Source organism: Ambystoma mexicanum, chromosome 4q (assembly GCF_040938575.1).
Source record: "Ambystoma mexicanum isolate Mex_15411 chromosome 4q, UKY_AmexF1_1, whole genome shotgun sequence".
Taxonomy (NCBI): domain Eukaryota; kingdom Metazoa; phylum Chordata; class Amphibia; order Caudata; family Ambystomatidae; genus Ambystoma; species Ambystoma mexicanum.
In genome coordinates this window covers 423,621,027-423,693,115 of record NC_090928.1, presented here as the reverse complement: position 1 = coordinate 423,693,115, position 72,089 = coordinate 423,621,027, and positions in this window count along the sequence as shown.

Sequence of the window (72,089 nt, the reverse complement as noted above, 5' to 3'; positions counted from 1 at the left end):
CTCTTCACGGAATGACTCTTCCTTACCACCTAGTTCCACACAGCCTGAACTCTCCACCCTACCTGAGACTTGGTGATCTGCTTCCCACTGTGTCCCCCCTGGTTGCTTACATATCTCTTGCTTCCAATTGATCACCCTCACCCTCCCCGTTAGCTCCCTGTTCCTTTTTTTTCCGCTTCCCTCACTGTGTTCTCCCCATATGATTGTAAAATGCTCTGTTGCTTCCAGAAGCTAGGCCTGCGCTAAATACCCTAACAATAAAGTGCTAGGGGAGGAGTAGACGAGATGTAGTAGTGAGTGTAGGTGGTAGTGGTAACAGTGGAGTGGCAGTGGGAGTGACAAGTGGTGGTAAGAAGTGGTAGTTGTAACATAAGGCAATGTGGAATAGTACAGCAAGAGGAGAGTACTCGTAATAGAAGTGGTAGTGGTATAAGAGTAGATATTGGAAGTGGAGGTGGGATTAATATCAGTAACAGTGGAGGAGTGGTAGTAGAGGGAGTAGGGGTAACAGTAATAAGATAAGTAAGTTGGAGGAGGAGAGAAAAAGGAATGTGCGAAGAAGAAATAAGTTAACATCAAAGGGTAGAGATAGTAAGGTGGAGAAAACATCGAAGGAACAGTAGTGTGGTGGAGAGGAGAACATTGTGGGACACCAGTGTAGATGAGGGCAAGGTGAGACTGGGCATGTGTGCTGAGTGATTTGAACTGGGAAAATGGTAGCATCGTCCATACAATCCCTAGAACACTGCCTCATCAGGAGTCTGGTGGTATCCCGGCAGTTACACTGCCGGGATACCGCCAGTGCAAACAGCATTGCCACTACTCCGTCCAGCGCTATTAGTGCCGGATCACAAGTAGCGGTACAGTGGTAATTTCCCATTCCCTATTGGGTACGTTGGACCCAATAGGGTTGGGGGGCTATTGCTGACAGCAGTAATTTCCAGTGGCAGCATCAGAGAAACTACACAATTCTCCACCTAGGGCAGCTGGCTGAAGTATAACACGTTCTCCAGCACCACTGAATAAATTAATGGTTGCCTATTGATATCCTTGAAGCACCCTCCGCTGGGGGACAACTGCATTTTCGCTTTCTAAACAGAATACAGCGTCTCGGTCTCCAACCACCCGCTTAGGTCTGCAGCATCATATTGAAGTGCAGCGTCCAGTACAGATACACAATTTTGTGGTCCTGATTTCTGTTGAGTGCAGCAGAGTACATCGCACTATTCCTCATTCTTCCCAGCGTGCATGGACTATTCCTAGCCAAGTGTTACCACATTCCAGATGCGGAAGTAGGCAGACCATTTTACTTTGCCAAAACGTCCAGGGGAGACAGGACAACAACCATTGAGCACCTGTCCTTGTTACCAGCTAGCACATAGCAACGTCGACCAAGAATGAGTCCCACGACCGTTCATGAATAAATTCTCATGGATGGGTCACTTGACATTTGAAAAATGAATAAGCTCCATTGTCTATTAACCTCCAGGACGCGGGCCCACAGGGCCACACAATAAAAATGTACACCCAGAACTTATAGCCAGTATTTTACATTAAGAGTTCATTGCACACGACAGTTTGTAATTTGTTTTTGTCGTTCACAGGATTTTGTAGTATACTTATTAAGCACCTTTTCTATTATAACTGTTGACATTTTTTGTGTTCCTTCACGTGGTTTAACTGTGTAACTATTGAGTATGTTATTCAAACACTAGTAACCAAGTTTAGCACTGTACTTGGTTGAGTTTTACGTTTCGACACTGCATGTCTATATATGTATCTGATATAATATGTTAGCCCAGAATGGAATAGGCGTAAAAGCAAAATTTGTCCAAAAATTCACCATTGTCACCCCAAATAAAATAGGATATGGCCAATACAAAATTAATATATGAGAAAAATAATAGAACATGAAATGTGGTTGAGGTATATGCCCACTCTCTTGAGTGTCATGTATGGTCATAAAAGTATGCTCACAGAAGTGCATACTATGAGAAACCTGAAGGCGTCTCCCTAGCTAGTCCCCAGGGATCTGTCATCCAGCTGACACGGACACAGCCACCGCTATTGGATCCAGTTCCTGGGGGTGGACCAGTGAGGGAGGATGACCTGGATGTGGGGGTCCTCGGGGAGTGGGATTGGGACAAGGACGGGTGAGATGCAGTATTCCCCTTCCTTTGACACCTTTTCCCCATCCTCTTACATTGGGCATTCCAAACCACTACCCCCCCTTCTTTTCCAACACAAACACTTTCACACAACACAAAAGAGAACAGACTAACACTAGGGGCATTTATCTGACATGTTCCAAAACAAGGGTCAGGCAAAGTCTGGCAATTGATCAGAATCACACACACCTGACGGCCCTTTCCCTTCCCCACAGGGATAAAAGGTGGAGTACAGAGCACAATACGAGAAAGGCGAGCACGGCAGACAGCACAGCAGCACAGTTAAGCAGGCGCAGCAGTTCAAGGGAAGGAGAAAGGCGGCAGGAATCGAGAGGGTGGCGAGGAGAGAAGTGACCTTGCCCTTTTCACCCCAGGCCCGCAGAACCTGCATGGAAAAGAGCCTAACACCACAAATGATAGCACAAGTGTCTTGCAGGAGATGTCAATGGTAGACGGTACAAGCCTACAATTATAAGCAGGAGCGAGGGAAGCTCCCACTGCTGTCGTATTGGCCATAACTCCAGTAAAGCTGAAAGCCAAGCAGTTCAGCACAGCCGGTGAGTCGAGTGGAGAACCGATAAGAACCGGGCAGTGTTGGGAGAGAATCGCAAAGTGTCAAGTTTGAAGGAAGTTTTATGAACTGTAAATGAACTATAAAAGGTGGAAAGGGGAGACCAGCTGCAAAGGGAAATCAGCACCATGTGGGTGCTAAATCAAGAGACTCTGGTCGATCCCCATCAGAGCGAAGCTACGGGTACCAGAAGGCCGTAGGAGAGTCACTGAAAGAGGCCAAAGTGGTCATACAGGAGGTCTAGGAAAATCCACGTACAATCGAAAGACTTTGATCCACAAATGGTGTGAAAGCAAGTGAATGTGAAGTTGGCAGGAGTGAGCCCAAACGAGGGATGCTGACAAGAATGGCAAAGTCTAAAGTCCTGAGAAACAGTGTGTTGACAGAGGTGAACCCGGCCGAGGGATGTTCACTATGAACTGTTTGAAAAGACATTGCGAAACCAAGGGAAGTGAAACCTGCTAAAGAGAAGGGTCAGTGCCCAGAAGAGGGAGACCCAGGGGTGAAGCCATCACCCTACGTGAAACTGTGATAAACAATTGAGAAGGGTCAGTGTCCAGAAGAGGGGGACCCACGGAGAACCCATCACCCAGCGAACATTGGAAACAAACTTTCATTTGTTAAAGGAACTTTAGTTTTTGTTAGTTGAAGACCTCTGGTCCTCGAAGGCAAGAAACTTCCAATGAAAAAAGACTTGGCCATTGACGGTCCTGAGAGCTGCCATTAGAACTGTTGTCTCGTGCTGGAGAAGCCCGAGACTGTACTGTGCGCCAATATCCCACCTTACCTTGTGCTCAAACAGTGGGAAAGGGAGACCCAGGCTACTGCACCCTGACATATTATTTGAGAACACTTCTTTCTTTTCTTGAGAACTATCCCACACCCGTTTTTGTATTAGTTGTAAGGTTTGGCAATAGGTTTCTTAGTATAGGCCCTTTTATTTGACACAACGACACTAGGGCCCTCATTACACGGTAGGCGGAGAACCATGGCACTATTAGCGCCATGGTTCATGCCGGTAAAATACTGGTACCGCCTTGGCGGAAAGGGGAATTACTGCCCCATTCCAAGGTTGGCAGGGCGGTAATTCCCCCTTCCACCATTGCCCTTCCCCATTCCCATTTTTGCCCCATAGGGCATAATGGGAATGGGGAAGGCGCTAATTTCGGTAACGCAAATTGCGGTACCGTAATTAGCTCCCTGGGTCCCTTTGCGGGTTGGTTTTTAACGCCTGCAAAAAGCAGGCGTTAAATTCCCCAACCCGCGAAGGGACCTCGTAGTAAGGCGGTAAGGATTTACCGGTACCGGTAAACCCTTACTGCCTACCGTGTAATGAGGCCCTAGGACTGCCTTATTTTTCATTTGATGGTCAATGCTTACTCCCATCTTAGATTTAGGTTTAGAATAGGCAAGTTCATTGTTCAATGAACATCCTTGAACTGTGATCACATGTGTCTGCCTTACCTGTTGCCCCATGAGTATCTCACCATACCCATTAGTCTGTTAGGATATTCTTTGCTATATTAGGATATTTACAATAGGTCCAAACATGCAAGGTTGTACCCTCCCATTAAACACACTAAGCAGTGCTAGACAAGGCCAGCAAGAAGGCACCTAAGGAGACAGACAGCTAGCATGTTAGGGAAACCATTGCTAGCTGAAGACAGAAACAAGCAGTATGTGTCACCTGCCCATAGCACTAATATCCATTATGGATGCCTGGTCTAGGCAGGGGGAAAACTAGGGATGTAGAAAGAGAGTGATAGCCCTGGAGTCAATAATCCCCAAACACCCCAGCGGGCTGGAACTGACTAGAAAATGCAGCAGTCTAGCTTCCTGTATTGATTTATTCGTATTTATTAATTTTTTACATTTGTTAAGCACACTAAACACGGAGGCATCAAGGCACTGATTACAACAGAATCAAACATAGACAGGTTTCAATCAATCATGAAATAAAACAATTACAGATTCAGTACATTGCCGCCTGGAAGTGTATTTAGATTAGTCCACACTCTGTGAGACCAGAAGAGTCATGATTTGTTTCCTGAAAGCCCTGCAGGAAGGTTCTGATCTTAGTGCAGGTGGCAGAACATTCCAATTTTGGAGGCGATAACCGGGAAGCTCAGACCATCAGATCTCTTCCTCCTAAAGCTTGGGATCATGAGTTGGTGGAAGTAGTAGGATTGGGTAGGTCTAGCTGATTGTGCCTTTTGATAGCTTTTGGGAGAGGTACCCAGGGGCAATGTCCAACAGACATTTGTGTGTAATGGCCAAGGTTTTCAAGATAATTATCTGTCAAATTGGTATCTAATGCGTACTCTTTCTGTTGTCGGCGATGTGGTCCCACTTGGGGATGTTCAATGCAGCTCTTAAGGCATTGTTTTGTATGACCTGTAATTCCTTGATGCTCTGTGAAGGGAAAACTGTGAATAACGCGTTACAATAGTATAGCCTGGAGCCTATAAGCGCATGGGCTAGGGTCATGCAACTGTCAGTGGAAATAAATGGTTTACAGGCATTAATCAGTTTGGAGGTGTGTGCTGCTGACAAAGCTATGGCATTGACCTGTCTAATTAGTTAAAGGGAGGCCTCTCGGGTCTTTACAGTTTTGGAGACCGGGATAGTATTGCCCTCGATGTAAAATGATTTGTAAGCTGGGTCTATTTTACTCAGTGAGATGTGTGTGCCGACAAGAAGGATCTCTGTCTTGTCATTGCTTAGGCAGAGTAGGTGGGAAGCCATCTAGGCTTGGATATTTTGGAAGACTCTTCGTAGGGGGATTAGGTCAGAGGAGTAGGTTCCAGTAAGGCATAGGAGGACCTGTGTGTCATTGGCATAATTTGTGTAGGATATGCCTGAAGTGTCTACTATGTCAAATAGGGGCTTGGTGAAGATATTGAAGAGCGTAGGGGAGAGACATGAGCCTCTGGGACACCACAGGAGACAGGGGCAGAGTGGGATGATGCTGTGGCTGTGAAGATCCCCATAGATCTGTCCGACTGGAAAGAGGAACTCCAGGAGATGGCTTCAGGAGACTAATGGGCTGCTGAGGCAAGGTGTTGGCAGCGGATTTGGTGATCCACCAGATCAAAGGCGGCCAACAGGTCAAGCAAGAGGAGGAGGGAAATGTTACCAGCATCTTTGATTTCATCCATTTGGTTTTTTAAATCTAGTAGGGCAGTTTCCGTACCGTGGCCTGGTCGGAAGCCACATTGATGCAGCCCTAACAGGTTGTTGGATTCCAAGGATAACCAATAAACACCACTGGACTGTCAGATTATTGTCAGAATGGTTCATTAAAGTGATGGCCCATCACACCATCAAAAATTAATATCTTGCCTTGAAGGAATTCTTATATTCCCACATTGTGTGTTATTTGAGACTGCAATGTTATTTTTCAATTTTAACTTCATAGCAATCAATTCCATCAGACTGTCGATTTCTTGTTCTGTTTGTCACACAGTTTCTCAATGACACTGATGTTTTGAAGCTAAGAGAGAAGATATGTGAAGATTAGCAAACTCAGGGCGACAATGCCACCATCATGATGAATCTGTCTTCAGTGTTATTTCTTGTATGATGAGGTCCATGGTGTTGCAGGCCGCTGACAAGCTTACATGTCAGAGGAAAGAGTCAGATGATGAATTCTGAGGTATGCTGGCAAGTGCTCTGTATGCAATGTAGCCAACACATTCACAGAGAACTGCAGCAGGGTCTGAGTAACCAGACTAAGAGTGGGAACACTGATGTAAAGTAATTGCCGGAGGAAATAACTACACATGAATCAAAATACTCTAAGGGACGACAACAACAGTGCAGCTTGTGAAACCCTATCCTGTAAATTTAATTCGTGTGATGGCAAGAGGAGTTATCTAACCTGTAACGACCATGTGAAATGGAATAGTCTCGGATACAGAGTTTAACAGAGGTTGACGTGAGGAACAAAACACCTATCGCTTGAGAAAGGCACAGCCATCACCAAAACAATAATGATGAATGAGCCATTAAAAGCAGAGGTGAAACACAGAGAAATAAAAAGTGTGATTGAGCCAGGCAGTGTGGAATAACAGTTTAATTAAACCAAATTCCAGAAGGAGACTGCACAAATCCATGAAGTACCAAACATATTTCTCCCAGTCTCAGGCCGAAAAGGATTGTGAGTAACAAAAACACTAACTGCAAGGGAATTCATGCCTGTTCATACCAACTGTCCAAATGTCTAGGGACAAGACACCTGCCCACTTTTAATGGTGGGAACTCAATGGAGGACAAGTCTAATAAAAGCTAAAAGTGGTCCATTGGCTGTAGGGTATCTCTTTGTTAGATTCAGGTAAGTTTGAGGGTTTCAGTTGATTCTTCTGCTATGCTGAAACTGGCTGAATCTCTTTTAAGAGCCATACCTTTTCAGGGAAGTTTAGGAGAAGTTCTAGCAGGTGTGGATTGATTATCTTGATGAAAGTCATACACAAAATAACTTTAAAAACATTTGGAAGGGAGTTAAAGATTTTGGGAAAACAGCAGAGTTGGGTGAAGCTGGGTGGGTTGTTAGCAAGAGGAAATTGAGTCATGTGCATCTGTGGATGTTATCCAATTACCAGAGCACATTATACTCTGTAGTAAGATATCTCGCACTTACTGCAGAGAGCTATGTGTAGCATGCACTTCCCAAGTTTGAACCTGGGTAAGAAGAACCTAGTCTTTCATCCTTTTGATGTTGATACAATTAGCTAAACTGAAGCAGGGAATTGTCAGATTGCATTTCAGAACAGGAGAGACCGTAATATTTTGAGCATATCTGGGTCTGCTTTAAATTAATTATTCAGGGGTCATCACGTTCAGCAATATTGTGGTTTATAGTGTTACAAAATAGGGAATTCCTAACAAGACCTCTGAAAAGCCTGTAGGGCAGGGGGAGAGTCAGTCATGCATTTCCGGAGGGTAGGGGAAGTGTCATGCTGCTGGGTTTGCTTCAAAGAAAACTGTAGAGGTTATTTATTTAATAGTCAGGAGTGTAAGGGAGGCATAGTATCACAAGTATGACACTGACACAAAAGGTACAAATTGAAAAACCTTTATTAAAGTTTCACTCCTACTTTGCCCTTCAGCTAGGATGGGAGTAGTCCCAACCATCATATCATAAATAAAACAGTCCTAGTTGTGTCTATCAAATCATAATGGCCAATACTAGCAAACAGCTAATGCCTGCCCTATATCTAGTACAAAAAGTGTGAAAAGTAATATATGTATGTAAAGGAAAGTCAGCGTTCAAAAGAATGAATGTGGCTCAGTCAGATCTCCTCCCCACTTTGGACAGCACGGAGTAAGGAGGTCCTTGCAGACAAGATGATGCACTCTTGCCCGGGCTCTTAACACAAAGGCAGTTCAAAACGTGGATCGAGGCCCACCTGGCCTTCGACGTTAAAGTCTTTCTTTCCAATTTCCAAAAAAACACTTTTTTTAACAAAAAGTTCACAGTGGTCTCCCTCTGTCGGGCTCAGACCTCTTAAAGCAAAAGTTCACATAACTCCCCCTCTGTTGGGGGCAGACCTTTCACAGCAAAATGTTCACAACACTTGCAGGGGTTCCCTTCCCAAAGTTTAACTCATATCCTTGAGGGGTTCCCTTCCCCTAACTTATTATACTTCCGGTCTACCTCAATTCGGCTCGAACCATTTCCTGATGTCAAAGACTTTCAAATGTGCGTGGCCTTTGCAACAGACCTCTGCAGGACCACTTCGTCTTTCCAGCTTTCAACTCACACTCCAAAATTATTTTCCCCAGTGCTTTCTGGTCTGGGTAGTTCAGTGTATGATGTAGCAAAGTTCAACGTTCAGTTTTTCACGTTCCCCTTCTCTCTGTGTTAACTTCAATCAACTTGCTTTGAATGTTCATGCACTTTATCGATACAACCCTTTTAGCTTTCACAGAGACTTTCAAGTGGGCTACTTCCTTTTGCCGGACCACTCTGTTACTCAGTACTGCTGACTTTACAGCTATTGTTACTTCAAAGTTCATTCAAAAAAGTGCTTGTCTGCTACTCAGACAAGCTGAACGGAAATGGCGGATTAGCAACGATCCGTCACTTAGAGACTCATACAAGCTTAGTCTCTCTACCTACTTGGCCAGTATTAAACTAGCCAAAGCTGCGTTCTTTGCTCAAAAAATTGAGAATCCTCTATGTAAGCCAAAAACTCTGTTTTCGATCGTTCAGTCACTTGCCTCCTCTGAACCTCTTACCTCTACGGTTAAGCCATCACACAAGCTATGTCATGATCTTGCATCTTTTTTCATCACTAAAATCGATGTGATTCGATCGAACATCGCTAAATCTTCTGCCATACTATCCCCATGCACCACTAGCTTTTGTGCCACCCCTACCCACTGATCCTTCTGCTAGTTGGTCCATCTTCCCTCTGTTCACTGAGGTAGAAGTCCTAGCGGCCATTCTAAAGATTAAATCCTCCTCCCCTGAGGACGCCATCCCTGCAACTATCATGAAGACTATTGCCCCGGATATTCTTGCTGACATCACGATGGCTATAAATAATTCCTGCCAGTCTGGACTGGTACCCTCGGAGCTTAAATCCGCAAGGGTTATTCCTCTCCTTAAGAAGCCCTCAGGCAGTCGGTGCCTGGATGGACCAAAACTTGCTGAAGCTTAGTGGTGACAAAACGGAGGTGTTGCTGGTGGGTCCCCCCCCCCCAACCCCTCATTATGGACTCCCGCTTTCTAGCCTACGTCATTGGGTCCTCTGCCTTGCCCAGTCAACAAAGTGAAGAATCTGGGGTTTTTTCTCTCTGTTTCCCTATCCATGTCAAATCAGGTGACAGCCGTTTGCCAGTCCGCCCACCACCAGATTAGGGTACTAAAGAGGGTCTTCCCTATGATCCCGGTAGCTATGCGTCCTCCCGTGGTGACTGCGCTAGTCCTCTCACGGTTGGACTATTGTAATTCTCTGTACCTTTCTCAACGGGTGGGCCTTCTCCAACGACTCCAACGTATGCAGAACCTGGCAGCCAGACTACCCACTGGCTCTCCTTATGGTGCGCATATCTCGCCAGTGCTTCGCCGACTTCACTGGCTTCCAGTGGCCCAGCGAGTTAAGGTCAAGTCACTATGTAATGTCCACTGGGCCATTCATGGCTTAGGAGCTGAGTTCCTTCAATCCAAATTCTCCCGTTATATCCCGGAACGCAATCTCCGCTCCTCGGCCACCAACTTACTTGCTGTTACCAGGTATAACTGGGAAAGACTTGGCGGCAGAGCCTTCTACATTGCTGCGGCCAAGCTTTGGGACACCCTCCCACTGCCACTCAAATCTACATCTAACCATCTGGCCTTCAGGACATTTCTGAAAACCACTCTATTCTAGTTCTCCGTCTTTTCACTGTTCTTCCTGGTCAGTAGCTCCCTCACTAGTGCCATGATGCCTCTGGGCGACTGTGCGCTCTATAAGTTCAGGTAACATAACATAACATTCACAGGTGTGCCTTTCTTCGCATCCCATCCACACGCGTGCAGCCTTCAATTTTGAGATATAATGTTGCCACTTCAATCTTTCTTTAGCACACAGCGGTCTCTCACGTCGCTTGGCAACTCACCTGCTGTGTGCTTTTCTTTCTTGTCTTTTACTTTCTTCCAATTTGCGCACCAAGATTAGCACCATAGGCTCGGCCTCCCCTCTCCAATTCTGCCATCACCCGAGAGGTTCGCTGGCGTCCTTGGAACACAATGCAGCCATCTTGTTTGGGATTTGGCCTTCTCTGCGTAACTTTCATAGCCTTTTGTAGGCAATTACCTCCTGCAGGGAACTCCTGGGGTTCTCTACCCGTGGCTCTCGTCCCTCGGTCCAATGCTCTGCTCCAGTAGGTTCACCTTCTTCCCAGAAGACCTGCTCTTACTCGTGTTCCATCTTGCTCAGAGGTTGTGTCTATGTTCCACCTTTTATCCATGTGAGGAGAGCTAATTGGTATCAGATTTAACCACTTAGAGTCAAGTGTATGGCCTTCTCTGACCAATCAGTACGATAGGTCCAATGTGATGTATAAGAGGTAGCATGGTTACTCTCAGTTGCCCTCTTCCTCTGCCCATTGTTTGTGTGGAAAGTGGGTGGGATTTGGGACATCAGGATGGGTTAGGTATACAGGAAAGGGGAATATACCGTGTCTCACCATAGACTATCTCACCCCCACTCCCCGAGGTGATCCTCCTGCACTTGTCCATCCCCAGGAACTGGATCCAAAAGCGATGGCTGTGTCCTGGCCACCTGGATGATAAATCCCTGAAGACACACCCCCTGGTTCCGCACAGGAGAGTCCATGGCCACAGGCCAATGTCTTAAGAAAGGCCAGTAGGACTGAAGCAGTCACTTGTCAAGCATGTATGATGTAGACTCTGACGTTCCTTAAAGGAATACCATTTAGTCAGCTAGGATTATAACGTTATGAGCTCTATACCTAGAAAAATGCACATAACGTATGTCTCCAGTAAGATGCCTATTCTCACAAATGTTGTTGGTGGATGTTATGCACCTGTGTATCTTATCACTTGCACGTAGAAAAGGTGTGTCCTATTCAAAATATTCCTTTGAAGGAGTGCATCATAAATGCACGCATTTGAATTCCCTTTTTCACCCCCTTTGCACATTTGCACAAATAAGGGGTATGAAGGCATCATGAAGCAAGACACCGACAACAGATTCAAAGCTGAAACGGAAATAATTTATTAACTCAAATGTGAGGATGGTTGAAGGCCTACCTTGCCCTAAACTTAAGTGGGATTTCCCTACTTTAAGAAACTTAGGAAAGTCTAAGTCAGAAAGGTCAACTTAAAAGTCTAGTCTGTCTGTGTCCAAAACCTATACTTTACCTCACAACTAAAGCTAAACAATGTGTAGGGATGTCAGCAAGAAAATAAATAGTGTTCCAAATAAAGTTCTAAGACTCTTCCAGCTCCTGGTTTACTTGTCAGCTACCCTTCCCCAAATTCAAGACAATTCCACAAAGTCTTGGGTTTCCCTTCCCCAAATTCAAGACAATTCCACAAAGTCTCGGGATTCCCTTTCCCAAGTTCAAGACAGTCAACTTGTACTTATTCTCAATCTTTCAATGTTCAACAAATACAGCTCCAGATCAACTTTCTACTCCTTCTGGTTTCTTAACTGTTCAAACAAATTGCTTTCTCCTATTTCACTTCAGCAACCTCTTTGGCTTTTAAAGATAGGGTTTCTTGGTGCAGTTGTCAGACCAACACGATCCACCCATTAGAGGTTACGCAACCAGGAATCCAAGGGTCTTTAGCCCACACAGGTTCTTTATATCTGTACCTGTGTTATGGTTCAGAGTTACTCTGCTTTTCCTTGCCAGCCTCTTGGCTTTATCACACTGTATTCTTTCCTTTGCCAGTCTCTTGACTTTGCCACAATGTGTTTTCGCATGCAGTTCACTTTGTGGTGTTCTTGTTCCTTCACCACCTTGCTTTCATACATTCATACAATGTTTCATACTTGCTTTTCGCTGTATTTCATATGTTTTGTGGCAAAGCCATGATAAGTACAGAAAAGACAACAAACTCATGGAGCGTCAACCTTGGAGAGTAGCGACGCATAGTATACTGCTTTAGATATTCACAGTCAAGGACTGCTGGGGTTGGAGACCAGAAGCGAGCATGTGAATGTCTGGCAACTGAATTGTTACATGGCACATGAGGCGCCATCTTGGAGGAACCTCACAGAATTGTCCTGACTCCTCGCCATCGGCTCCGAACAGACCACCACTGTATGCGGGATGTGACAACATTCATTAGTGGATTTACTCAACGTAACACTAGTACTCCCATAATTGTCCCTTGTATTTGGTGAGGGCCAGAAGAAGATAATATATGTTATTGATGATGTAAGATTCCATTCTATAATCCTCCTTTGTACATTTTACTATTTACATCGTTCTCCACATTCACACGCGTAGAGTGGAGGCTAGGGCAGTGCAAAGGCAGCATTCCAAACCTCCTTCTCAGATGTGAACACAATATGCAAAGAGGCATGCACACAATATGCAAAGAGGCATGCACAGACGCATAAAGACAAAGCCTCAGCTGAGACTTCTATTTTCCCCCATGCACAAGATCTTTCAGTTGACATAGATCTCCTGAGATGTTCAACCCAAAGGGCTTGCATCCAGCGGTTCTGATATGCCACCTACTCTACTGAAACATGGTAATGCATTCTCAGTCTTTACACACAATTTCACACAGCAAGTAAATATTCCAGTGATCAGATAAGAGACTGAGGGCCACAGTTTGGCAGTATTTTGACAGAAAATCCACAGAAATACTGCCAAAATTGGTTACTGTTACCATCACTTATTAGTCGCATGGATTTACTGCAGGATTAAAAATGGTGGTAAGGCGATGAAAATCCCCATTTTGGGAGTCCCTAGGAAGGTAATTTGGAGGAATTACCACGAGCTGTTATTCTGTCATGGTAATTCCACCAAATGTTTGTGTTGAAGTGTAAATTTACCTCCAGCATTGTGCTGGAGGTAAATACTCCACTTCAATGCAAAACGCAGGATTTGGTGAAGTGGTAAAAAAGGTCTTAATGCCATTGCTGCCAAAAAGTGGCATTTATGTAATTACCACCACTTTTCTACCTTCCCATCAACCTCGGAATGTGGCCTGGAGTGCCACATTTAGCTAGTTCACCTGCCTAAATCAGAACAGTGTTGAGAGGGCTCTGAAGATGCAACTTCTTGTTGACTGTATACTATTTATCAAGGCACCAATACGTTGTCATAATCTTAACATATCTTGCCTCATTTATGGTACCCACACCATCTGTACCCAGAAGTTATGATAAATTATGAGAGGAAGACTAGTTAAATGAAGGACCACACTGACTTCTAAGTCTTTACATACCATCTGAACTTTCACTAGGTAAGAGATGAGTTTGCTATGTTCATCTCATACACACAGTGCCACTATATATATAAAGAGAATCACCAAATTTACCATAGTCCAGTTGCAATCCCTCAATGGCCCTAGGTAGTGTACTTAAGTGTGATTTCTCTAAATTGATTTGATTTGGCAAACTAATCTATTGTACTAGCTGGTATTATTCACGGCATTAACTTGTTTTGTTAGTACATTTTCACAATTTGGAAAACCTAAAAATTAACGCTACACTTACATTTAATAAATAATCAAAAACATGCATTGTATAGTACTGCAAAGCATGACTGAGCTATTTTTGATTTTTTGTGGGTTGTCCTGAAAAGGACCGTTTTTAGGTTTTGGCTATTAGGTGGAAACAAGTCATGTATGAAGTTAAACCATTGCTGCGGGGAAACAAGCTATACGGGAAAGGACATGTAAGGAGGGATACACAACCAGCAGATGTTGTTTGGTTATTTATCTTCTGCGTCAGTGTTTTTGCCGTGCTAAGGCTTGTGACTTCCCCCCTCATCTCTGCTCCTCTTGGACCAAACCACACCCATTGCAGAGTCTTTTAGCATGTTGTCAATCAGCTGCGTGCCTCACGGGCTAATCAGAAAGCCTACGATGTGAGGTTGATTGACATTATGGGAAGCAGGAAACTGAGGCATGGCCTCACAATCGTTGATCGCCCTCTGTGAAGACCCTGATTATCACCACCCATCCCTGGAAGGCTGCACTGGCAGGCAAACACCCATTTGTCATTATTTTTTTTTTATTTTTTTATTCCCGCATTAACACAGCTTTCTCTGATTACCACAGCAATGTGCAAAGGCTCAAACATTAAAAAGTCTTCCCTATCCCCACTGCACCTCTCCATGTGTACACCTATTCCTATTTAGCTCTGCTAACCTCACCGCCCCCCCCCCCGAACCCCCACTGTGTCTATCTATCCTGACCCTCTGCCATTATCCAAGTGACTCTGCTGATTATGTTAGACTTAGCATAGGCTTTTGATACTGTAGATGCAGATACTATGCTTGGTAAATTGTCAGTGGTTGATGGTGTTTCCTGGATGAATGTTTCCAATGTGTTAAAATGTGGAGCTATATCTCTAATTCTATTCCAGTATCCTGTGAAGTTCCTCAAGGTTCTTCCCTATCCTCATTGTTATTTAATATCTATATACAACCGCTTATGTCAATTCTGACAAAATGCAATCTCTGCTACCATTCATATACAGATGACATGCAAAAATATAAGAAGTTCAGCAAGTCGGTAGAGTCACTTTATAATATAAAACAATAAACTGCTGAAGTTGGTCAGTGGATGACTAACCATAAGCTCCAACTAAACCCAAACAGGAAAGAGCTTATCTAGTTTGGACCTAAACACCTTATTGGGGAGTCTACATTGCTTACTCCCCCATGTCTGGTCTCCCTATTACTTTTGCAGCTAAGATAAAGAGTTTAGGATGCATTTGGCAGTCGAATTTGGGTTGCGAACATCAGGTCAGAGAAATTGTACAATCTGTCTACTATTATCTTCATCTGCTACAGCAGGCCCTTGGATATATTCAATCATCAGATCATGCTGTTTTAGGGGGCTACCTGTTTAATTCCAGACTGGACTACGCAAATGGCTTGCTAGCAGGTATTCCTGCAAAGCAACTTAATATATTACAAAATGCAGCCATTAGACTGTTCATGAGCTTCCTAAAATGGCCACATCAAAGCAGACCAAATAGCTCTTCACTGGCTACCTGTCAGGCAGAGAATAGATTTTAAAAATCCTGTGTTTGGTGTTCAAGTACATTAATGTTTCTGTGCCTCCTTATTTGGTAAATACCATTATTCATTATAATCCGACGACTCATATTCTCGGGTAGGCCGATAAGTACCTCTTGACTATTCCTTCCACCAATGTGTGTCCAGAGGGGGCGTGGGGGGTATGTTTTTCTGTCTATGGGCCGCAGCTGTGGAACTCCTTCCCATTATCACTGCTCAAGTTTACATTTCTTCTGGCCTTTGGGAAAGCCCTGAAAACCTTCCTTTTCCAGTATCAGGGGATGTTTGTTCTTGTCATGTATCAATTTTATCGGAAGATTGTACAACCTGCGTCTAGATGCACTTTAGTCTGTTAAGGGCACAATATAACAATTTCAAAGCAAATCAAAATGTTACCCACTATTCCCATAACGCCCTTTTGTTCACATAGTGTCTTTCAATGATCCCACTGGGATCCCGCACAAATCCTGCAGTATTCATGATGTAAGACAAACATGATCTCTCTTATATTGGGCTATCCAGCACACCCAAAAGTGGCCACATATGAAACCATCCTCTTCCCTCCTCCAAATATCATTTTAAAGCCCTTTGTTTCCACTTCCTGTAGGGTTATTGTTGGAATAGCTTGCATCAAACACACAAGAAATCACAGGTTTAATTTCTGAAAAGTCTCTCTCCTACACTGGACCATGGGAGATAAAAATAAAGATTTTTGGAGCAGGCTCTCCCCTTCTCAATCATATATTTTTTAAACTAATGGACGTATTTACACCTAAAAAAAAAAGTAATATCGGTGATGCTTGTTAGGCGGAAACCTGTGCAGTTCCCTCTGGGACCACTCCAAAAGATTTAGGACTACAGGTGTTTGGCAGTAAACCCACTTGGTAGCAGTCTGTACCACACAGATTCAATTGGTAGCTGTGGCTGAGCAGTCAGACTTCCCTCAAGAAGAGTTAGGCAGTATGTGGAGTATACAAAATAGGGCAATTTACACAGTAGAACAAGCAAACACGGAACAAGGCTTCGGTGTAAAGATATATAGTTATTTATTTATAAAAACACATCTATGAAAAATGCTTGGGCACTAATACGGCAAACAACTTCAATTACAATTACTATAAGAAAAAGATCAATCCCCCTAACAAAAGTTCGACAAGTCTAGGTTCAACGGCATCACTTATTTGCAGACAGAGGTGTATGCTTTAACCTAGATGGCACTCTAGTATTCGTTAGGACGGGAGAGAAAAAGGCAGGTTATGAAATCACTTGGCACCAACACTTTTACGAACAAATGCAAGGCAAGTAAGGCAGGGTCTACTGCAGAACACAAAGTTCAGCGGCCAGGCCCACTCGGAGAGAGGCAAGGCGATATGTCCCAAAAAAAAAGTGTCTCAGTGGAAATGTGCTTCAAGTCTTTATCGCAAATTGTTATGGAAAGATTGGACCAGTTCAGAACAGAAAGTTAAGAAAGCTTGGAGGCGACCCAATGGAGAGGCGAGGATTAAGACACCTCACTCTATCCGGCAGAAAGGGCAGCCAGGCGGACACAGTACCATGTTTGTGGAGAGACAGCTCCGGCGGGGGCAGTTGTTCCTGGTGGTGGATGTACGTCGGGTCTTTGCCAAGAGAAGAGATGATCTCGTCGTCGAAGGAAAGTTTGAAGATCGTTGCACCACCAGGGAAGAGACCAGCCGCGGAGTGCTCCGTCACAAGGCACCACCTTTTGGTCACGGTACAGGGGTAGTGGCTATCCGGTTGCCGAGGTGCTCTGCACGGGCAATTCGACCACTGCGTCCTGGAGCGAAGAAAAAGCAAAGGGGGACTGGTTGTTCCCACCAGTCAGGGGAAGAGACTCTCCGGCAGGGAGATCTCCTCTGTCGTCGGGAAGTGGTGAGTCGGTTCAGCAGGGCTCCACCGGAGGTGTCGTCGTTGCAGGTCGGCTCAGCTTTACCCTCGTCGGATTCTTAGGTCCTGTGGCGACTTCTGAAGATCCAATCCCAAAAGCCCTGCTTTTATGCAGAAAACCCCCATTCATTCAGCCTAGCTGTCAATCAAAACACGCTAAGTGGTGAGCGGGGTGGCTCACCACTTGGGCCAATCACACCAGAGTGCGACTCGAGTTGGCAAGGCAACTCAGTCCAAGGTGCCTAAACCCCCTCCCACACCCCCTGTGGTACCCAGACAGAATGGCACCACTTTGGAGGGCCTCTGTGTAGAGGCCTGCCAAAAGTGGAACAAAGGGCTCAACCTTTGGTTTAGGAGTCACAGAGACGAACACAGATGCCATTTTAAAAACCGAGTTCTGGCAGAAAATACCATCCGATAGACTTATTTAAGATAAGTAAACCGGTGGTATGTTAGAGATTAACGAGAAAAAGTATTAATCTCCAACAATGGGAAGAATCCCATAGGGTTATATTCGGGGTCGAATATAACAAGTAGTTTCCACTGCCACCAGCCAAAACTCGACGAGGGGGGACGGGACAGTGCCCCCTCGAATAACAGACCCAGGAGTAATCGAATTACCCCTACTAGTATGTCCACAATAGGATGGTTTGTACTAGTTCTGTTAGAAAATTTAGGTCTAGTAAAGCCAATGGTGACTTTACATGCCCGGGGAGACAGTAGTCAGTCCCCGGGTATGGAGTCTATGGTGGAGGTCCGCTAGGACGCCCCAGTGTTACGGCACAGAGGGTGCGTTGTAACACACATAGCAAAACATATGAGACCCTATGTAGTAAAAGACCCCATAGCCCATAGAACCCTTAGAACACATTAACATTACAAACTCCAGAAATCCAGCAAAGCTGCTGGGGGACTCACTAGGTTAGGAAATTCAGCCTAAACAGAGAATTCTCCCTAACACTCGCCCCCCCCCAGACTAAGGGACAAGAGGATTTAATCCACTCCGGGATGAATCTCATACCTCTAGTCGATGACATACATCCTAGAGAGACCATCAGCATTTTGGTGGTGCACCCTGACCTGTGTTCAATGGTGAAATCAAACCCTTGCAGGCAGATCGACCATCTCAATAGTTTCGGGTTTTCCCCTTTCATTTGCATTAACCATCTCAAGGGTTGGTAGTCAGTCTGAATGACAAAAATTGAACCATACAAGTATGGCCTAAACTTCTTCAGAGCCCACACGATAGCAAAGCACTCTCTTTCGATTGTTGCCCACCTTGTTTCAGGATCCTTCAGCTTGCGGCTGATGAAGCAAACGGGGTGCTCCCTACCTTTCCCATCCAGTTGACTGAGTATGGCACCTATTCCTACATTTGAAGCATCTGTCTGCACAATGAAGTGTTGGCGGTAATCAGGAGCTCCGAGTACTGGGGCTTGGCAAAGAGCCTTTTTCAGGTTTTCAAAAGCCTGTTTGCACTCCTCGTTCCATCTAAACTTTTTAGGAAATTTGGGCAAGGAGATGACATTCAGTGGAGAAGCTATGGTCCCATAGTTCTCGATGAAATTCCTGTAATAGCCAGTGAGGCCTAGGAAGGCTCTCACTTGGGTCTGAGTAGTAGGTGTTGTCCAATTTTGCACAGCTTCAATCTTACTGAGCAAAGGCCTTATTTCTCCACCTCCTACCTCATGTCCAAGATAGACTACCTTACTCTGTCCAATTTGGCATTTGCTCGCCTTTATGGTCAGGTTGGCTCGTCCAAGAGCCTGCAAAACATCTCTCAGGTGGGTTACATGCTCTTCCCAGGATTTGCTGAACACTGCTATGTCATCCAAGTATGCCATGCAGAAGTCCTCCATCCCATTCAGAACCTGGTTTACCATCCGTTGAAATGTATCGGGTGCATTCTTCAATCAGAAAGGCATTACCTTAAACTGGTATAAGCCATCGGGGGTAGAAAATGTAGTTTTCTCCTTGGCATGGTCTGTCAGGGCTATTTGCCAATAGCCTGACGTCAAGCCAAATGTGCTGAGGAACTTAGCTGCGCCAAGTTTGTCCACCAACTCATCTGTTCTTGGCAAAGGGTGGGCATCAGTCTAGGTGACTGCATTAAGAGCTCTATAATCCACGCAGAATCTAAGTTCTTTAGATCCGGCCTTTGGTACTAACACAACTGGGCTAGACCATGGACTAGTAGAGGGCTCTATTACCCCGAGATCAAGCATCTTGCTGACCTCACCTTTGATGTGGGTTTGTACGTTTTCTGACATTCGGTATCCTCTGCTTTTGACTGGCAGACAGTCACCAGTGAGTATGTCATGCTGGCCCCAAGGGGTCAAGCCTGGTGAAAGCGAGAACAGAGAGGCAAACTGATTCAACATAGATTTGCACTCTTCTTGTTGCTCGGGTGTCAGATTTGAAGAGAGATTTACTCCTTCAATTTTTTTGTCTAAAGGTAAGCCTCTGAGGAGATCCGGAAGAGCTTCACTCTCTTCTTCTTCCTCGGATGATGTTAGAAGCAACGCTCCTACATCAGGTCTTGAGACATACGCTTTGAGTCGGTTGGTGTGGAAGACTGTCGGAGCCTCCTTGGGATTGCCCAAGTCCACCAGATACTTGACCTCTCCGAGTTTACCCACAACTCTGAAGGGTCCCATCCATTTGTCTTGCAAGGCCCTCTGCCTTGTCGGGATCATAACGAGAACGAGCTGGTCTTGAGCAAACTCAACCATATTAGCCTTTTGATCATGCCAGTGCTTGACCAATGCTTGTCCAGCTTTCAAGTTATCGCTTGCTTCTGTCATCATGTGCGACATTCTCCTCCGGAGACCTATCACGTAGTCAGTCACTCTGACTGGCTTGGGGGAAGGAGCACTCTCCAACCCCTCCTTAATCAGGGCCAATGGACCTCTGACGGGATGACCATAGAGAAGTTCGGAGGGAGAATAACCTACTCCCTCCTGAGGGACTTCTCTATAAGCAAATAGAAGGCATGGCAGTAGAAGGTCCCACTTACGCTTAAGGGGTTGTTCTAAAGCACCTATCATGCTCTTCATTGTTCGGTTGAACCGTTCTACCAACCCATTGGTTTGGGGGTGGCAGGCTGTTGAGAACTTGTAAGTAACTCCACAGGTTTTCCACATGGCTTTCATGTAGTGGGACATAACGTTTGACCCCTGGTCGGAGATTACTTCCTTAGGAAACCCAACCCTGGTAAAAATACCAAGGTGGGCCTTAGCCACAGCCGGAGCTGTAACAGTCCTCATAGGAATTGCCTCAGGATACCTAGTAGTATGGTCTACTACAACAAGTATAAACCTGTTGCCTGAGGAGGTTGGAGGATCAAGGGGACCAACAATGTCAATCCCTACTCTCTCAAATGGGATTGCCACAACTGGGAGAGGCACTAAAGGTGCCACATTCTTGGAGCCAACCTTACCAGAGGTCTGGCAGGTGTGGCAGCTCCTGCAGTGTTTTTCTACTTTGGCCCCCATCTTTGGCCAATAAAAGTAGAGAGAGAGCCTTTCCTTAGTCTTCTTGAAACTCAAGTGACCAGCCAAAGGAATCAAATGGGCTAACTGCAAGAACTGTGGTCTGTTCTCTTGGGGTACTACAAGTCGTTTGTAGTCTCCAGGTGCAGACTCGGTCGGTTCACTGTAGAAGAGGCCATCTTCCCAGTGCAACCTGTATTTCTCAGGCTCTTGCCCTTCAGCCTGAGCTTCTGCCTGGTGGCGAAGACCTTCCAGAGTTGGACATTCTCTCTGTCCCTTACTGAAGTCTGCCCTGCTGGGTCCACCTTCTGCCAGTAAAGACTGCAGCTCAGGAGGGTCAACAGGATCCAGATCTCCAATGATTTCCTGGCCTTCCATTAGCTCCTCTTCAGAGTCTAATTCTACCACACAGGGTTGTACCTCCCTCTCAGCCTCAGCTGGAGGTGGAGTTACGGGTGTAACTTTGGACAACCGCGGGGAAGTCCTTGTTGGCTGCACTGAAATGCTGGCGGCTGGTTTCGGGGTAGAAGTCTTAGGTTTCCCTTTTGCTTCTGATTTCTTCGAGACAGCGGCCGACAATTCCAGTGGAGCAGGAGTGATTTCTTTCTTCATCATCTCCTGGAGAGTACCGCGCATGGTCCTCTCTCTTGCAGGTCTGGTTAGCTCCTGTAACCATTTACTAGGAGGTCTGGGGGTGTGTGATACAACTCTGAGAGTTTTCAAATCGTTGCCCAACAGAACGCGTCCTGGTACCTCACTCTGTATGCTGACAGGGATCTTCACAGTCATGTCGTTACACTGGATGAGAACTGGTAATTGGGGAAGCATCTGCACAGGCCCTCCAGCTAACTTGGTGAGGCGTTTGGGTGCCTTAGCAACATCCTCAGCCTGAAAAAATGATTTATCCACCACAGTTATGCTGGCCCCAGTGTCCCTAATGGCAGGAGTCTCCTGACCATTCACCTGGACACTGTCCTTATAATACTCTTTAGTATTATCGGGGATAGAATTATAGACGTCTAAATTCTGTTGTTCCCACAACCCCAGAGATACTAAAGAAATGCTGGCTGAGACTCCAATGGGTTCATCAGCCAGCAGTAGAAAGTTTCCACTTGCCATTTGGACTTCCTCCTCTGGAGCGAAGGCTAAGGAGACAAGCTGGACCCCTGAAGGTTTACCCTTACACCTGGGATCTCCTTTCACGTGGTCAGTTGAGCCACAAACAAAGCATTTACCGAATGCTTTCTGGAATGGTGGCTTGTTCTGGCATCCTTAACGTTTGGCACCAGAAGACATACTATTCTGCTGCGGTTTTCCTTGTGGCTTACCCTTCTGGTTTTGTTTGGGGCCCTCTTTGGAATCTGAGTTATTTGAATTCTCTTTTGAGTCTTTCTTAGGCTGTTTTCCCTCATCCTTTTTCTGAGTTGCCCCAGAATCCTTATGAGTAGCCCTGTTGGTAACCCACAAGTCAGCAGCCTTAGCTAGCTCCCTGGAATCCAAATCCTTTGAATCAGCCAAGTGCTGTCTGAGCTCAGGAGAACAGGCATCATAAATAGAATCCAACATAAAAGGATTCTTCATACCCTCATAAGTGTTCACTTTGTAACCCTTAATCCATCCCTCTCAGTTTGTCAACCCTTCCCTCACCCAGGTAGCCCAAGGGGTACCATCATGCTTTTTGAGGGTTCTAAACCTCTTAAGATACTGGGAAGGGGTCTTCCCTAACCTAGCTATTAAAGCTAGTTTCAAACTTTTGTAATCCTTCTTATCCGCCTCCCCCAACTCCATTACCACATCAGTCGCAACAGGGGGGGGCCTAGAGAACAACCAGGGAAGTAAATCATTCCCGGTGATGTCCTGGAGCCCATGATTGTACTCAAACAGTTTTAACCAATCCAGAACATCCAATCTCGGTTCATACATACCCACTAATTCCTTCGGCATCCGGGGTCTTTTGGGACTGGAGCTTCTAGAGGAACCAGAGGAGAGAGAAGCATTTTCCACAGACAACTTTTTCATCTCTAACTCGTGATTAAGTTCTTTTTCTCTGAGTCTTAACTCAGCTTGCTTCTGCTCAGCCTGGGCATTCATCCGTCTGAACTCGAGCTCTTGGTTTCTTTCAGATTGAGCCAAGAACTGTTTGTATTCTTATTCGATCTTCATTTTTTCAAGTTCAAAATAAGCAGGGTTACATGTGGGACCTGGTATGGGCCCCGTAGGTACAGTAGGTAAGGCAGACAGAGGCTCAGAGTGGCTAACTTCATTAGGTTCACTTTCCTCTTCTGACTCATTGTCAATACTTTGATTTAGATCAATACCATTACTGTTTTCCACATTCGCTGGAGACGTTGGTTCCTCTGAACCAGTACCCAGACTTTGGTTTTCCAGCAATCTTGTTATCAGTTCCACTTTCTTGCCTTTTACAGAAAGATTCTCTTGTCTACAGAGGGCTCGTAAACTCTCAGTATTTTCACCTGACAAGGACTCTTGACTGTAAACTTCCATAGTAGACATGTTTTTGAAAGTTGCTTTTAGTACTAAGCTTTGTGGTTAGTTATCCTAAAGTGTTAAAAAGCACTCTAAACTGTATACTCGATACAAATCCCACCGCTGTACACCAGTGTTAGGCGGAAACCTGTGCAGTTCCCTCTGGGACCACTGCAAAAGATTCAGGACTACAGGTGTTTGGCAGTAAACCCACTTGGTAGCAGTATGTACCACACAGATTCACTTGGTAGCTGTGGCTGAGCAGTCAGACTTCCCTCAAGAAGAGTTAGGCAGTATGTGGAGTATACAAAATAGGGCAATTTACACAGTAGAACAAGCAAACACAGAACAAGGCTTCGGTGTAAAGATATATAGTTATTTATTTATAAAAACACATCTATGAAAAACACTCGGGCACTAATACGGCAAACAACTTCAATCACAATTACTATAAGAAAAAGACAAATCCCCCTAACAATATTTCAACAAGTCTAGGTTCACGGCATCACTTATTTGCAGACAGAGGTGTATGCTTTAACCTAGGTGGCACTCTAGTATTTGTTAGGACGGGAGAGAAAAAGGCAGGTTATGAAATCACTCTGCACCAACACTTTTACGAACAAATGCAAAGCAAGTAAGGCAGGGTCTACTTCAGATCACAAAGTTCAGCGGCCAGGCCCACTCGGAGAGAGGCAAGGCGATATGTCCCAAAAAAAAGTGTCTCAGTGGAAATGCGCTTCGAGTCTTTATCGCAAATTGTTATGGAAAGATTGGACCAGTTCAGAACAGAAAGTTAAGAAAGCTTGGAGGCGACCCAATGGAGAGGTGAGGATTAAGACACCTCACTCTATCCGGCAGAAAGGGCAGCCAGGCGGACACAGTACCTTGTTTGTGGAGAGACAGCTCCGGTGGGGGCAGTTGTTCCTGGTGGTGGATGTACGTCGGGTCTTTGCCAAGAGAAGAGATGATCTAGTCGTCGAAGGAAAATTTGAAGATCGTTGCACCACCAGGGAAGAGACCAGCCACGGAGTGCTCCATCACAAGGCACCACCTTTTGGTCGCGGTACAGGGGTAGTGGCTATCCGGTTGCCGAGGTGCTCTGCACGGGCAATTCGACCACTGCATCCTGGAGCGAAGAAAAAGCAAAGGGGGACTGGTTGTTCCCACCAGTCAGGGGAAGAGACTCTCCGGCAGGGAGATCTCCTCTGTCGTCGGGAAGTGGTGAGTCGGTTCAGCAGGGCTCCACCGGAGGTGTCGTCGTTGCAGGTCGGCTCAGCTTTACCCTCGTCGGATTCTTAGGTCCTGTGGCGACTTCTGAAGATCCAGTCCCAAAAGCCCTGCTTTTATGCAGAAAGCCCCCATTCATTCAGCCTAGCTGTCAATCAAAACACGCTAAGTGGTGAGCGGGGTGGCTCACCACTTGGGCCAATCACACCAGAGTGCGACTCGAGTTGGCAAGGCAACTCAGTCCAAGGTGCCTAAACTCCCTCCGGCACCCCTGTGGTACCCAGACAGAATGACACCACTTTGGAGGGCCTCTATGTAGAGGCCCGCCAAAAGTGGAACAAAGGGCTCAACCTTTGGTTTAGGAGTCACAGAGACGAACACAGACGCCATTTTAAAAACCGAGTTCTGGCAGAAAATACCATCCGATAGACTTCTTTAAGATAAGTAAACCAGTGGTATGTTAGAGATTAACGAGAAAAAGTATTAATCTCCAACAGTGGGAAGAATCCCATAGGGTTATATTCGGGTCGAATATATCAAGTAGTTTCCATTGCCACCAGCCAAAACTCGACGAGGGGGGACGGGACAGTGCCCCCTCGAATAACAGACCCAGGAGTAATCGAATTACCCCTACTAGTACATCCGCAATAGGATGGTTTGTACTAGTTCTGTTAGTAAATTTAGGTCTAGTAAAGCCAATGGTGACTTTACATGCCCAGGGAGACAGTAGTCAATCCCCGGGTATGGAGTCTATGGTGGAGGTCCGCTAGGACGCCCCAGTGTTACGGCACGTAGGGTGCGGTGTAAAACACATAGCAAAACATATGAGACCCTATGGAGTAAAAGACCCCATAGCCCATAGAACACATTGATATTACAAGGAATTAACCACATTCATGTCCAAGAGTGGGAGAAAAAGAGTCTCACTCTTGGCAGGATGGAAAAAAACAAACTCCAGAAATCCAGCAAAGCTGCTGGGGGACTCACTAGGTTAGGAAATTCAGCCTAAACAGAGAATTCTCCCTAACAATGCTTTGTTCCCAACTTGTTTCTTACTTTGGGCACAGATTGTTCTGTCCATTTTCATGGTGTGTGTGTTCAATGGAAACACCTTTTTTCTCTCTTTGAAAAAATGAATGACAGTAGGATGAAAACAGCGTTGTCATTGGTTGCTTAATAACCTTTTAACTGTTTGACAAATTCGCTACAACTTTTCCAGATTGGCAGCAGCCCTTGCCGACATTTGTTTTGCAAGTTTGATCCAGATCTGTCCAGCTAGTGAAAAGTTACCAGCAATAGAATTTTGAAAAAATGCCACTACAAATAGTTTTTTTTTCTAACTTTTAACTAACACATACATTTCTTGAGTGGATTTCATGCCACTTGGACGGTAGAAGCTGGTAAAAGACGTAGCAGCATAGTTCATTTCGACCAAATAAAAATGCCGGCTCCCTGCTGGGAAGCACAACTCTTGTTCCAATAATAGAAGCTTGCTGTTATAGGGATTTACTGTTCTAGTGAACTTTAAACAGTTGTCATAACAAGTACTGCTTCTAACCCTTTCAAGCAATACCCTGCTGTGAAGCATATGCTTAGCTCCATTAGCAGCTGTCCGGCTGAGATTCTTTTTGCCTCTTAAAGTCCAATAAGTGCTTACACGGCATTGCAAGAATAGCTGCCTTTCTCAATAGTTCAGGTCATTTCATAAACTTTCTTTTAAACGTATTTCAGCCATGCAAAGACATGCCAGTACTGTCCAATAAAAAGAATTGAAGACTCTTTGAAAATACAGAGAGCGTTCCGTCATCAAATGTGAAGACTGAAGATGTGTCCCACCCCCACTGTAACCATATAGCAGGGGTCTGCACTCTTTGGCTCTCCAGATGTTTTAGACTACAGCTCCCATGATCCTTCACCTGTGGCTAACCTGGCTAGGGCGTTCGGGAGTTGCAGTCCAAAACATTTAGGACGCCCACGGTTGCAGACCGCTGCCATATAGACCCCCCCCACCCCACCGGCCTGTATTGTCCTGTTAAACAAACAGCAGGTTGGTTAAGTAATGCAGGTGCAAAACTGTTAATCATAGCAAATTTGCAGATAAAAGCAAGTACTCCCCCTTTAGAAATGTACTACCACAGCTCTGTTGAGAAACGTCAGCCACATCCAATTAAAAGGCCTCTATTCTTTCACAGACGGTTAAGCACTGTCAATTACAAATATTTCACCACTGCTTAGGGTGCTGATAGTGCAGTGTTGTTTGATTAAATATATAACAAAAGCTGCTCTTAGCCTGTGTAGACATGGCTGCCGCCTTTGATAGAGTGAATCGCCAAATTTGGCGGGACATATTGGAGCAAAATAGCTGCCCAGTGGCAGCCATTAAAGCGCTCCATACTGGCACGTCTCTCCAAGTGCGGTTCACCAAAAGGGCAACTTAAACCAGGAAATAATAACAGAAACTGGTCTAAAACAAGGGTGTCCCCTTGCGGCTGTGCTCTATAATTTCTGTATCTGGGACATAAAAGATAGGCTGGAGCCTCCAAGATCTTGTTCGCTGCAAATAGGTGAGACTGACCTTGGCCATTTACCTTATGTAGATTACCTTATCCTTCTGGATAGGACTGCACTCGGCCTGCAAAGAAAGTTAGATGCATTCGGGCAAAATGGTGAACAGAATAAACAAAAAATAAATACAGAGAAATCGGAAATTCTAATAATCAAAAAAACACAAGCAAAAATAAAAAGAACCTTTCAAATGGTGTATAGGCAAGAAACCCATCCCAATAAAAACAAGTACTAAGTATTTAGGAGCTATAATTAGTGCAGATTGGCGTGATAAACCATGGATAGAGCACCTTCAAGGTAGAACGGACCAGCTGATAGCACAAGCGCTAATAATAAAAAGAAGATTTTGCAAATTTTCGCTACAACCTATATTCGATTTCTATAACTCGAGGGTAATACCCTCAATAACCTACGCAGGAGACATAGCTCTAAGAATGCCTTGGGAAACCTGGGACAGACTTGAAGCCAAGTTCTGGAGGAGAGTTCTTAACTTACCAAACAGTGTACCGATGAACGTAATTCGCCATGAACTGGGCCTACACTCGCTGCATGTAAATGTGGTATGGAAAGCCTTGTCGACGTACAGAAAAGTAGAGTCAGCTGATTGTCCACCCAGTAATACATCATGAAAACCTAAAATGAGAGATCTCCATTCTGGCCTTTAACGGCTTGGAAAAAAGGTGTTGTGACATCTTACAAAACCTAAATGTAAAGGCGGATACTCTTTGTAAGAACCCAATGAGGATTACTTTTGTCTGTAGAGTGGGCGCAAATGGAAAGTGCTTGTGCCGCATCTAAAATTCACACTCTGTCAACAAAAATAACTATTCTGTCAAAAATCATGCCAGGATATTTGAGAAAGAGCGCAAACCAAAAACACAGGGATTTGATTCTACGTTTTAGGCTCAACATCCTAAGGACGAAAACAATACTAAAGAAATATGGCCTGGCTGTTGACAATAGCTGTCGCCTGTGTAAAAAGGACAAAGAATTACTGTGACATCTAATCTTGTTCTGTGCAGAATTAAGAACAGAAAGAGTAAAATTGTTACATGCAACGCTAACGCCGTAGTGTGAGCTAGACTCGGATCTGTGGTGGACCGCGGTGTTTGATGATCCAAATCAAAAGACAATTAGAGCACTGGATTTATTCCTGGAAATTATGTTAAAACGACTAGCAGATGGAATGTAGACACCTAAGAAAAAGGAGATGAAGGAATGCCGCCTACTTTAACGACGCTTCCATTTTGTCAAACCTGCAGCAAATCTGGACACCTTGTGTCGTCAGAAATATCATTTGGACTCCTCTTCTTGTGATCGGATGGTGAAATCGTAGGAGACAAGTTTGGCTATGGAACCAGATTGGAAAAGTTTAAAGCAAAAGTTTGTATTTATTTACACTGTTTGCTTAATAAATGATTTAAAAGAAATATATATATAGACCTATGGTCTGCTGTTTTGTGTTGGTGATATGATATTTAAAGTATAGCAGACCTATTGAAAACCATTAATTGGTTGTAACGCTCACCTGGCTCCCACGGAGGCGCTGGTCTGGCTGGGTTGCTGTGGCCTCTTCAAGCGTGATGCGCAGTATTCGGACCACCGATTGAACAGGACCCCCAAATCTTGCTTGTCTGGCCCGTAGGAATATCCTTCTGCAGATGAGAAAGGGGATTAACTGTCTGCTGAATAATGTGCTTGCTCCCGCCTTTCCCCCTTCGTTCTCCTCTGACTTCCTCCAAAACCCCCGGTTTAAGCTCACCTTATGGTTTGGAAGGATGAACTCTCCATCCTGCTTCTGGTGCAGGGGCGCGCGTTCGTCCAGTTACTTCACTGGTTTTCAGAATGGCGCTGGCAAATCCACTTGACTTTACTGAGCGATACGCCGTAAGTATGAAGATGCAAAAGTTCAAGTGTGAGCCTCCTTTTATGTTGTCTTTTTCTGTCCTTTATTTCAGGTGCAGAACAAAGGCGATGCGTTGAGGGGTTAAATTGCCGGCGTAAAATCAGGTGAGTCAGTGATGAGGGCGACCCCTCTAAATGTCTTCATAATTCCCAGTAATGTCTTTTGTCCTTTCCCCATAGGGGCCGGGGTGCGGTACCTGCCAGAGATGTGGCGCCGACCCGAGATGTGGAATGGCTCACAAAGAATAGCCGGTAAGTAATATAGCTGAAAATCCGGCTTTCCTCTTGTGTTCGCTTGCTCACCTTTTGTCTCTTCTTCTCTCCCTTAGGTGCGGTGCAGAGATGTGGCGACCGGCACTGAGAGCCGCGATGGAGCTGGGCGGCGTCTCGGGAACAGGTGAGTGAAGCGCGGCGGTGTAGCGAGCAACGCAGTGCTTTTAAATGAAAGTCTTCCTTCAGGAATGCTGGCGTGAAGATTCCGGATGCAGGTAAGAAGGTTGAAATAGTTCTTGGTTTTCACCTTTCTCTTCTCTTATTCCCTTACAGGTGTTCCAGGTTCGAGGCGGGCGTAGCTGGAGTCCAGGTGCAGGAGCAGACACGGTGAGCGTTCAGCTGCTGGGATGCAGAACAACGCGAAGCACGTGTGGCTGTCCGGGTGTGGCTTAAATAGCCTTGGAAGAAGTTCCAGGTGAGTATTCTTCCACAGCCCCACCCAAGTAACAAAATAGTTCCTTCAGAAAAATAGTCCCTCCTAAGCCTCATTTGGCTTGGTTCTTCATGCAGCATGGTCTTCATCAGGTGAGTGTGCAGCATGGTCTGCTTCAGGTCAGTGCACCAAACACTTCCCTTTATGAGCCTGGCACCTATGGCGCCAGGACTGATGTCCAACATGAGCCTGGCGCCAACGGTGCCAGGACAGAGTCCAAAGAGCCCCTATAAAGGGCCGCTGGGCTTTTACCCGGGGGCGTGATGCCTGCTCCCGGGGGTGCTGGGCCTGGCCTGGTGCTCCGGGGGTAGGCATCATGACAGCACTCCCCCCCAAGGCCCCTCCCAAGGCCTTTTCCCCAGGAGGTTTCGGTTTGTTCGGGAAATTCCGATGGAACCTTTTTACTAGCTGAGGTGCATGTACGTGGTCGCTGGGTTCCCAAGATCTTTCCTGAGCCCCGTACCCCTTCCAATCAATTAGATAGAAAAGTTTTGATTTTTAGATCTTAGAGTCCAAAATGTTCTTCACCTCGAATTCAGGCTCCCCATCTATCTGGATTGGTTCTGGTGGCTTTATTAATCTGGTTCCTGGTTGCACTGGTTTCAAAAGCGACACATGAAAGACGGGATGAATCCGCATGTTAGCTGGTAAATCTAGCTTGACTGCCACTGGGTTAATTATAGCTTTGATCGAGTAAGGGCCTAAATACCTTGGATTAAAAGTCCGAGGTCTCTTGAGTGATAAGTGTTTGGTAGCCAACCATACTTGATCCCCTATTTGGTATGGAGGCGCCTCCTTGCGATGCAGATCCGCATTCTTTTTGTATTTCTCTTTCGCATGTTGTAAGTGTGCAGTGGCATCCTTGAAGGCTTGAGTAATCGTAGAATGCAAATGGTCGACTGTGGGCATTTTGAGGCTCAAAGGTGAGTCCAGGTCTGAAGTACGAGGGTGATGTCCATATAGGGTATAAAAGAGGCTCTGACCAGTTCCAGAGTGTATCGAGTTATTGTATGCATATTCAGCCACCCATAAAATGTCCTTCCAATTACCCTCCGATTGGTGCAACATACATCGTAGATATTGTTCAGGGGTCTGGTTCGTTCTCTCCGTCTTACCATAGGTCTGTGGGTGGTGACTGGTTGAGAGTCTTACGTCGATATGTGCCAGATGACAACACTTTTTCCAAAAACGAGAAATGAACTGGCTTCCCCGATCGGAGATTAGTATGGACGGGAATCCATGCAGACGGATGACATTTTCGAGGAATTCCTTGGCAAGAACAAAAGCTGAAGGTAATCCTTTCAACGGAATAAAATGGGCCATCTTGGAAAATAAATCCACCACAACCAGAATAGTATTGTATCCATTACAAGAGGGCAGGTCCGTGATAAAATCTAGTGACAAGGTGTGCCAAGGTGCTGGTGGAATGTCTAAGGGTTGAAGAAGACCGGCGGATTTTGTTTTTTGACCTTTGTATTGGGCGCAAACTCCACAGGACATCACGAAAGATTTAATATCCTTTCGCCTGGCCACCAGAATTGTCGTTTAATTTTTTCCTCTGTTTTGGCAATGCCAGGATGTCCTTCCATCAGAGTATCGTGATGACGGGAAATAACCAGTTCTTGCAATTCCTTTTCTGGCAAAAATAAATGTCCTTGGAAGTAAGGTAAGCCATCGTTGATTGAAAAGGCAGACCCCCTTTTGATCCAATCCTGCAAGGCTGAAGAGTCCAGGAATAGTTTTACCCGTGCTTGAATGTCTTCAAGGGTTTGTAAAGTGGTTATCCCCAAGATTCTTTGTTCGGGAATTATCGGCACAGGTTCTGAGTTTGTGTCCATTTCTCCCATTCCAATTCGAGATAATGCGTCCGCTTTTCCATTCTTACAGCCAGGACGGTAGGTGATTACAAAATCGAACTCAGCAAAGAATAAAGCCCATCGGATCTGTCGTGAAGACTGAGCTTTGGCAGTTTTTAAATATTGTACATTTCGGTGATCAGTGATCACGGTGATGGTATGCCTGGCGCCAAGAAGATAATGCCGCCAAGCCTTAAAGGCGGACTTAATGGCTAATAATTCCTTATCGGTGATTGCATAATTTATCTCTGGCGGCGAGAACTTTCTGGACCAAAATGCTACGGGATGCAGTTGGTTGGTTTTGGGGTCTCTCTGAGACAGGACAGCTCCCATGGCTAAGCTGGATGCATCGGTTTCGACTATATATGGGATATCAGGACGCGGATGTTTCAAAATAGGTGCTGACGTAAATTTAGCTTTTAATTCCTGAAAGGCCTGTTCAGCTTCCTCGGTCCATTCAAAACGTTTATTCTTCCGCAAGAGTGCAGTGATGGGTTGCACCACCCGTGAAAATTCTGGGATAAACCTGCAATAAAAATTGGCAAAACCAAGCATGCTTTGGACACCTTTCACCAAACTAGGTGATGGCCATTTGAGGATGGCATCCACTTTCCGTGAGTCCATTCGGACCCCTTTAGGTGTCAGGATGAATCCAAGAAATTCAACCTCGTGGTATGGAAAACGCATTTTTCCAGCTTTGCAAACAGTTTGTGCTGGCGCAATTTCTCAAGGACGGCCCTGACATGTTTTCTGTGATCAGATTCCGAAGAGGTGTACACCAGAATGTCATCAATATACACGACAATACAGACGTCGATGAGTTCCCGAAGGACATCATTCATGAAGAATTGGAAGGCAGCAGGCGCGTTGCACAACCCGAAAGGCATCACCTGGTATTCGAATAGTCCATATTTTGTACGGAAGGCTGTTTTCCATTTGTCGCCTTCTTTAACTCGTACCAGATGATAAGCCCCCCGGAGATCTAACTTGGTGTATATGCAAGCGTCCTTCACCTGGTGAAGGAATTCAGGGATCAAAGGCAGAGGGTAACGATTTTTAACAGTTATCTGGTTCAATGCGCGGTAATCGATAAAAGTTCTAAGGTCGCCTTCTTTTTTTGGCACGAAGAACAAAGCCGAGGATGCCGGAGACTTTGACAGGCGAATGAAACCATTGGCTAGGTATTGATCTAAATATTGTCTCAAATGCAGATTCTCCGGCTCAGTAAGGGCATAAATCCTGCTACAAGGGGGTTGTGCACCGGGCACCAGATCGATTTGGCAATCGTACGATCTGTGAGGAGGTAACGTGTTGGCCTGTTCCTTTTGGAAGACGTCCTGGAAGTCTTGGTATTCCGGAGGTAGTTGCATGGAGACAGAGGTTACTGATGCTAGACTGACCTTCAGATTTTCTGGGTAGCAGGTTCGTGCACACTCTGGAAAGGTTATTCTCTTCGCTCGCCAATCAATTCGAGGATGATGTGTCTCTAACCAAGGGATTCCGAGTATAACCTGAAACTGTGGAGCCTTGATTACATCAAACACAACTGCCACCCGATGGCCGTCCGGACCTACAAGTGTTACCTCAGCTGTGGAATGTGTTACCGGTCCCGAGGCAATTTCGGTTCCATCGACTGTGGTGATGACATCTTTGCTGGTTTTAGGACGCAGGGGGAGGTTAATCCTGGAGACCAATTCACGATCCACGTAGTTTCCTATAGCCCCACTATCGATGTATGCCTTTATTGCATGCAACCGCTTAGGCTGTTCCGGATCTACGAGGACCATTGGCACAGTGAAATGTGAGGTCTGAGAGTTCGTTTTCAAGCTCGGCAAGCGGACCCCTACGCTTGTCGGGCGGGGTCGTTTCCCGATACAGAGGTTTCATGGATTTTTTCAGCGGCTCCTACCACCTTCCTGGGCGGCCTTGCTGGGCAATATCATAGAAAGTGTCCAGAGGATCCACAATAAAGACATGAGTGCACCTGCCATCTTCTTTCATGTTCCTTTTGCGTTAAAGGTCTTTAACACCTCCGATTTGCATTGGCTCTGAGGCTTCAGCCCCCTTGAGGTTAGCGTGGGTCTTGACTAACACCCGGGTCTCAAACTTGGACCGATCTGCTTTTCTGTTTTGCAGTCTGTGATCCAATTGGACCACTAAGTCTATATATTCAGAGCACTCTTGGGGCGGATTTACAACTTGGGCCAGGACATCTTTAAGTTCTCCGCGTAGACCTCGATAAAATAACGTGATTCTTTTATCCTCTGGCCACCCAGTTTCCACAGTTAGTCTATTAAAAGTTGCAATGTAGGAAAGGAGGTCTTGATTGCCCTGTCGCAGAGATAGAAGTTTGTCATCTAGAGCCTGCCCCTGGGAGTGACGAGCAAATAACCTTTCCATGCTTGCTTGAAATCTTTGAAAATCACGAAGAATCGGGTCATCTTGAGTTACCAGTGGAACTGACCAATTGGCAGCACTGCCTCTGAGATATGACAATACAAAGGCTACCTTGGTCTGGTCATTAGGGAAGGCCCCAGGTCTGCACAGGAAATGCAAACGACACTGATTCATGAATACGGCAAATCGTTTGGGGTCCCCAGCAAAGCTTTCGGGTGGGGCCAGCGGCATGCTTCCAGGTAGATTAATCTGCACCGGGTTACTGGAAAGCACAGGAGCGGGGTTCCCTCCGGAACCGGGTAGAGGAGTTTGTCCAGCTTGACCTTGCAAAAGCTGTCTAGCCAGGTCATCAGCTCTTTCCTTTGTTACAATCACTTCCCTCCTGAGAGCATTAGTCTCTTGACGAGCGGCGTGTACTTCGACCCGTAATTCCCCCAGTAGTTGGGCCAACTGGTCAGTCTCGGAAATTTCCATAGCCCCTGGGTGGGAATTTGTAGGAAGGCTTGGCGTTCTGTAACGCTCACCTGGCTCCCACAGAGGCGCTGGTCTGGTCTGGATTGCTGTGGCCTCTTCAAGCGTGATGCGCAGAATTCGGACCACCGATTGAACAGGACCCCCAAATCTTGCTTGTCTGGCCCGTAGGAATATCCTTCTGCAGATGAGAAAGGGGATTAACTGTCTGCTGAACAATGTGCTTGCTCCCCCCTTTCTCCCTTCGTTCTCCTCTGACTTCCTCCAAAACCCCCGGTTTAAGCTCACCTTATGGTTTGGAAGGATGAACTCTCCATCCTGCTTCTAGTGCAGGGGCGCGCGTTCGTCCAGTTACTTCACTGGTTTTCAGAATGGCGCTGGCAAATCCACTTGACTTTACTGAGCGATACGCCGTAAGTATGAAGATGCAAAAGTTCAAGCGTGAGCCTCCTTTTATGTTGTCTTTTTCTGTCCTTTATTTCAGGTGCAGAACAAAGGCGATGCGTTGAGGGGTTAAATTGCCGGCGTAAAATCAGGTGAGTCAGTGATGAGGGCGACCCCTCTAAATGTCTTTATAATTCCCCAGTAATGTCTTTTGTCCTTTCCCCATAGGGGCCGGGGTGCGGTACCTGCCAGAGATGTGGCGCCGACCCGAGATGTGGAATGGCTCACCAAGAATAGCCAGTAAGTAATATGGCTGAAAATCCGGCTTTCCTCTTGTGTTCCCTTGCTCACCTTTTGTCTCTTCTTCTCTCCCTTAGGTGCGGTGCAGAGATGTGGCGACCGGCACTGAGAGCTGCGATGGAGCCGGGCAGCGTCTCGGGAACAGGTGAGTGAAGCGCGGCGCTGCAGCGAGCAACGCGGTGCTTTTGAATGGAAGTCTTCCTTCAGGAATGCTGGCGTGAAGATTCCGGATGCAGGTAAGAAGGTTGAAATAGTTCTTGGTTTTCACCTTTCTCTTCTCTTATTCCCTTACAGGTGTTCCAGGTTCGAGGCGGGTGTGGCTGGAGTCCAGGTGCAGGAGCAGACACGGTGAGCGTTCAGCTGCTGGGATGCAGAACAACGCGAAGCACCTGTGGCTGTCCGGGTGTGGCTTAAATAGCCTTGGAAGAAGTTCCAGGTGAGTATTCTTCCACAGCCCCACCCAAGTAACAAAATAGTTCCTTCAGAAAAATAGTCCCTCCTAAGCCTCATTGGGCTTGGTTCTTCATGCAGCATGGTCTGCATCAGGTGAGTGTGCAGCATGGTCTGCTTCAGGTAAGTGCACCAAACACTTCCCTTTATGAGCCTGGCGCCTATGGCGCCAGGACTGATGTCCAACATGAGCCTGGCGCCAACGGCGCCAGGACAGAGTCCAAAGAGCCCCTATAAAGGGCCGCTGGGCTTTTACCCGGGGGCGTGATGCCTGCTCCCGGGGGTGCTGGGTCTGGCCTGGTGCTCCGGGGGTAGGCATCATGACATTGGTCCTGTTCCTTGAATGAGAAAAAGCTAGGCACCGCTAATTCATTGTGATAACCGACTTATAGCCAATTGTACTGTACCACTGAACTGAGTTGTGGGGTGTTGTGGAAGATTTACAAATCCCTGCTTTACCTCAGTAATTAGCATTACCACCTCATGGTGGAATAACCCTTAAGGTAAATCCACAAAAATCCTTGCTCCTACTACCTAGTGGCAGTAATGGTTGGGTCTCATTATGAGTTTGTGTGGTAATGGAAAAGCAGGCAATGGGCCTCATTACGACCCTGGAGGTAACCATGCCGCTTTTTGCTTGTGCAGCACTGCTTGCAATAAACAACCTGTTTGGAAAATTAGACAATTGGATGTGGTAAATATTGCATGAGTAAAAAAAAAACACACAACAAAATGCAAAACACATTTTAAACATTTACCATAGGCAGGTGGTGAGTATTGTCAAGTGAGTCCAAGCATAACGCAGATCAACATGTTTAGGCGCATTGTGTAGCTGATGTATTTATTTTAGGGACATGGCAATGTCAGATCCTGTGTAAAAGGTCCCAGGAGGGAGGAGGAGGATGTAGATGCTATCCATCCAGGGATATATCATACACATGTGCACGGGCCTGTATAACCTTGGCAGGGCCAGCATAATGTATATAGTGCAGCTGATAGAGGGAGAGGAACCACAGAATGACATCAACATCCCCACAGCATTAAGCCTTTTATTCAATCTGGTGTTTGTACTTCATGTCTGTGTCGCAGACACATTCCAGCCCTCAGTCAGTTTATCACAGTCCACTTTATCATGTGTGCTGGCCCAGGTCTTATATGTCTTATATGTGTTGGTGCTGCATGCTTCTGACAACATTGCATTGCCTATCTTCCTGGAAGTCACCAATGCTAACCAGTGGAGGTTCTCTGGCATCATTCATTTAACCACAATCATAGGTTTCTGGACTGCCCTGCTGTCCCATTGGTACCACCCCATACTAGTGAGCAGGGGTACAGAAAGGAGCACACCTCCAATATTCAGATAACCTCTGATGCTGATCATGTCATCACCCTCTGCAGTCCCTGCTTTTCTGGGCATTCCCATACCGCCACAATGCTCTTGAACAGTACCCTGCAAACCTACCTGGCCACCCATAGGAGCCAATTGATGAGCCTGTTAGGCCATGCAAGAAGTAGACCTGGAAAGGGGGTTAGGATCAGGGAAGTGTGGGGGGATGGGGAGTTGGAATCAAGGATATGTTGGGATATGGAGGGGGATTCGAATCAGGGAAGTGTGTGGATTTTTAGGGGGACTGGATTCAGGGATGTGTTGACCTTATATGAGGGTGCAATTAGAACAATGAGGTGATATGTAAGGGGTAGGTAGGAAACAGGGAAGAGTGGCATATTAAAGCGAATGACATCAGGGAGGTGCAGCAATATGGTGCAGTGCAGCTTCTCCCTTTGTCATCCTCTTCATATCCAGACTTTGTGCACATGGCCGCTAGGGGAAGCATACCAACACAACAGGTAAGACGATTCGTTTCCATTTAATTGTATTTCATTGCAATTCTTCCTTCCAGTCTTTCCATGCTATGCTTTAAGACCTCCCTTTTGTATGGCACAGCAATCATAGGACCCTGTGTGATACTTACCTGCTTTATGCAGGTGTCTCCAGTAACAACTCCACCTTCATTAACGTCCACCTGCAGAGTTTTTCTCCTGAGCGATATTCAGCACACATAGATTTGGGATTCACACTCCCTCCTACAACCCCGCCCGCCCTCTCTGCCCGGTGTCCATGACATGCAAAATGGCCCCAGATAATTTCAGCAACATTGTGCCTCATTATAAGTTTGGGGGTAGCCTTGCCGGTAAAACCGGCAGGCTGTCGCCAAACCTGTGACTATTTCCGGCACCCGCGAATGGGCAATTACCGGGTCATTATGGCCCGCCGGACTCGGTAATTGCCCATTCGCGGGCGCCAGAAAGAAATGCTCCCCAATCCCATTGATAGGGCTCAATGTGAATGGGGAGGTCGGATGCACAGGCACCATTCACGATGGTGCCGGTGCATCCGACATGCTCTGCTCGCGGGTGCCGGTACATCCGCCAGGTCAGACCTGGCGGGCGGGAAGGCACCCGCGAGCAGAACTCGTAGTTTGCCGGTCTGGTAGCAACGGTACCTGCAATCTTAACCGTACCGTTGTTACCGGACCGGCAAACTTGTAATGAGGCCCATTATCTTGCAGCTATTAACCCTGAGCGTGAGTTACATACAAGTTTAAGAGTGAGTAAATCCAGACAGATGGGCTTTAGCACAGCTTACACCTGCAATGTTCCTTTCCTGCACCACATACAGTTCAGTCCCACGATAAATCCGGTCCACTTGTAGACATAGCTTTCTCCATCCCATGTTTTCCAGAGCCTCTTATCTAACTTCCTTCTTAGCCCAACTATCTACACCTATTTCGTCCGCCTTACTATTTTGGCATGCGTTATCATAGTGCTTCAACATTGTAACGTGTGGCAGGAGGTGCTATACAAATGCAAGATAACATAACATAACCCCATTTTCTCATCCTAGGTTGGCTTGAAGAATCTGGGACAATCTAGAGGAATGGTGTTGTAGGAGATATTTATGGGGCAATAGTGTAGGGAATTCCCCCAATCCAAAGCTCCACACCAAAATACCTGTTTATACAATTCAGTCAAGCCCTGTCTATGAACCATATGATACCACAGAGATCCCTGCCCCTATAGCAATAGGTAAGCCAAGAAGCCGGCCGGCTTGTAGAAAAAATATATATTTATTAATTAATATGTCAAATTAATATTTGCACCAAATGACATGATGCCGCCTTCTCTGTGGCACCAAAACAAAGCTTCAATCAAATATGTTGAACACAATTCACTTTTGTGTGTTAACTAAAATCACAGTACTTATAACACAATGGCATAAACAGTTTTGATTTCAGGTCAAATAAACACTTCAAATACTATTGGTCGCTCACAAAAATCCCTTAATGAAGTATGACGTACCTTGAAACATGACAAGATCATATACTTGGCAGTATGCATTTTGCGGGTTTAAATTTAACTAACATCCAACACTTTTCTGTTGGTAAAAGAAATTTGACATACGCTGCGCTTTTTATGTTGATCTCCCTTCGCACTTTGCACTGCTAACAGTGTTCTAGCACAACCAACGTTTATCAGCAAAACACCTCGTTAAGATAAGGAACCCATTTTCCTTCACCAATATGCAATGGCAAATATCTCTTCAAACATGAGTCTTTTTCTCACTCTCTGTAGGGAGTGTGCTTTTAAATCAGTAACTTCACTCTGATTACTTGGCAACATACTTTTCTGTACCACACACCCAGATATTCAGTTTACCACTGTAAGCCCTTTGCTTTCAGGCTGGGTCTAGGGAATGGTGAATAGTTAGACATTTCATTTTTTTATAAATGCCTCCCTTCCCTTTAGGGGACTTTGGAGTTGGCCACAATAAGGTTCGGGATACCCGCTTATTTTAAATGACTATACTTTTAATCAGTGCTAGGAGAGAGATCAGAGGTTTCAAACTCCCCCAAGGTCCCCCCGCATTCTTTGACTATATGGGAGTTAAATACATTATTATTTAGTAAAAATGCTAAGGATCTACTTGGTCTGCCCACCCAATCAATAAGGGGATGGTATTCAATCAAAGAGAATCCTACAAGACATAGCTCGGTTGGACAAGTTTACTTACATGGAACATCTCTGGGTTAGTGCCCAGGAAACGTTATCAAGGCTTCTGGATACTTAGGGGAACATAGGGACTTGGTTAGATGGCCTCTCCAGGTTCAGCCATGGAGACCTCCAGAATCCATCCCTTCATTTGCTCCTCAAAGTTCCTTGCAGATTGTAGTCTTCCTCCTGGTCTAAACCACCTCCTTCTGTCTTTCTTCCAATTATATTATAGAGCTCCAGTCAGCTTATACAGCTCAGATAATTTCAGACAGCTCTCCTCTTTTTAGTCAACTCTTCATTCTGGACAGACAATCTTCATTTTGGGAAGGGACCCATTTTACCATTGTGTGTCTCCTTTTAAAACCCTAAATCACCCCACAATATCTGAATGATCAGTTCCAGATTATTTGCTCATGATTCGGATTTGACATCTATTTGTCCTCCCCTTCAACAAAGCCTAGCCCCTTTCCTTTGATTGGTTCCCTTAGTTACTAGGCTCCAATTTGGGGAAGTCTAACTCCACCCACTTGCATCAGCACTTCTGAACACTCCAGTTATGAATTTAAAAAATCTACAACATGACAACGTTTTCCAATGTACCAATAAGAGTCAGAAATGATATATATTTTAATTGGTCTGATCATGCCAGACGTAATGCACTGTGTCCCATATTGGCACGTGGTTGCAGGTGCGAATGACAGAATTATGTGTTTTCTTCTAAAAGGGTAAAAGTTATTGGGCCTCAATATGAGGTCAGCGGTAAGGGGTTAACGGCAACGGTAAGGGGGCCATTGCCATTAACCCCTTACCGCCGCATTACGAGGTCCCGCTAAGGGACCAGGGAGCTAGTAAAGGGCCCGCTGTTGGCGGGCCCGTTATTAGCTCCTTCCCCATTCCCATTGAGCCCGATGGGGGCTTGAATGGGAATGGGGAAGGGTTCTCAGAATGGGGATTTACCGGGTCCTCCAAGGTTGGAATGACCCGGTAAGTACCCATTCCGAGAACCCGGACCCGGTAAGCGGTAAGGGGGTAGCCATGGTGCTAATAGCACCATGGCTACCTCCTACTTCGTACTGAGGCCCATTGTCTCAAGATTTGATATACAGATATCTAATTCAATAAGCCACAATAGTCCCTATTCTCTACTCCATAACATTTTCTGGGACAACATAACCACATTTCACGTTATAACTTTGTTTCCCAAGGTCGATCTTTTAGAAGAGTGGTCTAATTCGATGTATCTGCTCATGTTCAGTGATATTTGCATCATTTAAGTGAGAGTTACGGGTGTGGAGAGAAGTGGCAGCATATGAACCTCCATATAAACATATGGCAATCTCTAATAACATGCATGATTTGAACATTAATTAACATCACATTTCTTTTCTTTAAGAAACTGAACATGTGATCTGGCCAACTTTTCCTTTGTTTACACGGCCTGCAATCAAGTAATTAGCACCTTTCAAAGTTAATAGCTGGGCCGTGGGTCACCTTATCTTCGTTAAACAGAGGAAGACCACCCACCCCTGACTCAAGTGAGACCCTTTGGTGTATGTCAAATGTCATCATCTCAGGCTGTGGGGCCACAAATCCAAGTTTAATCTTGCTAATTATTCAGAGTTCACATCCATTAAATGGGACTTTTATTTTCAAAGTGTAGGTTAAATCACCATCATAAAACCTTTCACAAGTACAGCCCAGCCCCCTTTCCTTGCTCTGCCCAGCTTCAAAGAGATTCCCAGATATTCTGATAAGAGTAGGGGGAGGTGTGTAGTGCTTGGACTTTAAATTTCACAGGGAAGGGTATGTTGGACTACGCACATGTTTTTGATGCTCTGATGTACAGAAATAATTGTTTTTAAATCTGTTACATTTTCTTTACATGTGAAAAGCCTGCATTCAGGTTATTGCATTGTGTCATCTGCAGTTTTCATCTGCACTCTGCCATCACTGTCCATCTTCAGATTATACTTTATATTAAAACGGCACATGCACTGGAGATTGAATGGTAAACGGTTCTATTCAATCCCAGCTGCAATTGTCTTCATTTTTCTATAATGTAGTGAAAGGTAGGCCTCTGGTTTTGGGGCTTAGTCATTTGAATACAGGGGGCCTCATTACGAGTATGGTGGTACGGGGTTAATGGCACTGGTAAGGATGCTGGTGCCGTTAACCCCCTACGGCCGCATTCCGAGGTCCCTTAGCGGGTCCCATTAAGGCCGGCTGGTTTTACCAGCCGCTCTTAGCGGGAGCCGTTAGGGGACCATGGAGCTAATAACAAGCGGGCCCGTTATTAACTCCTTCCCTATTCCCATTGAGCCCTATGGGGGCTCAAATGGGAATGGGGAATGGTATTCAGAATGGGGACTTACCGGGTCCTCCAAGGTCGGAATGACCTGGTAAGTCCCCAATCCGACTACCCGGACCCGGACACAACTTTGGAGGCAGCCATGGTGCTAAAAGCATCTCCTCCAAAGTCGTAATGACCCCCCCTGTGTTTGTACTCTTTATTTCTCTGTAAACAGCATTTTGATGTGTGGTAGTTGAGAATGGAATGCTGCCCTTTTTGTTTGAGAGACATATAATGCCTTGCATATCTCTGCATTTTTTGGGCCTAACGTGGTCAGGGCAGTAGATCTGTCTTGGGACTATAATTATCCCACATATTCCCTCCCTGCTCTTTTTTCATTGTTACTGTATTATCCGTGTATGTATATTTATGTTCAGTGAGCAGTGAGGCACCATTGAATGTATTGGAATGTAATGTTGCAAGTGGAATGGAGTGTTCTGTGCTTTCCTGGAATGACTGTTGGGGACTGACAGAGTGACAGAGGAACTAGAAGGCTGCTTGTTACCTCTCTTCTACATCTGAACTACATCTGTAACTAAGACATACTAAAGACGCTTTCCTTTTCTACTGACATGGTCTTGAGTGGTTCCTACATCTTCATTACTTACCTTAATACCAGGAGAATACTTCAGTTACCCTCCTAGGAAAGATCAGGGGAGAATTGGATTTAAGAGTTTTGGTCAGACTTCCATCCCTCTTAGAGTATGGCAGGGGCATCCTTCCTTCCTTTTTTACCTCTTGCCCCTTCCTTTCCCAGTTTCCAGGACCGCACTTCTCCCAGGCTCCAGGCTAGAAGTAAGGAAGTTTGTTTATTCTAAAGAGAGGAGTAAAAAGAATTGTTAAAACATTTTTATTAGAACCTTATTTCTGCAGAAAACCTTTCAGAATAAGACATTCATTTTCAATCAAAGACAATATTCATTGACAATCATGAATAATTGGATCACCATTTTAATTTAATCACTCACCGGTTATATATTTTATTTTCCATGCAGGGATTCGATCTTACCTTTCATTCTTCAGATGGTTCCTCGGCTATGACTTCACTGGGCTCCTCATTCACCCTTAAAGTTCATCTGGGATGACAGCTTTTTAACTGATTGTTATAGACCCATTTCTCTTCCATGTGTTCTCCTTTTGGGATACAGATCTTATAAGGATGCCGGTGCTGTTAACCCCCTACCGCCGCATTCTGAGGTTCCTTAGCGGGTCCCACTAGGGCTGGCTGGTTTTACCAGCCACCCTTAGCGGGACCCATTAAGGGACCATGAAGCTAATAACGGGCGCGCTATTTGCGGGCCCGTTATTGGCTCCTTCCCCATTCCCATTGAGCCCTATGGGGGTTCAAATGGGAATGGGGAATGGTTTTCGAAATGGGGACTTACCAGGTCCGCATAGGTCGGAATGTCCCGTTAAGTCCCCATTCCGACACCACGGACCCGGACACGGGTTTCGAGGCAGCCATGGTGCTATTTGCACTATGGCTACCTCCAAACTCATAATGACCCCCATAGTCTGTGATTATCACCAGTTCTTCGAGTTAGTGGTGTACTGCAATGAGGCTGGCATGATGCACGTCCATCAATTCCGCCACCTGACAACTTCAGGGTCCTATTTTGTAACCAGCAGGTGGCACTGGGGTAACATTCAGCCTGGCATCCCCAATGCCAGCCACTAGCTCTTTTCCCCGCTATTGTCAACATGGTAGGAGCACCCATCTACTTAAATGGTGGTATCCCCTGACAAGTGTCTTCTTCATAGACCTTGTGTGGGGATGCTAAGTATGCCTTCATATTGGTTTTTAGACTTCGTCATCAGGACAGTTTTCTTGAGCACAATCATGTAAATCCGTCAATCCTTGTGCTGAGGACTCTTCTTGTTTTGGCCATATTGGACCTACACAGGAAATCCTTGCATGGACATAATCCATTAAGTAATTGTGTAATTACTTACATTCCCCACCCATATCCTGTCACTTTGTAAATATTGCAAAGGCTGGTGAGGAATCTCTACAATGATGTGCTGCATTTGGATCAACGGGCAGTGGTTTTTCAATGCCCAAACCACTGCTAGGAGTGTCTTTTCACAATCATTGATTTTTTCTTCCACGAAGGGCAAAGTTCTGCTTGCGCAGGAGATAACTTTTGTTGACTTTTCGTGCTTTTGGTACAATACTGTAGCCAGGCAGTTATCTGAAAACCCTACCTCCAAGAAGAACAGCTTATTCTTAATGGGTAAGCCAAACAAGGAGGTTGAGGAAGGCTTCTTTTCAGTTGTTTAGCTGCCTCGGATTGTTCCAGACCCCACTCCCACTTGACTCCAGCCTTTCATAAATGGACCAGGGGTTAAGTGACCTGTGCATAGTCTTCAAATAACTTTCGACTATAATTAGTGAGTCCAAGAAGGCTTCTCAATTCTCGCATAGTAGTAGGGTCATTTAATTTCAATAATACTTCCACTTTCTTTGCCTGTTATTGAGACTCTCAAGGGGGGCTTTCATGCCCTAAAAGGTTCAATCTGGCTTTCTACAACTGCCAGAACATACTGAACTTCTGAAATATGTTTTTCCACAGTTGAGCTCTTGATCAATATATCTACTTCATAGGCCACGTTTCCCCTTTCACTCAATTTGGGCATGGCCTTATGCAGGAAGATGTTGAACTAATTTCTGGAGTTTATGTATTGTATTGTATTTGTTATTTATATAGCACCCTTTCCAATTTGTATGGCCTCAATGCGCTTTGTAGTTGGAACGCTCTCGGTGACCGCAGTCTATATGCAGGAGGTTCTAATAGCTTAAATTAAAGATGCTTGGGTGCTTTTTCTTGCTGGGTTAGGACTTAGGTGACCAGTAAGCAGCCCGGAGGTCAGGCACGTGGATGGCTGCTGTTGGTGGTTTAGGATAGAGCTCTAGTGCGGGGGATTCAATGTGTGCCCATCTAAACCACATTTTATTTTGTTGGTTGTCGCTGTATTCTAATGGCAGAGGTGTTGAGGTACATCAGGATTTTAATGGCATAGCCATAGCTGAATTATAGGGTCCATGGATGGATGGGTGGACTTGCCTGTGGCCTGTGAACACAGACGTAGTGTAAGGTGTACGTACCATAGGCTTGGCTGGAGTATGACTGCAGTGTTCTTTTTCTTGGTCCAAAGCAATTGGTTGGTCTGGCTATTCGTGGTTTCCCTGCAACAAAAGTCTGAGCAGAGGGAGAGGACCCAGAGGGATGATGGGGTGGGGGTGAGGGATAGGATGATAGTTGTTTTGGTGTGCCTCTGCGAATGCTGCAGGCATCCGTGGGGTATGGGTGTGTAAGGGTGTTGTTGTGTTTGGGTAAGGAGGAGCTTGTCACAGTGTGATGCTGTGAATGCTACCAGCATCTGCGGGTAGGAGTGTTGTGTTTGGGGAGGGAGAAATATGCCTCTGTGTGCCACTGCATACTCTGCCAGCATCAGTGGGTTATTGGCAGATAGGAGTGTTTGTGTGCTTGGGTCAACATTTCTGTGTGCCAGTCGGTAATATAGAGTGGTGGAGGGTTTCAAGAGGAGGGAGGGAATAGCCAGGTTTTGAGGGCTTTCCTGAATGCCAGATGATTGTCAGTATTACAAATGTGCAGGGGAAGGGAGTTCTAGATGATTGGCGCTTGGACGAAGAAAGAGGATCCGCCGAGTCTGGAGGAGTTGTACTGTGGGACTACTAGGAGGGATGCTGTGCGAGATCTGAGAGTCCTTGAGGGGTGTTAGCTGGTGACTTTGTCTTGAAGGAATTCCATCCCTGTGTTGTGGATGGCCCAGTGGGTGTCACACATGGCTTTAAAAGTAATGCGTCAGCCAATAGGGAGCCAAAGGAGGACTCTCAGTGTAGGGCTGATGTGTTCTCTTGAAGGTAGGTTAATGACAAGCGGGCTGCAGCGTTTTGTATTCTTTGCAGTTTCCTTAGCTGGAACTCGGGTGCATCTCGGTAAAGGCAATTTGCGTAGTCTAAGCAGGAGTGGATGATGGAAATGAAGGTGGAGAAACAGTGGGGGTAGGAGAGATAAGGGAAGCTATGCCTTAGGATGCATAGGTGGAAGAAACAGGAGCTGGAAACGGAGTTGACTTGTTGGGAGAGAGATCAATCTGTGTCCAGTGTGCATCCAAGGTTTTTTGCCGAGGTGGATGTTGCCGGAGGGTGTGGTGGGCTAGGGATTGTGCCTAGGCAATGGTTTGGGGGAGGAGTGATGTTTTCCCACAGACTAGAATTTCAGTTTTCCCAGGATTGAGGATGAGGTGGATGGATGCCATCCAGTAGTCAATATCCGAGAGGCACGATAATGATTTTGGACCTGGTGATTTTGGGATTTTGAGAATGATCTGCATGCCGTCTGCATAGTTGTAGCAGGTAAGATTATGGGAGCGAGTCAGTGCGGGCAGAGGGTTTAGGTAGATGTTGAAGAGCAGAGGAGAGAGGGATGCTCCTTTTGGGACCCTTTTGTTACCGGTCGTGAGGTGGAAGTGAATGGGTGGAGGAGCATGATGTGTGAATGATTGGAGATGAAAGAGGAAATCCAAGAGAAGGCTGTATCTTTGATTTATAAGGAGTTTAGTCTCTCTAGGAGGATGATGTGGTTGATGGTATCGAAGGCGGCAGAGAGGTCAAGAAGGATGAGTACAGCGCAGTCTTCTGCATCAGCTGTTTTTTTTAGGTCATCCCAGATGGACACTAGGGAGGATTTTGTTCCTCAGAGTGGTCTGAAGCCAGATTGCGCAGGGTCCTTGAGGTGGTTGTCTTCAGTGAAAAGGCCAAGCTGTTTGTATGCTATGTGGTCCATGAGCTTGGCTATGAAGCGGGTGTTAGAGATGGGCCAGTAGTTCTGGGGGAGGAGCAGGCCTGGACTGGCCCACCGGGAGTTTCCCCGGTAGGCCTCAAGGCATAGGGCCTCTTTTCTTGGTGGAGGGATACATAATCAAAAGGGAACATCATGACATATTCCCATGCATGCAGCCAGGATGGGCTGGGTGTAGTTTGTGTGGAGTGCTGCCTGCATGACCCTTTTGTCCGTGGCTTGTGCGCCTGTGCATTATGGGAGTCACTGCCCAGGCACAACACTGAAACTGCACGTTCCTAGTGTGCTGCTTACATGCACATGTGTGGCCCAACCCATGACAGTACAGTTTCATCGACTCGCCGATCAGGCAGGCTGCAGGCCTGTCCTGTCTGCATTGACTGTTTGGCAGTGGAATAGGACAGCAGGGTTTGTTCGTTTCACAGACAGGTAAGGCGGCATGAGTACCAACTTAAGTCTATCACAGCACTGCACAATGCTCTTTCTGTGAGCGACTGCAGGCACGTAATCAGAAGTTCTTCCTTGTTCCTTTCCACCCCGACAGTAAATAAATGTGACTGGCATTGTCTGAAATGGTTCATAATCATAAGGTCGAGTGAGGAGTTAGGCGACGCTGCACTGAGAAGCGCTATAAGTATGTGTGTATGTACCATACGTTAGTATAGCGCAAACCTAGCTAGAAAATAGAGTGATACAGAGAGGCGAACACTAAGAAGGAGGTAGCAACGTGCTTGGCATTGTGATTTGGTTAAACATTGTGGGCTCTGCTCTACGAGGGGTGCCTAAATCTCTTTTCATGTCATTGTCCTTGTTATGCCCGAAGACCCTCCTAGGGGGTCTGCGACATCACGTGCTGTGCACACGTGGAACACACCATGTAACCCATCTAATAAAAGGGGCTAGCGGGTCCACTCGCCAGTTAATCTCGACTTTGGCTCCATGTGTTGTGTCTGTGGAGGCTCTCCTGACCATGCAACAGTCTGCGCTGTAAGTTTCAATAGCACGGCTTTAGAGAGTTGGCTGGGCCATATGATGGGGAACCATTTTGTGCCTGCACTGATTGGTGTGCATGATGTGTGATGGCACAGATCACTCTTGAAGGTACGCATAGTCTATGATGGGTCTGCAAACTTCATATTATGTGATGCGCCTACATATGTAATGTTTGCATACGGGAAAGGGCCTGCACACCGTGCATATGCTGTAATGATTTGTTTATTTAGGAAGGGGTTTTATATAATGCTATATCATGTACCATCACCATCAGGTTGGGCTCCCGCATTCTCTCGCTGTACGGATGCCGTTACTGGTGTCATGCTGCTGCCTTGTCCTGTAAAGTGGGGTCACTTCTCTAAGGTATTGGTCAATCAATCATCCGGAAACATAAAGGGCATACTTCACGTGCATGCGGACGACGGCTTCCAATGCATTGATATGGGATTTCATTTCTCAATTAAAAAATAAACATCAGTAAAACAATGATAAGATTTCCTTTCCTGAAACTATACGATTTAAACACGGAAACATGATTCGTAATATTGATCTCTCTTGGTGTTCCCCTCCCAACTTTGCTTTTTCAAAGTTTCCAGAAAAAGCACATCTCTGTGAAATAATGTGCCACTGCAATGCGTGCATGCTATGCTTTAATCACATTTATGGCACGATGATGCATTAGCCATTGATAGGCCAGATTGCACGGGAGAGGGGGAAGAATAAATCAAGATTATCCGTTGTCAACTGTCACCTCTACACTGGCCCACATGGGCTTTCTTTCGGATTCTTAGTGTGTGGTTGAAGGTCCTTGTGCAGTCCCTTGGTATCTACGTATTGGGCATAACCACAGCAATATGCAGAAAGCTTCACAAGGTTTGAAATTAGGCGGCCGGGAAATTGGTTTTGGCCATTGGTCGAAGTGCATGAAAAGAAGTAGTGGAACTATGTTCCCTACTGGCCTGCATCACTCGCCACAACCCCATTGCCATGGCCCCTCCCATGCACAATACAAACCCCTAAACAAATGTGTCTGCTCTTTAAGGAATGCTCAGTGCAGTGAACTGAAGAGCATATTTCAACTGTTTCCTACACTTTTATTTTAAAATGAAACTATTCCGGAATGGTTTCTTTCTAAAATAAAAATATAAGAACAGGAAAACTTAATTAAAAAAAGTTGAGGAGCACTGCTCCCACCGACCCCCGCTCCCTTCTACCACTGAAATTGGCTAAAGTGCCACATAGAAGCTGAAACTATTGCATTAGAGTACAGCTAGGGATAAATATCACAAGGTGGGACACAAAGCTTGTACGTATTTAGTTATTTGTCCAGCTATTGACTGCCCATGGCCATGCTAAACCCTATGACTATTTCCACCTGCTTTCAGCCCCTCTCCAACCAAAACTCATCCTGCTGGGGTCTCTTTGAGCTAGCTTTTTCAAGCCGTACTATCAAACTCTGTGCTCAAAGTGCCTGCCAGTGTTTTCTCAAAGCAGTCCTCTGAGAGTTAATGACTTAATTGGAACTGCAAAAGCACTACTGGTGTAATAAAGATGTCAACCAGGTCTACCTTCAGCCACTCGATTTATAAGCACCATACCTGTCCTTCATTGAAGTCCTGTTCAAAACAGGCATTGACAAAGCCAACAGTTTAAGCTTGTGCATCAATGTTAGGCATTCACCAGGCACTGCTGTTATATGCCCAGGTACACTCACCACTTTCCATTGCCACAATCCAGTTAGTACGACTACAGCAGTGCCTGACAAATTCCTCTCCCACCATGCCTACACAAAAGCCAAAACTGTTGGCATTGCCAGTGCTCATTTAAGAGTGCCTTTTATCTGTGTGCCCTTCCCAGCATGAGAATAGGATGAAAGGAATGAGATGCATGTTGTTGGGGCACCTTTAATACCAGATGAATTCGTTTTTCAAGCGTCCCCGGTCCCTCTATCATCTACTTTGAGAGATCATGAACTTATTTAAGACATTACTTTTCAATCCATATATGTTTAAAACATGCTTCAAATGCACTAATTTCGACTCATTTTAGCCAACATTTTCTTGGGGGATACTCAAATCCCCTCATAGAGGGTTGAGCTCCCGTGCTGCGCGCGCTTGTTCAGCGAAATATGAAGCCACTTTGAAAAATATTCCAGGGCCACTTTTGGTTCCTAGTCCGGCCCTGGTGAGGAGTGGGTCGAGTATAGGTTTTTTGAGGAGGGGTTTGATGTAGGAGGTTTTTAGGGCTCCCGGGAAATGTCCTGATGTTAGGGAGTGGGAGAGTATTGAGTGTGTGACACTGCCTACACAGGTTGAGGCTAGGATGTTTTTGAGGATGGAGGGCAGGCAGGGGTCCTCAAGGGAGCCTGATGGGCGGCTTTGTGCCAGTAGCAAGAGGAACTATTGGTGGGTGATTGGAGTGAAGGAGGTGAAAGTTTGTATCGACGGGTGGGCTTTGACGGGAGTTGGGCTATGGGTGGGTGGATTATGGGGTGGGGGTATATGTTCCAATTTAGACGTGATGGCAAAGTGTCTGTCGATAGCAACATTGTGGAAGTGTTCTGATAAGGGATCACATAAGGATTGGGAGATGGGTGGGGGGTTAGTGGGCGGGTTAGAGCAGGTCAGTGAGCTGAATTCATAGATGATTCTATGCAGTTCCCTGCTTGGGTTCCGCAAATTTGACATTCTGCTCCCATAGAATGCTTTCTTGGTTTTCCTGATTTCCAGTCTGTATCCTCTGGTTAGTCTAGCTAGGGCACTTTTGTTTTGGGTCATAGGATGGTTCTCCCTGTCCATTCCAGCTGGTGCATGAGGTTTTTAGAGATTTGAGGTTGGTGATGTACCACTTGGGTGTAGATCCTAATCTCTGAGAGGACCGTTTTGTTGGGTTGAGGGGTGTGAGGGCATTCGAGATCCAGAGGACAAAGAGTTTGATGGGGGGTGGATAGTAATGGGAGAGAGGACGGCATTGGCTTTATCTGGAGTGATAAAAACTTTGTTCCATAGCCGACTGAGAGGTGTGGGTGTTGGTGGAGGTCTGGCGTGACAATGGCTGCGAGTCGCAGTGGTCGAAGGTACACAGATTGCTGAGTGATCAGTCTATGATAGAGGGCATTGCGATAGTGTGGTTATGGTTGCAGTGGTGAAGATCGCATTGAGGGTTTGACCTCCAGTGTGGGTCAGTGTAGAGATGCGTTGTGTCCAATTGAGAGCTTCTAGGTTGTCGTTGAGGGGCCGGGTACTGGGGTTTGAGGGTGAGTCAAACAGATGTCAAAGTCTCCTCGTACGGTTAGGTTTGGATAGAGATTGAGGACAGTTGTCAGAACGTCGCAGAGTGTGTCTACAAAGTTTTTGTTGTAGCCAGGGGGTCTGTCGATAAGTAGGGAGCTGTGTGAGAGGGAGGGTGAGAGTCAGTATTTTAACAGACGGGATTTGTAGTCTGTGGTGTTGGCTGAGGTGTCCTTAATTATTAGTGGGAGTTGGTGTTTGTGTAGTATTGGAAGTCCTCCACCCCTTCGCAATCTGTTCTGAACAATAAGGCTGTACCCAGTTGGGAAGGCCTTTTGCGTTATGGCTCATGGTCTTCAGAAAACCAGGTCTCTGTGGTGAAGAGGATGTCTGAATGTTCTTCTGAATGTTCGGATACCCCTTCAGGTGCTCGACTGGTTGGGTTCGCACAGGTTGGCATAGCCAGAGTGGATTGCGGTTGACCAGGGGATGGCATTATGCCAAAGGGGAAGTGGGTTTGTCGGGGTGGGTGGTGCAAAAGGGGTGGACAGCGGAGGGTGTGTGGAGGAGGAGTGGGGGGGTGGTGGAGGACCAGTTGGAGTGGCCGAAGGGGGGAATAGGGCTAGGACCAAGTTGGGTGCCGGCGGGGAGAATTGGACCCTATAGTGAGGAGACTGGTTTTGGAATCTGAGTTGGACAAAGGGACATGCTAGGAGGGGCCTGAGGTGGCCTTGGTCTGTGCCTTTCCTTGACTTTTTGGCAGAACGACTGCTGCTGAGTCAAACCTGCTGAGGTGGGGAATTATCGTCCAATCACCAATGTTCCCTTTATGTTGAACATTTTTGACAAAATTGCGTATTGTCAATATCAAACCTTCATCGAGGAACACGATATATTAGCCACCCAACAGTCAGGGTTCCGTTCTTATTATGGGACTGAGACTGCGCTACTGGATTTAAAATCCTATATTGCTGGTCTTGTTGATGAAGGTCATACAGCCCTGCTGCTGTTATTAGATCTATCTGCCGCGTTCAATTTAGTCGATCACCAACTTCTGGCGGATAGACTAATTACAATCGGTAAATGCTCATCTGAAGCATCAGCCTAGTTGAAATCATTCCTGGGTCCACGGAACATGAAGGTAACAAAGGACAATGCTTACTCTATGGCATCCTTACTACTATGTGGTGTTCCGTAGGGCTCATGTCTTTCGCCTTTACCCTTTAATATGTACTCACGTCTCCTCGGTGCTCTTTTGTCAGCTATGGGCATTTATTTCGCCAACTATGCTGACGACACGCAGATTGCCATCAAACTTACCGGTGAGTATCTAAAAGATTTAGAGCACATTAATCACATCTTTGCTGAAATTCAGATATGGATGGCGTTAAACTCTCTAGCCCTCAATAATGCCAAAACTGAGCTGTTGATCTTAGGCACTCAGCAGAGGTTAAAGAAACTTGACACAAAATACGACAACTTCTTGATTGGTCAAAATGTTGTTCCTATATCTAAATCTGTAAAAACTTTGGGGGTCTTTTTTGACCCTCAGTTGTCCTTTACCCGACAGACCAACTACCGTAAATCCTCTTGCCATTACTATATCCAGCTCTTATGGCAGATACGTCCATATCTGTCCAAATAAAATCTTGCTCTGATCGCAGCTGCAATAGTAAACTGTAAATTGTATTACTGCAACAGTCTTCTGATTGGTACCTTGCAGGATAATCTCAAGACTCTGCAGGTCATACAGAATAGTGCAGTACATGCTGTAATGGGCCTCAAGCGCAATATGCATGTTCCCGATGCTAGGCCTAGCCTACATTGGCTGCCAGTTCAACAACGATTACAACATAAAGGGTTAACCATTGTGTTTAAATGGCTATATGGTAAAGCTCCATCTTATCTTACTGCTAGGCTAAAAAAGAAATCAGTTGGTTGTTCTCTGCGCTCAAGCAGTAATACTATCCTGGTTCAACCTCCATTCACCTTGAAAAGATTTAGAGGCACAAGCTTTGATTCATGGGCCCCGGCCCTATGGAATTCCCTTCCCAAACACCTTGCTAATAATGGCTCCTTGTTCATCTTTAAGAAAACAACTAAAGACCTCCTTGTTTGACAAAGGTTAAGACATATTCATCTTCCCTGTACAGTGCCTTCGCACTGAATCTCGTATCTCGCCATATTTTACCTTTACTTTGGCTTCTATGAGTACTGGATTCCTTTGGTTCCATTGCGTCTTACGTTTTTTGATTGTTCTTGTTATCTGTTGTCTGTCTCTTTCCTTCTCCTGTGTGCGCCCTGAGGCCCTCGGGTTTGTGGCGCAATACAAGAATTTAGATAGATAGATAGATAGATAGATAGATAGATAGATAGATAGATAGATAGATAGATAGATAGATAGATAGATAGATAGATTGATAGATAGCACATGGTGTGTGGGTGAGAGGGGAGGGTCTATGGAGGTTGGGGTTTTGGCCAGCGTTGCTCTTGCTGCGCTAAGAGAGGGGAAGCACAATACATGGTTGCGGGTGCAATGTTGTTCAGGAAGGGTGCGATCAGATGGTGTGCTAAGGGAGGGGAAGCACCATTTGCGGTTGCTGCTTCTTTCAGGAGCGGTGCGATCAGATGGGGCAGGTGAGTAGCTAGCGGGTGGGTCGGAAGGTTGTATGGTCTGCATCGCTGGGCGGTCTGGTATGTTCTGGGGGTCAATGTTTTCAGCTTCCGCTCTCCATCGTGCCACTCTTGATTGTGTGGAGCAAGATCTATGTGGAGGGTGTAGCAGGTGGGGGAAGGGGGGATTAATCAAGCATGTAGGAGGGATGTATACTTTGGGACTTTGGAAGGTGGGTGGGGGGGCTGCAAGACGAGGTGGAGGGTTGGGATGATGGGTTGTGCCTCGGGGTGGCTAAGTTAGGGTGGGGTGGGTCTCATCAGGCCTACTGTTGTGCCAGCATGCTGCTCTGAATTGGCCAGTGTGTGGCAAGGTGGCTAAAGTGTGGGAGGGATACATTGGTTTAAGTGACTGGGTAGAGGGAGCGCATCCAACTAGGGTAGAACAGTGGATGTGAACTCACCTGGCAGAAGCACCTAGATTTGGGACACCTGAATGGGGTTGCAACAGTAGACAGTAAAAGCAGTAGCACCCAGGTTTTGGACAAAGGGAGTATCCAAAGGGTGTTTAGGTGTATGTGTATTGCAGCCCCCCAAAGGCAAAGGTACGCTTATATTGGTCTTCCCTACTCACTGATACCCTCCAGTGACCATTTGTCAAATCAATGGATCTCTACAATTTTGACCCTTGGATCTGTGCCAACCCTCGATGGATGTAGGGATGTGGCCATCTTGAAATGTAGCCCCGTTTGTTCAACTCCCTTAGGTCTGCACTTAGTCTCCATTGTCAATTAGGTTTTATTATCCCCCGTTCCAGATTGTTAAAGGTACTGTGGATCTGACCCATTTTCTGACAGGATTCTAAGTTCTTGATGATCTCAGTGAGTGACTCCATGGAAGCGAGAGGTAACCAGTATTGTTCAATCAATGCTGGAGTCATCTCTGGATCCATGGGATTGGTGGTTGAATGAATTGATGTACGTCCACAGTCATATGAATCTAATGAAAAGATATCCTGGAAGTCCAGGAACACCTGTTTCAGCTTTTGTGTTTGATCCATGGTCTCACAGGCATCAGTGAGATTGATCCATTCCTCTACCATCTGCCTGAAACCTGGAAAGACCTCAGGCCTGGAAAACTCAGCGGTATCCTCTATTTGTGTTGAGAGATCTCATTTTATGGTGTTCACCTGGAATGACGTTCCATGGACTCGAGGTAGTTTTGGTTGGCTCTAAATACCAACTCATCCTTCCTGATGTCACAGGTTACCTCCTCCACCAAATAAAGGTGTGAAGAGTACACAAAGAAATTCCCCCCATGACGGGTACACATTTTTTTTGGAGGAATACTGTCACTCGTGTCGAATCAGTTGTTCAGGATTGGTCCTATTTTTTAATTTCCTAAATCAATAGAAGAGTGTTGGGCATCAAACGCCATTCCAAAAGAGGTGTCCGTGGCCCCAGTGATACTTTGATGGTCGCTGTTACCCCCCAATTTTTGAATGGTGTCATTTTCTAGATCCACTAAAGGTGTTGCAGGTGAATATAAACCTTATTGTTGAAGGTGTGAATTCAAATCTATGTAGGCGTCCTTATGTTTGAGGTTCTGTCCTTACTTAATTAGGAGGGGAATGGTGAATTGCTGCACCAGTCATGGGATTGTCACCTCTTCTCCCACTTGAATTTCAACCATATAAGGTAGTAATTGAGCTGCCCGAAATGCTCTTTCTGCATTGTCAAAGCCCATAGGGATACCCCCCAGTCGTGACCATACTTTGTTGTTAATTAGATCTAAGCTAATTGCAACTCAATTTAGAATGTCACTGCCGTGAAGCCATCGTGACGTAAAACACAGACAACAGACTTAAATTCAAACAAACAATATTCATTAACTTAAATGTCAGGATGGTAGAAGGCCTAACTTGCTGTATAATAAGGTGGGATGTCCCTACCTGAACAACACTAAGGAAGGTCTGTGTCAAAGTGTCCAAATTAAAAACCTGTCTGTGTCCAAAACCTATGCTTGCCCTCACACTAAAACAACAATGTATATGGGTGTCAGTAATCAAGGAAATGGTTATCAACACAAAATGCAGAGCATCTCACAGCTTATCTTCAAATTCCCTTCGCCAAGTTCAAAGTAATAAAGGTCAAACAAAGGAGGTCATGTGGTACTGTCCTCAAGACAGTGGTTATAGTTCATCAAGTCTCTGTGTTCCCTTCCCCAAGACTCCACAGTAGTACAGTTCAAACAAAAAAGGGTCTTTGGACCTTGTCCTCAAGACAGTAGCTGGAGTTCATTAGATCTCAGGGTACCCTTCCCCAAGACTTCAACGATGCAACCAATGAATGTTTTACTCTTTTAAAAGCTCAACTTAACTCTCGGTCAACTTGGCCCTTTTTCTGGTTTGCGTCACCAGCTCACTCATAGTGTTTCTTCTTGGTTTTGCAGTGTCTGTACCTTTTTATAATATAGGGCTCACTGGCCTAGGTGTAGATATCAGACCACACGGTCCACCCATCACATGTCGCCCAACCAGGGACACTTGGTTCTTCAGTCCATACAGGTTTCTCTGTATCCACCCCTATGTGAGCAGGTACACTCTCTGTGATTCTCCTTGTTGGCCTCTTGACTTTGTCACACACCTTTTATCAGATGTTGACCTTTCCGCACCACATTTATTCACAAACGTTTACTTGGTGGTACTTCTGTTCATGCCCACCTTTGGTTGCACTCCTTCACATTTATTCCTTTTCCCATAGGTTGCTTTCATATGGGTATTCTCCTTTTAGATTCTTGGTTTTGCTTGTAAAGTTCATTAATATTCAACATATGTGTAACTTTTGTAGTTTCAGCCAATTCGGTATTCAACCTGTTTAATTTTTCAGTGTCACTCAGCTCAGCGTTCAATGAGTGGGGTGTAATGCTGTTTAAAACTTCCACTTAGTTCGGTATTCAATATAAGTAGTTTTAGTGCTGATTTTAACTTTTATTTAGTGGATGCTCAAAATGTGCAGTTTAGCGTTATTTGGAAGCTTCTTCCAGATTGGTATTCAATATATTCAGGTTAGCGTTATTAGGAGACTTCAGTGCAGTTTGATAGATAATATGTATCTTTTTTCACTTTGAAGCTTTTGTGTCAGAGAGAGCTTCATTAGTAGTAAGCAACCCGCGCGGAGCACCTCGGTTTTCGAGTGTCTTTTTTTTGCAGCATCTTCCTCCAGGAGCTCTTGCTGCTCCTCTTGGCTTCGCAGGTTGGCGCCGCAACCTCAGCAAGCCCAGCTCGCATGTCGCATTCACTTCTGTGGTCGCCGGCCACTTTGTTGCCGTGGGTGGACGCGGACAGCATCCCTTGGTTCTCTGATGCATATTAGCAGCTCCCAGCTGCTCCACCACAGAGGCTCCCACACCTCAGGAATATCTGCTGGCATCATGGTTACATTCCAGTTCTCACCACGGTTGCTTCCCACTGAAAGGGTCCCCTGGTATCTCCTGCCAAGGCTTCTCTGCTGCTGCTCATTTTGTCTCTTCGGTGGTTTCTCCTTATGCGCCTGCAGCCCCATAAAAGGCTGCATGTGAGGACATCTAATTAGACTTGCCTGACCCTGTTTAAGAAGACATGCCTGACTCTCACCATACTTTACAGGCATCTTCCTCGTCTCAGTACCTAAGTGGTGAAAAGGGTTTTAGTGTTCATCACTGTTAATCTCCTCTTCCTCATCCCATTACTTTCAGATGTTATATGTTTGAAAATGAGGGGAGTGGTCCTACAATATGCCATAAAGATTGGGGAAGGTTCCGGTTGGTCAGCATTATGGAAAGGGGCTACCATGTCCCGCCTAAGGGCACCCCGCTCCCAAACTCTGTGGACCCTTCACCCAGGCTATCCTCCCTCGTATTTCCACCCCAAGTGTCGGGTTCCAAGAGCAATGGTTCCATCGGTTTTAGGAGTGAGAATACCCTCAGGTTGCTCACACTACCCAAATAAAAGTCATAAGGGACATCTCTAAAGACCCAACAATTATGTTGTATAGTTTTATCATCAATGGAAATGTTTAGCCTACACCTGCTATGCAGGAAATGCTTAGAATTTGTTGTTTCCAAACCCACTTCCTATGTATCTAGCAATTTAAATGTGGGAATGGTCTGCTCTTTTTGGAGTTTCCTGAATGTCAGTCACACTTTGAGCTGGTTTTTCATAAATCTCTTTCAAGGGATTCAGTGTTTTTTTCTGATTTTTGACTAGTCTAAAATTTCAAAGTGTTCCCTTCCAGTATGGAATATCACTTGCAACTGGAAGGAAGGTTGATTTTTAATAGTTGAGAATTCCCATCACCAGTTTGTTCTCCAACAGAGATGATGGTGATTTCTGGGACTTGGTTGTTCTGGAAGTGAAATTCCAATTGATTGGTATGCTGCTCAAACAGATGGCATGTGCCATTCAGGCATACACAATTTGTTCTCCTCTTGACCTTTATGGGACGTTAGTCTGGGTCCAGAGGACCTAGTTCATGCAGTCGATCAGATGCGATAACCTCCAAAGGAAATCATTCCCCAGTAAACAAGGAGTGCCCTCTGGAGCCACGAATATCACCGGGTCTTTCTAACTGTGTCACACAATTGTAATTTCTAGATCCATAGTCCCTTCAATTGGAATATCGTTCACATAAACATTTTGGAGTTTGCCAGGAAGAGGTACCAGGGGAATCTGGTGTCTCTCCCCCTTCCTAATTTTAGATGGTCGAAAGCCTTTTTGGACAGGAGAGTTGCTTGTGATCAAGTATCCACCAGAGCTAATAATTCACACTGACCCTGTACCCTGTACGTTGACTGGGGCATAAAAGCTGCCCTCTTTCGCCTCAAATCTACAGAGAAAGTATGAGTTAGCTGTTAATTCAGCACTCTTCTTAATATTGAACTTTGACACTGTGTGATCTTGGGCAATTTTCCGTGTCGGAGGTCGGGAACCTGTAGGAAGGAATCTGATCCTCTTTCACCCCTGATTCTTTGCTGTACCCCTTTGTCAGAAGGCAGTTCTCAGAACCTGTTTGTGGGGAGGATACATCTACAGTCTCTGTATGATCTGGCTTGCATGGTTGTGAGTCTAGAAATCTCTTGAACTGGGTCGGTCTCCATACCTACTCTGTCAGACTCTGGGTCTCTGGGGACACCTTTTTCTTTCGGAAGGATCCATTCCTGAAAGTGAAGATGTTCTTACTTGAATCCTCCAGGGTTTCTTCTCTTTCAATGGGGATCATCTTGTTTTCCTTCTCTTCCACTTACCCTCAGATCTTTGGGTTCTAACTTTCCAGGGGTAGAAGAGTCATTATCTGAGAGGTTTCCAGGGGTTCTGTTCCAGTAAGAAAGGAAGCTTCCTCAAGTGCTAGTCATCTCCCTTCAACCAGTGCCCCATACTAAGGAGTCTGTTGATTGTCCGAACTTTCCTTTAGTCATTTCCCCCTGGGGCATCAGACCCAAGTGTTGGGGCATTCTGGGTTGAGGGTTCGACTGAGCCTTCAGCATGCGCCCCAGGTCTGTGATCAACTGTTGTACCTGTTTCTGCAGTTGGGTAACTTTCGCTTGGTTGCAGGCAGATCTGCTGCTCTCTAAAAGGGTAACTGTTCCTTCTGGCAAAGCAGCACAGGTATTGAACATTTCCACCATAATTTTCAGTCCTAATTCTCCCTTCACCTTGGTTCAGGGATCCATTGTCCTGGAACTGAGGAGAAGGAGTAGGATTGTTTTGGAAGTTAGGATTTTGAGGGTAACTGTTTGAAAAACGTAGGTTGGGAGGTGGAGCGGTACTTCTATCCTGTAGGAAATTTGGAGGGAAGTTTCCTGTGGAATTATTTACCTGGTCGCCCCCCTCCTTTGTGTGGGGGAGTGTACACATACCCCAGGATCAGTTTTATACCCTTGGATGAAGCCTCAAGTAGGTATCAGGGTTTGAGGTGTCATTGTTCTGATACCCTGCCTGGCTACATTTCGATTGGGCCTCTCATACTGCTTATCAGTTGGAGGAGTATTTTAGGCCCCCCCATGTCCAGGTCCAAAGGAGGGGTAGTTTTCACCTCTTCCAACTTCGCAGTGTCAGGTGTGATAGATGGGTTTGTGGTTTCAGGGTTGTTTTTATTGTCTTTGGGTTTCTGGACCGCATATATCCTGGTGGCTTTCTCAATTACCCAATCCAGTGTTCTGTGCCCATGGAATCTACAAATTGATTGGGTAATTATATATTTAGGAAGAGCTCGGAAGTATGTGGTCACAAATGGTCTGCTATTTGTATACACCCGCCAGGAAGTCTGTGCAAATGCACTTTTTAATTCTTATACAAAATCCATAAGTGCCTGATTTTCCCCACATTGTAAATAATATGCAGCTTTGTGGTCCTCTTGTAGGTTCCTGTGTGTTGAAAAATATTTCAAAATGTCTGCCTTGTAGGTAGACTATTTATAATGATCCTGGTCTTCCTGTTCTGCAAAGAAATTGGCGCACTCGTGAGAAAATGTCAATTTCACAAACTCCATGCAATTGACATCACTTTATATTTTAATTGATGACATTTGTTCACAAAGTTCCAAATGTTCCCATACCAAATTCTTGGCGTTCCTGTGGTATGGGGTTATGAAGCTCTTTATGGCTTTAATTTGACTGATTCCGTCTTTAAAACCCTTTCTCTGTTTTGTATTTCTTTTTCACTTCTGAACCTTAGTCCATTCACCCTCGGGAATCAGTGCTGCTATTGGAACTCTAGTCGCTGTCTCCTAAGTGCTCCTTATCTCTATGGAATTGGGAGTAACTCCCAGAATCATGGTATCTGGACTCCTCCTTTCACCTATGCCTCTGTGAATTCTCAGGGTCACTTTCCCTGTGATCATGTTTTGGCGTGGGAAAATATCCTGTCTCTTTTCCGACTGTTGCCATTGTGTACTATCACTCCTTCCAGGTAGTCTGGGGGAATCCACACATTTGCCTGAATGTGTGGAGGCTTTTAGAATGCCCATCCTAGGCTGAAGCTTTTGTTTTTCTCTGACAGCTAGGCGGGTGAGATTGATCCCTTTGCAAAATAATTTTCGGTACGTCTCATTTTCTGATCTTTCCATCAAAGGTATTATCAGGTTCCGAAGTACTCACAGAGCTCTCTTTGGACTCCCACGACAAACTGGTCCATCCACCTTCCCTTCAGTTTGAAAGAGGTCTATCCATCAATGTCAGATAAGCACTGGACTTCCTGATCAGATTGGCTAGAAATAGGCTAGCCCATCTGCCTCGTGTTTCCCGGTTCTCTATATGAGGCATGTATGAGGTGAGTTCCAGTCAGTGCATGGGGAGTTCTAAGTAATTGGTATGATTACCTTAATGAGAGGGGCTCATCCCCTCCACCATACGACCCTATCCCATACACTGGTTGGTCAGTTTGTATGTTTTCATTTAGTGATTTAATTTCTCACGCTTGTTTCTCTCTTCCAGGATATTATGTTTACATTCAGAGAGTTGAATTTTTAAATTTGACACTGAGACTTGGCTGGCTTCAAGCACTCCGCTCTGAGCCACCTAGCAATCCCTTATTTTCTGCACTTCATCTTAAAGGACTTCATAATGTCTGAGAGGTTGCATTATGCGTGCATTTTTGCAGCACTTTTCATTTCAAATAACAAGTTCTCTCTCCTGAGTGTCTCTGCTATGTGCCACCTGTAACAGGTCCGCTTCCACTTCTCTAAAATGCTGCATAAGATTTATATTTTCTTCCCTGATTCTGGCCAGTTCCTGGTCAGGCTGACCCTTTTCTACATCCATTTTCACCTGATTAACTTTTTGTAACAGTACACTTAAATTTCTTTTTCCAGAAACAGCTGCATTTTTTTGTTGTTTCAGAATATTTAAATGGTGGTGCATCTGATCAAAGTCATTTTCTGAGTCAATTACCTTTTATAATTAACAGACTGTTTTCACGTTTAAGCTCCTTCCTGGATTGTTGCGAGCACCAGTATATAAAATGGTGCACTCAAGACATAAAAGGGGTTAAGCGTTTCCTTCCTACTGCCTGGGACATAGTAACCGTGAGAATATATAAAAGGAAGATCGCGTCTCAAGTCTCTGGACCTACAGACTCACACAGTTAATAGTAATCCAACACAGCCCTGAAAAAATTGACTACTACAACGTCTTCAAATTGTTTCAAATGTTGGCATTGGTACCCATGGAGGACATATTCATTTCTTGTTGTTTAAGAGCAGATCCATATTGTGGGAACATTTAAGACTGTGAGGTCCCATACTGCTTTGCCTGCCCTCACCCATTCATTTCATCCTTGCTTAAGAGTTATCACTAGATCTATTTGGTGGACATCATTAAGAGTTTGAAGTCCTTGAATTACCTCCTTCTATCCACTTTTCATATCTTGGTGATGGCCCAGATTGTCTAATAGAATAGCCAAACATGGTTGGCCTTTTTTGAGGATTCCCACACTTGGAGTGAGGTTTTGGTGAATTCATGTCGCCTGCCATCTACCACAGATTATTTACCAGCTAAGGAAGTTTGTGGCACTTGTGTTGATTTGTAAGGAATAAACACACTTTTTACATCTCATCCCCTGAGGAATGCCATACATTGGATTACATCAGAAGAACAGAAACATGTCGGCTATGTCTAAACGCAGATTGATGTATTGAATATTCAACTGTGTTTGTTGTCGCATGAATATTCAGTTGTAATTACTGTCTTGGACAGATATGATTGTTGTTTTCACTTGTAAGTGCCAGTGATACTGTGATGTTTTATTATTAACCATTTCTTTTTGTATATATTGTAACACAATACATTAATTTTGTAATACTGCTAAGTGGATTGTTTGGTGGCCACAATTTCATCCAACAATGCACTACTGTATGTAGTTTGCTCATTCAACTTGTTTTGCAGTTGATTTAAGATGTATATGCTCTCTTTGTGTGTGTCCTATTGTGTAGAGAACTGCATTTCACTTTCAACAATCTCTTGTTGATGCACTTTTATCTAATTTTTGAGTTGCTCAATGAGGTTTTCGTATTTGAGCTCTAAAATCTGGCCTTGCTGCAATTTATCTTATAATTGCGTTAGTGATTGTTGGACCTGTTTCAGATCCTCAGTCTGATTTAGCATCCTTTCCTCTTTATTTTGCAATCTAACCTCAATTAACTGTAAATGAAAATATAACTGAGGTATAAGTTTGGACATTTTAGTGTGTTTCTCAGGGATATTTTGGGTCAAATACAATTCTGTTAGGGCTTTATGTAATATTCCATTATCCTGACAAATATAATTTCCTACTGGTGTGAACTCCTGAACCATCTTGGCTTGCCAAGAGCCAGCATCTTGCTCTGTCCAATCACCACAAATAAATAACTTCACTGAGAGATGTGTTCTGGCTTCTTACACTTCAATGGCACTCCTTGTGAGACTGGCTTTCAAACAACTCCCATTTGATTCTTTCTAAACAGGAACAAAACGCCTTACGCTTCCTTCTTGCTATCTTTCAACAATGGAAAAGACCCAATCAAACTATCCTTGCATTAGTTCTGCACAATATTGCACTTCTGTACACGTCCATGATTCTCAGGGTACAAGCAGCAGTGGCACTTAATGCATCAACAACATGCCATACACCTTACTGACATTGCACTACAACAAATAGCCTTTTAACAATGCACTTGTCATGAATCAAACACAGAAATGTAGATCCTGGCAAGAGCCAAAATGTATGTAGGAGATATTAATGGGGCAACAATTAATGCTGGGGGTTTGCACCCACCCAATCAAAAGCGCCACACCAATATACCTGTTTATATAATTCAATCTAGGCCTGTCTATGAACCATAGCATACCACATAGATCCCTCCCCCTTTCGTAATAGGTAAGCCAAGAATCAGGAAGGTGTGTACAAAGAATATATATTTATTAATTAATATTTCAAATTTATTTTTGCACACAATCACATGCTACCACCTTCTCTGTGGCACAAAAACAAACTTCAATACAATTAAGTAGAACACAATCTGTTTTTGTGTGTTAATTAAAATCGCTGGACCTATAGCACAATCACATATACAGTTTTAATATCAGGTCAAATGAACACCAATACTTTTGGTCGCTCACAAAAATCACTTAATGTCAAGAATTATGCAACACTTTGAAACATGACAGGATCAAAAGCTTGGCAGTATACCGTTCATGGGTTCTAATTTAACTAACATGCAACACTTTCTGTTGGTAAAAGTAATTTATTTTGATTGGCCTGAACACTTTGCACTGCTAACAGTGTTCTAGCACAACCAACTTTTAGCAACAAAACACCTCTTTAGGATAGGGAACCCTTTTTCATTAACCAATATGCATTGACAAATTTTTCTTCAGTCATGAGTCTCTTTCTCACTCTCTGTAGAGAGTAACTTCACTCTGTTTACTTGGCAAGATACTTTTCTGTGCCACAAACCCAGATATTCAGTTTACCACTATAACCACTCTGCTTTAAGGGAGGGTCTGGGGAATGGTCAACAGTTAGGCATTTCGTGTTTATAAATGCACCCCTTCCCTTTAGGGGGTTTTGGAGTTGGCCACAATAAGGTAAGGGATACCCACTTATTTTAAATGACTATACCTTCAATCAGTACTAGGAGAGAGATTGGAAGTTTCAAACTCCCCCAAGCTCATTGTTAGGAAAGATTTCCATTTAATGTGTGATTTTCCCTCCAGTTGTGTACCCCCAACTTTTTGCTGATGTTAAACACCACAGTCTGGCTTTGCCAGAGGAGCACAGCCTTTTGCCGCACTGCCCTGCGCTTTTCGCTCACTTTATTATGGGGAAACTGATATGCCCTTAAAACAGTCAGTACTGTGAGACTTTGTTTCCCTGAGTCCTTGTCATTGTTGCAACTTTTGTGCAACATGTTGCAAGTGCACAACGTACCTTCCAGTATAGTGCACTTGGGAGGAAAAGTGCAGGTGTGCCCTGGACAGGGCTGGTGGCAGCTTATGTTTTCATATATTTTTAACCCTTTCCTGTCAGGTAAACCACAGTTACTGCGTTCGGCACAAATAGTTGGCCCGGCTCCGAAATGGCTACGCCATGAGTTTCTTTGTCCTGTCTTTTGCCCATCTTGCCCCTTCACTTTCCCCAAACTGAGCTGACCCGTGTCAGTCCTTATTTGGGCATGCATTCGCCTGCAAAACGCCAAACTTTCGCAGGCTTATGCATGCCTTCTGTGTGTGCTTCCAGGATGTGGGCTGGACTTTGTAGTTCCAATCCACATCGCGGGTGCCAGAGAGTCTGGTTTGCTGTGAATGCCTGGGACCACCGCGGTCCATGATTGGTCCACATATGGTATGCCTGTATGTGAGCAGATCTCCCATTGGGTCCTCTTCGTTTTGGTGCAAAGGAGATTTTGGATGAGAGAAGGCTCCAAACACCCATACCATGTCGATCTCTGGAGTTCTCACTGAACGAAGGATAGGATCTAAGTATCCCGAAACTAAGACGCCGAGTCGAGGAACCACTGGTGACCTGCTGGAAGGTTTGGCACCCTGAGCCCAATGTGGTCCCGCTGGACCCCTCTGCATCTGGTCGTCCTAGAAGGTCTGTGAAGACGCTTCAATGCATTGGAATAGTGGGACCAACTATTCTTGGCACCTTCATCAAACCATGCAAGTAAGCCTTCTTGGAAGTGTCCCTGGTCCAACTAGTGGGCTGACAAGCTTGCACAGGACCTTTGGTCTGATACCGCTGCCATTTTGAGGAGGCCCTTGGTACATTGCAAGCTCTGTGTTCACGGCACTCTCACACTGAATTTCGGTATGCTTGGCATTCCGAGGTCTGAAGTAAAGAGAGAGCACCCGAACTGGAGTATACACGGTTACTGTGGCACCCAGCCATGGCGACAACCTTCGCAAGTTCATTGCAGCTATGCACCTCTTTGCCCTGAAGCCTGCTACAGTGGAACTGGCCTGATCCATCCACCAGGAGTGGAGAAATTGCCACTGTCCCATTTGGGAATCAACACTGTAACTTTGTCACTGAAAGCCACAGAACCTCGAGATTGATACATTTGAACCTGCAACTGAAGTGGACTCAACTGCCGAAGTTTAGTAGGAGTGCCCCATGGGTCAGTAAGTAATTGTAACCCTTACCGGTGGCCCCTAGCGCATCCATCAATGTTTACGCATGAGTGGCCCCAGAGGGTCCCTCTCCCTTCCACTGCTAGTGCAAACTAGCAAACTATTCCCAACTCTTGGAAACTTCTCTGCCCTCAAGGGGAGACCCTCCACGAATAGTGGGAACCTATTCTGCATCACCTCACCCACATTCCTGAGCTGCTACAGCCTCTACAAATGACCTGGTTTCGCCCATCTGCACTACCCCAAGTACCAGCATCGTAAGTACATTTGAGCACTAGGCTCCTCTCATCTTAGGGATTGGACTGCCTTAAGTTAGGATGGTGTTTGATGCAGAACTGCCAAAAGACTATTTGCATTACCTGCTTCCTTCCCTTTCGAGGTTGTTCACCCATTTCGTGCATTAACCCTTTAGTCCCCTTTGGTCTTGTATATATGTATTTTGATAGGATTGTGTTGCCTTAGAAGTATTACTGTAATTCTTGTTATGTGTTGCACCTCAAAGCCCTTGAAATAAACGTATTTGTATTTTTAATATATGTATACACCTGACCGGGAGTGATTTGTAAGTGTCCTTTAGTCTGTGTGCTCATTGAGGTCTTTCAGTCACCCTCACCCCTCCTGAGACTAGTCTTGACTGCCACAATGCTACCTTGATTGGTCTGGCTTGCCCAGAAGGTTACCCTGTTCCAAGAAACTAGACTGGCCTTCTGAACCTCTGCCCACCAGGTCAGAGTTCAAAAATCTGTCTTAACACTCATCCCATGTTATTTTACTCCCCCAAGCTCCCCCGCATTCTTTGAATATATGGGAGTTAATTACATTATTATTTAGTAAAAATGCTAAAGATCTACTTGGTCTGCCCACCCAATCAATACGGGGAAGGCATTGAATAAAACAGATCCCCACAAGACTTGGTTCTGTTGGACAAGTTTACTTACATGGAATATCTCTGGATTAGTGCTCAGGAAAAGTCATCAAGGCTTCTGGATACTCCAGGGAAACACAGGGACTTGGTTAGATGGCCTCTCCAGGTTCAGTCATGGATACCTCCAGAATCCATCCCTTTATTTGCCTCTCCAGGTTCCCTCCAGATTGTAATCTTCCTCATGGTCTAATCCACATCCTTCTGTCTTTCTTCCAATTATATTTTAGAGCTCCAGTCAGCTTAGACATCTCATATCATTTCAGACAGCGCTCCTCTTTTTAGTCAGTTCTTCCACTTGGACAGACAATCCTCATTTTGGCAAGAGACCCCTTTTCACATTGTGCATCTCCTTTTAAACCCCTAATCCATCTATTTTTACTCCCCTTCAACAAAGCCTAACCTCTTTCCTTTGATTGGCTAATTTAGTTACTAGGCTCCAATTCTGGGAACTCTAACTCCACCCACTTGCATTAGCATTTCTGAGCACTCCAGTTTTGAACTTAAAAAATCTACAACATGACACCTTTATCCAATTAACCAATAAGAGTCGCAAAGCGGAATACCTGTCAGAAAGTGGTCTGCGTGGTGCTTTTCCCCATCTATTGCTGAAGGTGTGGCTTGGAGAGATTCTCGATGCCAGGAGTTAAAAACTCACCAGAACGTGAAACACAGATTGGGACGAGTGGTGGAAAGTGGTCTGCGTGGTGCTTTGGTCTTTTTTTCCCCATCTATTGCTGGAGTTGTGGCTCGGAGACACTCTAGCTGCCAGGAGTTAAAAACTCACCAGAACATGGAATACAGAGTGGGACAAGTGTTGGAAAGTGGTCTGCGTGGTGCTTTGGTCTTTTTTCCATATCTATTGCTGGATGTGCGGCTTGGAGAGACTCTAGTTGCCGGGAGTTAAAAACTCCCGGCAGTTAAAAACTCATTAGAACACGGAACACGGAGCGGGACAAGTGGTGGAAAGTGGCCTCATGGTCCACGGGAGTCTGTGGATTGGGACGGAAACTCCTGCTGATGGTGAAAATAAGACCTAGATTAGCCAAAAGCAGTGCAGGGTGAGAACACACGGAAGCCCTAAGGAAAGGTGGGACATTCCACACAGAGGGAAGGAACTGTAAGCAGGGGGTTGTGTGCCCCAGTCTATGTTTGCAACTCACCAAGCATACCTAGTACTTGACTCTGCCATTGACAGCGGAGACTGCAGGGACTAAGCCCTGTGATTTTGCACTCTCCCACTTGCAGCACTTAATATAGTGCTGCAATCCTTCATACACCTCTATGATATGGTGGCCTATGAGGTAAGAATAACCCTCATAAACCTCAGGGCTCTTAACAGAGATAGGGGCTTTGCCACTGAACGGAGCAAAGCAGCAAGAGTTAAAAGGCTGTGAGTGTTACTAGGTTTACCAAGGTGAACAGGCATCGAAAGATCAAACGGGGCCAAACCTTATAGTGAGATGTTATTTCGTTCAGGACCCAAGGAAATATGTGCCTTTCGAATCAGGAAATCCGCATTGGGGCTGGCTTAACACTGCGCTCCCATCCTCAATAGGAAGGGGACCTGGATTTTAGAGATGTGATCCAACTCCTACGCTGGAACTCACAGGGTCACAACTCATTTATGAGCAAGGATAAGAGAAGTATGTGGGACGTTTTGGACTTTATACTTCTCGAAGAAACATGGCTAAGGTCAATGCCGATATGGGATGGGTACTCAATCCAAACTACAGTGCCAAAAAGGGTACAAAAGGGAGGCCAATGGGCCGCTTTCTCATAGCAGTAAAAATCAAGAAACTACGGCACACCAAGAAAGTGGCAACAAGTTCTTACGCTGTTTTGGCAATAATAATATGTGATTCTGATACTAATGCTAAGCAATTTCACACCTTGATTATTAATATTTACATTAACCCCGATATAGCAGTGGATGATGTAATATATAATTTGTACAAGGTGCTAACACTGTGGCTTGTAGCCTACCCTGAAGGAATGGTGATGATGGCAGGGGAGTTTAATTGTCTTAGACAAGATTTCTGGTATCGCCCCATGCACACATGTGTTAGCGAAAGAAAATTGGAGTTTTTTGTCAAGGTGGACGTTTCTGTTCGCTTGTGCGCTCTTGGGATGACATCTATCAGACGCCCCTACTTGTGCAAACGCCTTTACATCTTCCACCATCGACTGTGTCTTTTTGAAAAACATTGGGGTGAAAGAGGTGATCAAGTTTAACATAATAAAAAACAAGCCTGAGCGACCACTCGATGCTGCAGCTGAGCCTAAGCTTGTTGGGCTCTAAGACCAGCGAACAGTCTATGGAGGGGGGCTTGGTTGTGGTGTAGAGTCAAGGTAATAGGATGGCCCACTTCCATCCCAACACAGAGCAAGTCAATGTAAATTTAGACAATTGGTGGTCTAATCTGACCAAAGTAAACAAAAAGATATACTCATCCCCTGATATACTCATCCCAGAAGTCTTTCTGGACTTACAATCAAAACTAAGTAAAGGTAAGAATGTAATAATGGGAAATCCCTAGTAAAATCAAGAGTGACACATTCAGGGAATCACCCTAAATTCAATATAAATATACAAGTCCGGAAATATCAAATGAGGAAAGAAGTCAGAAATGTAGTTACATCTACTTCAAAAAGTGGGGAACAGAAAGAAAGGGAGAAAGTGGCGTTAAAACAACAATATCGAAGTTGGTGCAAACAGTACAACCATGGCAAATATATAGCAAAAGAGAAAGATTTGCTGGGTAACATTCTCACACAAGAACCGAGCTATATGGTGGACTCTAAATAACAAAGGTAGCAAATAGATACAAGTCAATCAGCCGGAGTATCAGAGGAAATATGGGTGGATTACTTCTCAGAAAGATTTGGCCTGGGCCATAGTGATGGCAAGACTGAAACTGGTCTTGAAAGTGCCACAGGTGCCCCCTAATTCCAATTTCATGTCATTTGACCATCTTGACATTGAAATAATTATTGGTAAACTGAATAATTCCAAGATGTCGGGGCCAGCTGCAGTGACAACAGGCATTATAAAAAGAAAACCAGCACTACCGGTAGACATTTTACATCATTTGTTCACCCATATTGTTAAGGAGGGTAGATGCCCTACTTTTCAAGGGAGGGGATATAGTGAACCCCAGTTTACAGACCTATCTCCCTGATCATGACAACATCAAAGGTTTTTGTGACACTTTCTCTTTGGAAATTGATCAAATGGGCTGAAGAATCTAACATCTTGAGTCCTGTCAAACAGGCTTTAGGAAAGGCAGTGAAACCATAGTTAGTGGATAGCCCTGATGGCTTGTCTGTGTGTTATTGGACCACCGACCACCAATCACTCTATATGGCCACAGTGGATCTTGCTGCTGCCTTTCACAATGTTAACATCTCAGGTCCCTTGGTTAAACTGTCATATTGGGGGATAGATGCAGGTTTCTTGTCCCTGATCCAGTTGCTCTTAGTCTGACTTGGGTGGAGTTCCCAGAATAGTGTGCTGGGTGACTTGTCCAGGATAATTCTACTGCAAAAGGGCTTACGCCTAGGATGTGTGTTGGCACCCATCCTATTTAATCTCTATTTGGCTGACCTCTGGGTGAAGAGTAGAGAATTGGGAGGGTACACACATAAATGGCCCATTTTGGAAGTAAGTTGCATTGCTTATGCTGATGACTTAGTGCTCGTAGACCACACATAGAATGATCTTCAATGTCAGCTAAAATCTGAGATTGAATCATCAGCAGATCATGCCAGAGAAATCATGTTATGGTGAGCACAGTGCTTAGGAAGACCAAGAGGTTTGTGTGGAAAATAGACGACACACCAATTCAGAGAGTTGAATCAATTTGCTACCTCTGACTTACTATATCAGTTAGGAAATATAAGGAACATCTAAGAGCATGATTAGAAGAAAAAAAGTTGCTCCTGTATCCCAGTGCTGATGGTGATAGAGCATAAAATGTGTGCGTTTTCACTAGTATCAATCATTGAATTCTATAAAGCCAAGGTGACACCAATTATTCTGTACGGTTGTGTGCTGTGGAATATCAGGGATAGAACATTCTTTGATGTTATGGAAGGAAAGATTCTGAAGTGAGCACCAGTATCAGTGTCAGTTAGTTTTCATCAGACTGGAACTGGGATTGATATTGTGGTGGGCGCAATACATTAGAAGGTCATTCTCCTTGTTGGATAACTTGGAGTTGGCCGGAAAGCCAGTGCTGGGCTTCTATTTCAAGCCCCTAATATCGACAGATTCTAACCACTATCTGAAAAAACTTAGCAGCCTGTGTACTTGGATGAGGGAGGCTGTAGATCTGAAGGGCACAGAAGGATGGGGATGGATGAAAAAGAAGATTCAGTTTTGGGATAGATCTTTGGAGTGAACCCAAGGGGCCCTTTAAAACTAGGTAATAGTATCTGAAATGAATGGGGGTGCATATCTTACTCATACATCAATAATCAGACCGACTCAGGAAGTTAGCAAAGTCAAAACTGTTTTAATAACAAGTCTTTAAAACAGGGAGAACAACGGACATCAACAGACATCGCAGACCTCGCTCCACGAGTTCTCAAAAACATTTCATAAAAAACATTGCTTTATACTAAAACTTTGTCATAAGTGACGTCATATTCTGTGGCAAAATAAGAAGACCTATTAGGGGATGTGATAGGCTTGACATATATTTTCTATATGGGTGGGGTTTGTATTTGGGTCTCTGAGATCAGGTGGACAATTAAGCCCACCCTAAGTGCAAGTCATCTTCTGTGTGAGACTAATGCACAACATGCTATTGGCTTCTTACAGTATAGAGCTCTTTGCTACGTGGCCCTCTATAAATGATGGGCTCGCTTGTATCCTTCTGGAATATTCCACTTGCTAGCAGCACAAAAGCTGGTACCGCAGGTGCTGGGGGGTTGACCTGGTCATGCCTCCCCACCCAATTATCCCAACATCCATCATCACTCCTGCAGGCTGCCATTCAATTAAATCTCTTTGAACTCGGTCTTGAAGAGGCTCACTGTCACTGAGAATAAAAGGGAGTGAAGGCATGACTCTAATCTTCTGGTCTCGTTGTAGCTCGCCCAAAAGTCTATTTTCATCTGACCATGTGACTGGAGACCACTTTTTGAGCTCCTTTGTTGTATTTAATACTATTAAATAAAGAAATCTTAGCACTTCCAGTAGTTTTCCATTACATCTCAAACAGGAGCTCAGCTTGCTTCTCACGTTCATGTATCTTCTCGAGTAGATAACTAGGTTCTCAACGGCCATGACTCTTGAAATTGGGCCAGGCAAGCCTTCTCGGATATTGCCTATGTCCATCTGCAGGA